This window comes from Hordeum vulgare, chromosome 3H (genome assembly GCF_904849725.1).
Source record: "Hordeum vulgare subsp. vulgare chromosome 3H, MorexV3_pseudomolecules_assembly, whole genome shotgun sequence".
NCBI lineage: Eukaryota > Viridiplantae > Streptophyta > Magnoliopsida > Poales > Poaceae > Hordeum > Hordeum vulgare.
This window is the reverse complement of record NC_058520.1, coordinates 566,011,592-566,083,680: the sequence shown is the minus strand read 5'-3', so window position 1 is coordinate 566,083,680 and position 72,089 is coordinate 566,011,592. Positions and strand designations below refer to the sequence as shown.

Sequence of the window (72,089 nt, the reverse complement as noted above, 5' to 3'; positions counted from 1 at the left end):
GTACGCTTACGAGAGACTGGTTTCATCGTTACGAGTAACCCCCTTTGCTCAAAGATGACTGGCAAGTGACGGTTTCTCCAACTTTAGTTGAATCGGATTTGACCGAGGAGGTCCTTGGATGAGGTTAAATAGCAACTCATATATCTCCGTTGTGGTGTTTGCGTAAGTAAGATGCGATCCTACTAGATACCCTTGGTCACCACGTAAAACATGCAACAACAAAATTAGAGGACGTCTAACTTGTTTTTGCAGGGTATGATTGTGATGTGATATGGCCAACGATGTGATGTGATATATTGGATGTATGAGATGATCATGTTGTAATAGAAATATCGACTTGCATGTCGATGGTACGACAACCGGCAGGAGCCATAGAGTTGTCTTTATACTAACGTTTGTGCTTGCAGATGCGTTTACTATTTTGCTAGGATGTAGCTTTAGTAGTAATAGCATAAGTAGCACGACAACCCCGATGGCAACACGTTGATGGATGATCATGGTGTGGCGCCGGTGACAAGAAGATCGTGCCGGTGCTTTGGTGATGGAGATCAAGAAGCACGTGATGATGGCCATATCATGTCACTTATGAATTGCATGTGATGTTAATCCTTTTATGCACCTTATTTTGCTTAGAACGACGGTAGCATTATGAGGTGATCTCTCACTAAAATTTCAAGACGAAATTGTGTTCTCCCCGACTGTGCACCGTTGCGACAGTTCTTCGTTTCGAGACACCACGTGATGATCGGGTGTGATAGACTCAACGTTCACATACAACGGGTGCAAAACAGTTGCACACGCGGAACACTCGGGTTAAGCTTGACGAGCCTAGCATGTGCAGACATGGCCTCGGAACACATGAGACCGAAAGGTCGAACATGAATCGTATAGTTGATATGATTAGCATAGAGATGCTTACCACTGAAACTATTCTCGGCTCACGTGATGATCGGACTTGAGATAGTGGATTTGGATCATGTACCACTCAAATGACTAGAGAGATGTACTTTTTGAGTGGGAGTTCTTAAGTAATATGATTAATTGAACTAATTGTCATGAACATAGTCTAATGGTCTTTGAGAATTACGATGTAGCTTGCGCTATGGCTCTACTGTTTTCTATATGTTCCTAGAGAAAATTTAGTTGAAAATTGATAGTAGCAAACTTTGCAGACTGGGTCTGTAAAACCGAGGATTGTCCTCGTTGCTGCACAGAGGGATTATGTCCTTAATGCACCACTCAGTGTGCTGCACCTCGAGCGTCGTCTGTGGATGCTATGAACATCCGACATACACGTTTCTGATGACTACATGATAGTTCAGTGCAAAATACTTAATGGCTTAGAAGCAAGGCGCCGAAAACGTTGTAAAACGTCACGGAACATAAGTGATGTTCTAAAGAGATGAAATTGTGATTTCATGCTTGTGCCCTTGTTAAGAGGTACGAGACCTCTGACAAGATTCTTTGTCCACAAAGTAAAGGAGAAAGGCTCAATCGTTGAGCGTGTGCTCAGATTGTCTGAGTACGACAATCGCTTGAATCAAGTGGGAGTTAATCTTCCAGATGAGATAGTGATAGTTCTCCAAAGTCACTGCCACCAAGCTGTGAGAGCTTCGTGATGAACTATAACATATCAAGGATACATACAATGATCCTTGAGCGATTCGCGATGTTTGACACTGCGAAAGTAGAAATCAAGAAGGAGCATCAATAGTTGATGGTTTGTAAAACCACTAAGTTTCAAGAAAGGCAAGGGCTAGAAGGGATACTTCGTGAAACGGCAAAACAGTTGCTGCACTAATGAAGAGACCCAAGATTAAACCCAAACCCGAGACTAAGTGCTTCTGTAATGAGGGGAACAATCACTGAGGCGGAGCAACTCAAGATACTTGGTAGATAAGAAGGCTGGCAAAAGTAAAGAGAAGTATATTTGATATACATAATGTTGATGTGTACTTTACTAGTACTCCTAGTAGCACAAGGGTATTGGATACCGGTTCGGTTGCTAAGTGATTAGTAACGCGAAATGAAAGCTACGACATAAACGGAGACTAGCTAAAGGCAAGGTGACGATACGTGTTGGAAATGTTTCCAAGGTTGATATGATCAAACGTCGCACGCTCCCTCTACCATCGGGATTGGTGTTGAACCTAAATAATTGTTATTTGGTGCTTGCGTTAAGGCATGAACATGATTGGATCGTGTTTATTGCAATACGATTATTCATTCAAAGAGAATAATGGTTACTCTATTTGTTTGAATAAACACCTTCAATGATTTATTGAATCTCGATTGTAGTGTTACACATTGGTGCCAAAAGATACGAGTTAATGATGATAGTACCACTTACTTGTGGCACTGCCGCTTGAGTCATGTTAGTATAAATTGCATAAAGAGGCTCCATGCTAATGGATCTTTGTACTCACCTGATTTCGAATCACTAGTGACATGCAAATTATACCACATGAGCAAGGCCTTGTTGTCATTGAGATGAAACAAGATAGTAACTTGTTGGAAGTGATACATTTTGATGTATGCAGTCCAATGGGTGCTGAGGCAAGTAGTGGATATCATTATGTTCTTACTTCAATGATGATTTGAGTAGATACTAGAGTATTTACTTAATGAATCACAAGTCTGAGATATTGAAAAGTTCAATTCTGTTTCGGAGTGAAGTTCATCGTAACAAGAGGATAAACTGTCTACGATATGATCATAGAAATGAATATCTGAGTTACGAGTTTTTGGTACACAATTAAGACAATGTGGAAGTTGTTTCACAGTTCATGCCACCTGGAACATCATAGTGTGATGATGTGTCTGAACGTCATAGCCACGCACTATTTAGTATGGTGCATGCTGTGATGTCTCTTATCGAATTACCACTATCGGTTATGGGTTATGCATTAGAGACAACCACATTCACTTTAAATAGGGCACCGCGTATTTCCGTTGAGATGACACAGTATAGACTGAGGTTTAGAGAAATCTAAACTGTCGTTTCTTGAAAGTTTGGGGCTTCGACACTTATGTGAAAAAGTTTCAGTCTGATAAGCTCGAACCCAAAGCGGATAAATGCATCTTCATAGGATATCCAAAATAGTTGGGTAAATCTCCTATCTCAGATCCGAAAGCAAAGTGTTTGTTTCTAGAAACGGATCCTTTCTCGAGGAAAGGTTTCTCTCGAAAGAATTGAGTGGGAGGGTAGTAGAACTTGATGAGGTTATTGAACCATCACTTCAACCAGTGTGTAGCAGGGCATAGGAAGTTGTTCCTGTGGCGCCTACACCAATTGAAGTGGAAGCTGATGATGGTGATCATTGAGCTTCGAATCAAGTTACTACAAAACTCGTAGGTCGACAAGGTCGCGTACTGCTGCAGAGTAGTACGGTAACCCTGTCTTGGAGGTCATGTTGTTGAGCAACAGTGAACCTACGAGGTATGGAGAAAGCGATGGTGGGCCCAGATTCCGACAAATGGCTGGAAGCCATGAAATCCGAGAGAGGATCCATGTATGAAAACAAAGTGTAGACTTTGAAAGAACTACTTGATGGCCATAAGACTATTGAGTAAAGATGGATCTTTAAAAGAAGACAGACGATGATGGTGATAAGTCACTATTAAGAAAAGCTCGACTTGTCGCAAAGATGTTTTCGATAAGATCAAACAGTTGACTATGGTGAGACTTTCTCACTCGTAGCGATGCTAAAAGTCTGTTAGAATTATGTTAGTTGTTGATGCATTATTTATGAAATATTGCACGTAGGATGTCAAAACATTGTTTTCTCGACGGTTTCCTTGAGCAAACATTGTATGTGATACAACCAGAAGGTTTTGTCGATCCTAAAGATACTAGCAAGTATGCAAGCTCCAGTGATCCTTCAATGGACTGGTGCAAGCATCTCGGAGTTGGAATATACACTTTGATGAGATGATCAAAGATTTTGGGTTTGTACAAGGTTTATGAGAAACTTGTATTTCCAAAGAAGTGAGTGGGAGCACTATAGAATTTCTGATAGGTATATGTGGTTGACATATTGTGGATCAGAAGTAATGTAGAATTTCTGTAAAGCATACAAGGTTGTTTGAAAGAAGTTTTCAAAGGAGTACCTGGATTACGCTACTTGAACGTTGAGCATCAAAGATCTATGGAGATAGATCGAAAGCGCTTAATAGAAGTTTCAACAAGATGCATGCCTTGACAAGTTTTGAAAGAGTTCAAAATAGACCAGCAAAGAAGGAGTTCTTGGTTGCGTTGTGAGGTGTGAATTTGAGTAAGACTCAAAACCCGACCACGGCAGAATAAAGAGAATAGACGAAGGTCGTCTTCTATGCCTTAGCCGTAGAATCTAAAGTATGCCATGCTGTGTACCGCACCTGAAGTGTGCCTTGACTCAAAGTATGTTGAGAGGTACAGAGAGTGATCCATGATTGAATCACTAGCAGCGGTCGAAATTTATCCTTAGTAACTAATGGACTAAGGAATTTTTCTTGATTATGGAGGTGGTTAAAGAGTTTGTCGTAAAGGGTTACGTCAATGCAAGCTTTGACACTAATCCGGATAACTATGAGTAGTGAAACGGATTCGTATAGTAGAGTAGATATTTGGAGCATTTCCGAATAGCACGTAGTAGCAGCATCTATAAGATGACATAAAGATTTGTAAAGAACGCACGAATCTGAAAGTTTCAGAACCGTTGACTAAAACCTCTCTCACGAGCAAGACACGATCAGACCCCATAACTATATGGGTGTTGGATTCGTTGGAATCACATGGTGATGTGAACTAGATTATTGACTCTAGTGCAAGTGGGAGACTGTTGGAAATATGCCCTAGAGGCAATAATAAATTAGTTATTATTATATTTCTTAGTTCATGATAATCGTTTATTATCCATGCTATAATTGTATTGATTGGAAACACAATACTTGTGTGGATACATAGACAAAACACTGTCCCTAGTAAGCCTCTAGTTGACTAGCTCGTTGATCAAAGATGGTCAAGGTTTCCTGGCCATAGGCAAGTGTTGTCACTTGATAACGGGATCACATCATTAGGAGAATCATGTGATGGACTAGACCCAAACTAATAGACGTAGCATGTTGATCGTGTCATTTTGTTGCTACTGTTTTCTGCGTGTCAAGTATTTGTTCCTATGACCATGAGATCATATAACTCACTGACACCGGAGGAATGCTTTGTGTGTATCAAACGTCGCAACGTAACTGGGTGACTATAAAGATGCTCTACAGGTATCTCCGAAGGTGTTAGTTGAGTTAGTATGGATCAAGACTGGGATTTGTCACTCCGTGTGAACGGAGAGGTATCTCGGGGCCCACTCGGTAATACAACATCACACACAAGCCTTGCAAGCAATGTAACTTAGTGTAAGTTGCGGGATCTTGTATTACGGAACGAGTAAAGAGACTTGCCAGTAAACGAGATTGAAATAGGTATACGGATACTGACGATCGAATCTCGGGCAAGTAACATACCGAAGGACAAAGGGAATGACATACGGGATTATATGAATCCTTGGCACTGAGGTTCAAACGATAAGATCTTCGTAGAATATGTAGGATCCAATATGGGCATCCAGGTCCCGCTATTGGATATTGACCGAGGAGTCTCTCGGGTCATGTCTACATAGTTCTCGAACCCGCAGGGTCTGCACACTTAAGGTTCGACGTTGTTTTATGCGTATTTGAGTTATATGGTTGGTTACCGAATGTTGTTCGGAGTCCCGGATGAGATCACGGACGTCACGAGGGTTTCCAGAATGGTCCGGAAACGAAGATTGATATATAGGATGACCTCATTTGGTTACCGGAAGGTTTTCGTGCATTACCGGAAAAGTTTCAGGCTCATCGGTAGTGTACCGGGAGTGCCGGGAGGGGTGCCGGGGACCATCGGGAGGGGTGTCACGCCCCAAGGGGTCTCATGGGCTATGGGAAGAGATAAACCAGCCCCTAGTGGGCTGGAATAAGTTCCCACTAAGGCCCATAAGGTTTGAGAAGGAAAAAACACAAGGTGGAAAGAGTTTCCAAGTGGGAAGGTGGAATCCTACTCCAAGTAGGATTGGAGTAGGACTCCTCCACCTCCAATTTCGGCCAAACCTTTAGGTTTTGAGGCTGCCTCCTCCCCTCCCTCCCACCTATATATACGGAGGTATTAGGGCTGATTTGAGACGACTTTCTCACGGCTGCCCGACCACATACCTCCATAGTTTTTCCTCTAGATCGCGTTTCTGCGGAGCTCGGGCGGAGCCCTGCTGAGACAAGATCATCACCAACCTCCGGAGCGCCGTCACGCTGCCGGAGAACTCTTCTACCTCTCCGTCTCTCTTGCTGGATCAAGAAGGCCGAGATCATCGTCGAGTTGTACGTGTGCTGAACGCGGAGGTGCCGTCCGTTCGGTACTAGATCGTGGGACTGATCGCGGGATTGTTCGCGGGGCGGATCGAGGGACGTGAGGACGTTCCACTACATCAACCGCGTTCACTAACGCTTCTGCTGTACGATCTACAAGGGTACGTAGATCACTCATCCCCTCTCGTAGATGGACATCACCATGATAGGTCTTCGTGCGCGTAGGAAAATTTTTGTTTCCCATGCGACGTTCCCCAACAGTGGCATCATGAGCTAGGTTCATGCGTAGATGTCTTCTCGAGTAGAACACAAAAGTTTTTGTGGGCGGTGATGTGCGTTTTGCTGCCCTCCTTAGTCTTTTCTTGATTCCGCGGTATTGTTGGATTGAAGCGGCTTGGACCGACATTACTCGTACGCTTACGAGAGACTGGTTTCATCGTTACGAGTAACCCCCTTTGCTCAAAGCCACCATGCAATTCTACGGCCCGACCTACCATCGCCCTCGCACCGTGCTGGAGAGGCAGTTCCCGCCCGGCCAAGTCGTCGAGAATAGCCTGAGGATTTGAGCCATCTCAAGGTGGAGGGGCCCTAGAGAGTTGTCTAGCTTCTTCCTCCACGCCGGCTACCGCCACCTCCCTCCGAGCACTCCGCCCATGTTCCACCTCCACGAGCAGGTCGATGGCAACCCCAACAGCTTCGTCATCGGCCTCTACGTCACCTTCACCAACCGCTACGACGCGTACCACCTCCTCGGCCAGGTGTTTTGGTGTGGATGCGAGTTCATCGCGTTCACCACCTACAACATCTTTACCAACTTCCACCACATCTTCCCCGAGCCCAACGGCATGCACGCCCTCCCCTACCAGATGCCGCCCCCGGAGAACGGCGAGTGAGGGGCGCCGGCGAAGGAGGGGCCAATGAGTCTTCTGCTGGCCGAGGAGTTTTTTTTATATTTTTATCTAGTAGTCGGGGCGTGTGTGCCCGTCTTTTTATATTTTTATCTAGTATTTCTATATGTTGTATGCTACTAGGGTACCCGATGACCCTTTATAGTAATATTTCTATCTAGTTTTATGCATTATATGTTTTATGTTTTATGCATTATGCACTATATTAGAGGCTGTTTGGATTGTGACTATCTTTGCCGGAGAACCATGAGTGAGGAGGGAAGCACATTTTTAACATAAACCTAAACCCTAACAACCTACTTGGAACATATTAATTTTATGCATTATGCACTATATTAATGTCTCCCGATAGAAATAACAAAGAACTGCTCGGAAACACTGGTGCACAAACTTTGAAAACACCGGTGCACAAACTTTGAAAACACCATAACAACCTACTCCCCAAATGCGTTTTTCGAGGCTAACTTTGACTTTTACATGCAAGTTACACTGCAACCTAGGCACGTAACAACCGGTGCACATTCTTGTATGCGGACTAAAAAGAAACGGAGGGAGTATATGACATGCAAGTCATATTATATGCATTAGTCATATTATTCTTGTATGCGGTGAAATGATACTCCCTCCATTTCGGTGCATTAGTCATATTAGAAGGTGCACTACAACCTAGGCACGTAGAGATTGGGTGCACTGCTAGTCAATGCTATTAATTAGAAGACCTCTTCAAACCCAAAAAACATGACGCATAAACTGCAACCTAGGGCTCTCAACTAAAAACATGATATTAATTAGAAGATCTCTTCAAACCCAAAAAACATGATGCATAAACTGCATGCATTGGTCCTTCAATTAATAGATGAGATCTAATTAATATGAATGCAACTACTCCGGATGAAACAAGCGGCAGTACTACTATAATGTGCTACTCCCTTTGTCACAGTTTACAGAACGCACTTTCATTCTCATGCATTTTCATCACCGAAAGGATTTTAGGCGTGTTTGATTTAATACTTAATTAATTAGGGTGTGGTAACCGCAATAAAGACCACAATTTTCTCTCCATGCAGATGTGTATGCGGGGGGTGGAATAACTGCATGCAGTTCTGTTCGCCGGGTCTCCACCAGTGCATGCGCGATGATGGTTCGTTTACTGACCGGAAGGTTACCGCACGTTAATTTTTTTCAATAATTAGGTATGACGGTATAACCATCAATATTATTTTCAGTCCAATCGCTAATCACCTTGGTCCCAGAGATTGTTGAAGCCCGCCCTGTAAACTGTGACGGAGAGAGTACTATAATCAGCGCCGGTTTCCTATTTGGCCCTGTGCACTTTTTTTTTGCACTAGCTACAACTTTTTTTATCAATGGGCCTGTATATATCAATGCCAATGACCGTGTGCACTTTTTTTGCACTAGCTACACCTCTTTTATCAATTGTCCTGAATATGTTCTATTCGGCCTTGCCTACCTTCTATATGGGCCTGGCCTTTTCGGGCAATTCTCGACGAAACCTTTTTTTCCTTTTTTCCCTCTACCATCGAAACTGAAACTGACAACGAACTGTAGAACTGTAAAAACGGGACCGAAACAGAGTGGAGATGACGAGAAAACATGCCGAATTCGTACAACACAACAGTTTTATTCAAACATCCATATCATTACGATTACAGATGATGCCCAATCTATTCACTAACGACTAATTATCATCACATAAACAAATGCGAGAGCAATTACACAAACATAAAAAAATCCGGGCATCAAATTGCCCTGCTTCTTCAATTCGATTAGTTTCTTCATCTGCTTGTTGAGCTTCTTCAGCTCTGCCGTCCCTGCAGCATCCCCCACAGTAGCACCAATGGAATTGCCAGATCCAGGGGCCCCAGATCCAAACTTCTCTGCCTCCAACGGTAAATCGAGCTTCCGTGATGCATCCTCCAGTTGAATCCGCTCTATGTACTCATCTAGCCACTCAAAATGGGCGCATTGCTTCAATTTCTAAAATCGGAAAGATGAACCCTAAATCCCAAATCCGATGAAAAATATGAAATTGGGGGACAAAAACCAAAATTGGCATATTGAGAAGTAAAAACTCACCTTTCCCTGCTCTTGTTTGCTCTCACATTTCACGAATTCCCGCCCAAGGTTGCCATTCTTGTCGGTCGTTGTGACTAGCCGCTTCAGGGGTGCGGTACGTGGACATGTAGGGCACCTTGTCATGGGCACTTCGCCATAGCGCGGCCATGAGCGGCGGGAGGCTGAAGCGGAGCTCGACATTTCTAGGTCGCGGCCTCGAACGGCGTTGCTGCCCGTCGTCGCTGGAGAAGAAGAACAACAACGGTCGGGGAGCGGGGCGAGGATGGGAAGGTCGCGGTATTGCTCTTGTACCAATGCTGAGCTGGATAAGTTACAGGGTCCCACGTTGTGGGTTCCGCTTTGTTACGTAGGGGCTCACCTTGGCTACTATCTTCTTTCTGTATCTAGACTAGCAGACTTTGGTTTCGATGTGCTATTTACGAAAGTTGACTACCGAGTGTATCGTAGCGACAACCATAAAACTGTCTTTGCAGGTTTTCGTAGAGGTGATCTATACATTGTCGATTTCTCTAAAATATCCAAACCCCGTACATGTCTTATTGCTAAATCTTCTAAAGGTGGGTTATGGCATAGAAGGTTAGGACATGTAGGGATGCGTAATTTTGACAAACTTATCAAAGGTGATCATATTCTTGGTGTTAAAGATGTTATCTTTGACAAAGATAGACTTTATAGTGTTTGTCAAGCAGGAAAGCAAGTTGGTGGAAGTCATCCCGTGAAGAACATCATGATTACAAGAAGACCACTTGAGCTGCTTCACATGGATCTCTTTGGTCCCAATGCTTATAAGAACCTCGGTGGAAATTCTTATGGTCTAGTCATTGTTGGTGATTTTTCCAAATTTGCGTGGGTATTCTTTCTTGATGATTTGTCGCAGGTACAAAAGATCTTCAAGAACTTTGCTCGAAAAGCTCAAAATTAGTTTGAAGTGAAGATCAAGAAGGTTCGAAGCGACAACGGAACGGAGTTCAAGAACACTAATATGGATACTTTTCTTGACGAAGAAGGTATCTCACATGAGTTCTTGGCGACATACACACCTCAACAAAATGGAGCTGTTGCGTAATTAATGGTTCCTTCATTTACTTACTAGCTAGCGGCGAGTTCTCTCTATATGTAGTAGCTACGGTCGACCAAACACGAAAAAAGAGAAGTCACTTCTCTCTATATGTAGTAGCTAGCTAACACATTATGAAACCCCTACAACCCTTCAAAACCCCTAAGCTCCCCCCTTTCAAAAAGACAAATCGCAGCGCCTGCGAGCTGCTGACGCGTGGCCGTCTTTTGATCCCGGTCGGTGTTACCAACCGGGACTAAATTAAAGGTCCTTTTGCCTGGGCACCCCGCAGCGGCCACGTGAAGCTCCTTTGGTCCCGCGTCGTAAGCTAACCAGGACTAAAAGTGATCGGCATTAGTCCCGATAGTTTTGTCCCGGTTGCTCAACCGGGACTAAAGACGCTCTCGGACCGGGACTGATGCCTTTTTTCTACTAGTTCAACAGTAACTACACACAACAACCATACCAGCTACTCGTGTCGTGGTAGTGACATGTGCGAGATGCATAATTAGGAACGTCAAAAGGGGAAATGCAAACGAAAAGATGACAACCTAGATAGCGACCAATTAATTAGTCACAAAATTAGCACGCGGTTCTTTTACCCGCCATATACAAAATCTTAAAAGACTTTCCGCGGAATGGATAATGGTATTCCAAAGCAAAAGTGTTGCTTGCTGAAGATTTCCCGTGTATAAAATAGAAGGAAAAAGTCTCTCCCATTGTCTAAAGAAAATAAAGAAATGGGAGAAGGATAGAAGAAATGTAAGGATCACACGTGGGGCTGGTCCGGTCTCTCAGACCATTCCTGGCAAGTACGTACATGCAATGTCACCACATATCGTATGTTGATTAAGTAGAATTAAACTTTATCTGATGCAATCCATCGTCGCTGACATATACTCCATCCTTTTTAAATATAAATCTATTAAAAAATGTCATTAAAGATCTACATACGGAGTAAACTGAATGAATCTAGACTCTAAAATATGTCTATATACATCCGCATGTAGTTCACCGGTGAAACCTTAAAAAAAACTTTAAGAACGGAGTGAGTACACCATAATATTTGGTGAGGAGGACCTCTTCTCTTAGATCGCCAGAAAGACCTCTTCCAACTTGTTCGCCTAATCATTCATATAAAATAATATGAGCAGCCTCGTGCAGCAAAGGAAAGCTGCGGTAGGCGGTAGGCGACGTACTGCACTGCTAAATCTAAGTTGACAACGGCATGTGGAACATGTCAAACGCGCTTCCACAAAATCCTATCAAGAAGTTCAAACACCGTGCACAATGGCGCTAGACTATATATAGCTTCCAAACCGTTCCCATTTCCCTCACATCCATCTCAGCGATATTCCTTCATTTCCTTCGAGCAGCTAGCTTGTCAATCCATCCATTAGTGGCAAATTAAGAAGCTTAATTCTAGCCTTCTCCTTCTGATTCTGAACGTGCAGTAGTGCACATGGCCGCTTCGTCTTGCTTCCCATTAGCTGCTCGCTGCAGCTTCTTGCTCATGGGAGCACTGGTCTTAGCGCTGAGCTACGGAGCCCAGGGTCATGGCGGTGCCGGTGTCGGGTTGAGCTCGTCCTTCTACGACGACTCGTGCCCCGGCGTGCACGACATTGTTCGGCGCGTCATCCAAAGAGCCCGCGTTGTTGACGCGCGCATCCCAGCCAGCCTCATCCGCCTTCACTTCCACGACTGCTTTGTTCAGGGCTGTGACGGCTCGCTTTTGCTGGACAACGACCTTCCGGCGATCATGACCGAGAAGGAGGTCCCTGCCAACGACAGGTCAGCGCGTGGGTTTGAGGTGGTTGACGACATCAAGCGTGCATTGGAGAACGCATGCCCTGGCATCGTGTCCTGTGCCGACATCCTCGCCCTTGCCTCCGAGATCTCTGTCAAGATGGCTGGAGGGCCGCGCTGGAGTGTGCCGCTAGGCCGCCGTGATGGCACAACCACAAATATCGAGAGCGCCAACAATCTCCCGAGCCCCTTCGACTCTCTGGAGACGATCCAGGAGAAGTTTAGAAACTTGGGCCTCGACGACACTGACCTTGTCGCCCTCCAAGGAGCACACACCTTTGGGCGGGCGCAATGCCAGTTCACGCAACAGAACTGCAGCGCTGGGCAAGATGAGGAGACGCTGGTGAACCTCGACACAGTCACCCCCGACGTCTTCGACAACAAGTACTATGGCAACCTCTTGCGCGGCCATGCTCCTCTCCCTTCGGACCAGGTAATGTTGTCTGATGATCATGCCGTCACGACCACCGCTCCGATTGTTCACAGGTTCTCCGTGAGTCAGAAGGACTTCTTCAAAAATTTCGCGACCTCGATGGTCAAAATGGGGAACCTAAGCCCGTTGACCGGAAGGGCTGGGGAGATTAGGAACAATTGTCGGAGGGTGAACAAAAAAGCCTATTGATGAATGAGATTGATGTTATGAGTTGTGAACTCGTAATCCTTGTGTAAATCATTCTTTTAATTCATTATAACTGTAAAGTTTTCTTTTATACGTTTTTTGAAAACAAATGTAAATGTTATTTTTTTCTTCCGTACACGTGATTGTCATGAACCTATTCTTTTCATACCAGATGACTTATTGTCGAGTAGACTTATATGCATATCAAGTTATCATCATTCAATCAAATATTGTGTAAGATCACTGCTACATAATGACCTGTTATTGAACTGTGTATCCTTTTTTTGTTAAATACTTCATATAATTGTCGTAACAAAACATGCACATTTTTATATCTATTTGAAATAACCAATTGACAAAGTGACAGCAATGAGGCAAAAAATTATGACTCTTGTTTCAAGATTTTTCGGACTTCAAAAAACAGAAGGCAAATACATTAAAGAGTAACAGAGAAGATGAGGCACCTGTCAAAGAACGGCCAGAGGAGAACCACTTGGACCGCAGGGCCCCTCTTCCAAACTATAGTTGGCCAAACGGGCTGGGCTAAACAGGCCGGCCCGTGACCTGCCGGCATGGCCCGCCATGGGCCACGCATGGCACGACCTAAACGGGTCCGTGTCTATAATAGTAACATGTTCTTTCTGAAAAGGAAAATAAAAGGTTCTGAAAATAAAAGAAAGATTTTCAGAAAAAGATTTTTTTTTGGATTTTATAAAAGAGATTATAAAGTTCATGAATTTTTAAATTTTAACAGAATATTTTTCTGTAAAGGTGTATGAATTTTCATACTCACGTATTTCCGCTGCAAAGTAAAAAGGTTTAGTCCTCCAATTAAATTGGAACCAATGGGAAAATTTAATTGGAAGAACTGTTATTAGCAAAGTTTTTTCCTTGTGGGTGAAGTAAAATTCAAACAGTTTCCGCTATGACAAAGAAAAATGTTTGTTTTAAATTTAAAATATGGTATTGTTATTTTCTGACCAACGTTGATGATAAGAGTACTATAATTGTATGAGTCATCTTATGTTCAAAGCTTAAATTTGTGATAAATTTTGTATCAAAGTGATCAATTTTCAGAGCACAGATAAAGAAATGCATATCGTTAATGATGATGATGATTATTTCTTAGCAGTTGTTCAATAAGAATACTATCATCACATTGTTTATGAGTTATATGCATTATTTCCATTTCTGCCCAACGGTGATATGGAATTAATGTAGAAGGATGATGTTTTATTCTAATTCTGCCACCACGGTGATTTAGAATATTCCAGAAAGTTTTAAAAGGTTTAATATGCATGATTTTAATCAGAACAACGTAGGGTTATTTTTATGCTCATTACCGTTGTTTATTGGCTAAGTTTTCTCAGACTAAAAGTTATTCAAGCTTTCACTCATGAAAGCGAATGTTTTGGGTACTAGTGACCCGAAAGATGGAAAAGAAAGGTCATAACTTGAGGGAATAAATTCTCTCTAAAGAATGGCTTCACAAGAAAAGAACTCTTGGATATTAATTCAAGAAAAGAAAAGAGATAGATCATTGAGAGTCTTGGTTGACGAATGTCTTTCATGTACTCTCTATGATGAAGTCTCCTTTTTTCAGTCAACATGATTGAAATGAAACAAGCAACATGCATGTTTAATTTGACCAACGTCGGATCAAACATGTGTGTCAAAGATAATTCAGATTTATTTCTGAATTTGATGCAGCCAAAAGAGCCAATTATGACATTTATGTCCCTTACAGGAAATTATCCGCATGGCGGGAAAAGTCTGGGAAGAATGCCTGCATAACCGGGTAAAGTTGACATTGTATTATGTCAACAATCCGTGTATGGCGGGTGAAATTTTGGCAAAGGCCTTATCCTGTATGACAGGAGAAAGTTATGATGACTCATATGCGGTTAATGTCCCACTATGGGAGAAAAGTATGGAGTAGCTATTAAGCTTTCCTAGTATCGACCGTACACCTTATGTGTAACGGTCATTATGCAATCACTAAATCCAGAAAGGATAAAAGTAACAGACGAACCTAAAGACAAGAATGATATGCAAGTGTGACTTGCAAAAGTGACAACTATAAAGAACTCTGTTGAGTTTCTGAAATGAAATGAGGAAAAAGTACTCCCATACTAGTTAACTTATAACTTCATTTTACATGAAGTGATAAGATGAATGAGCTAGATAGTCGAAGTTTCCTCATTTCACAAGAACTATGAATGGGTTTCGAAATTGTGGTAGAAAAGTTCTTGCCACATTTCGAGGGGGAGATAGAGACATGAAATACATTGTAGTGTATTTCATGACTCCTCTGTACTTTAGATGATGTGATGCACATTATGCATCTAAAGTGATCCATTAATGAAGAATGTGATTGTCAAGGGGAGTACGATAGTCATGTGAATACCGTCATTATGATACCCCTAAAGAAAAGAAACAGTTGTATTTTCGGATCTTTTATAGTTCCGAAAGCAGACTAAGGAATACAACAGTGGTGCTTAAAGTGCCACAAAGAAGAAAGTTTAAAGATACGCCATTTCTTCAGTGAAGATGGAGTAATCTGGGGGAGCATGTTGTATGACCTATACAACACTTGTTGTTAGCTCTACAAGGGATCTTGTGATACAGGTCCCTGTAATACCTATTGCCTTTTGGAAATGGGTGACTATAGAATTAATTTGCCTTTTGGCAATGACAGAGCAACGACAACCCCATATGAAAGAAGTGCCAGTACCTGAGATTTTGATGGTCTCTAGGAATGTGAAAATCAGATACTTGTGACTACTATAAAGTCTATGTTAGTGAAATTCCATCATTTGAATTTCACTAACATAGACTTTATGAAGGGTCTACAAGGCAAATGTGACTCCAAAGGAAATATGTAAAGGTGTAAAACATGACTTAAATCGAAAGATTTTGTGCAAAGAAAATGAGAGGACAATTGCATTCATGCAAAGTTATAGAATGGGAAATTCGTTTCCCAATTCCTGTGCATGTGGATGACGTCCTACTTGCTAGTGGTGATGTCAATTCTAGTGCAGGAGGAGAGAAGAAGTTCTTGTCCTCAGAGTTCAAAAGAATAAAAGGGGGTATTAGGAATGTTGCATGAAAATGCTAAGAAAGTTCTCTAAAGTATGCATACGAGAAAACCTACGCCTGTTCTTATAGTCAAGGGTAATGGAACTGGAAACTATGGTGTTTCAAAAGTTAATAAGAAAAGATTGTAAACCAATATGGTACCATATGCTTCAGTAGTTGGAAGCTCAAGATGTTACCCTGACACAGTTCACGTATATATCCGGGTTGTTTTGGCAATGTCCAGTCCATAGATAAATCAATGGAATGGAGTCAAAGATATCGGCCTCATGCTAAAAGAAATAAGTGCTCTCAAAAGATTGTGAGTACAAAGGCAGGACTTGTGGAATGTATAGCAAAATCCACAATTGTCGCTAACTTTCATACTCGGAGTTTTGTGTGGAAAATCTCTAAATGAGTAAAACGATTGTCATCAATGTGATGCAATGATATGTTATAGCTTGATATGAGGCTGAGGGACAGGCAACATGGTTAAGGCTACCTGTACCCGGAGTGGATAATGGCTGACAACGACGAATACCATTTTAAGTTCTTTCGCTCCTGTCACAACGAGTCAAGTGTTGATGCCAAACACACTGACAAAGAGTTACGTGTTGTGAAGGAGAAAGTCCGGAATTATGGAAAAATGCTTGAAGCATAAAAGCAACGAACAAGTGTTTGCAGATCTGCTTATCAAAGGCTTACCGCCCAGTGTGTTCAGAGAACACACAGTCGACATGGGTTTTATGGTATAGTCTAATATTTCCGGACAATAAAGGGTCCAAGGTTAAAGTATTTGTCTCAAAATAGAGAGGTACATTGTGGCTGTCTGATTCCATCGGCAATTGAGCTGTGACGATGAAACATGCCCTATGTATTGATCTTTGCGAAACGAGTAAAGTTAAAAGCATATGATGAGATCAAGGGGGAGAATGTTAGGTTGATCTCTCGTTCAATGGGCCCAACGACCCATTGGAACCTTGACCCACGCCCTGATCGGGGGCGTCCAGCCCAAGAAGGCTGGTGGGCCCCTGTCGCGCAGTGCTATAAAGAGAAGGTGGGGACCATGGCACAAGGAAAGAGGTTCACCGCCGCCACTGGTTCCCGACTCTCTAACCCTAATCCGATCTAGAGGGATGCACTGAAGCGATGGGAAGTCCACAGCCTCTGCAACCACATCTCTCTCTCCTTCCCCACCGTCGTCATCACCTCACGACGGTCTCTGGAGGGAGCTCATCGAGTTCATCACAAGGTAATAATCTACTACATCATCCCGAACACATCTAGCCTAAGATCCACGGGATCTATCACGCACACCTTTGGGCGGGCGCAATGCCAGTCGACGCAGCAGAACTGCAGCGCTGGGCAGGATGAGGAGACGCTGGTGAACCTCGACACAGTCACCCCCGACGTCTTCGACAACAAGTACTATGGCAACCTCTTGCGCGGCCATGCTCCTCTCCCTTCGGACCAGGTAATGTTGTGTGATGCTGGTGCCTCCGCAAATACGACTCCGACTGTTCACAGGTTCTCCGGTAGCCAGAAGGACTTCTTCAAAAATTTCGCGACCTCGATGGTCAAAATGGGGAACCTAAGCCCACTGACTGGACGAGCTGGGGAGATTAGGAACAATTGTCGGAGGGTGAACAGAAAACCCTATTGATGAATGCGATTGATGTTATGAGTTGGAACTCGTAATCCTTGTGTAAATTATTCTTCTAATTCATTCTAACTGTAAAGTTTTCTCTTATACTTTTTTTGAAACAAATGTAAATGTTATTTTCTCTTCTATACACGTGATTGTCATGAACCTATTCTTTTCATACCAGATGACTTGTTGTCGAGTAGACATATGTATATCACTTTATCATTATTCAATCAGATATTGTGTAAGATCACAGCTACATAATGACATGTTAGTGAACTGTGTGTATCCGTTTTTGTTAAAGTTTTCATATAATTGTCATATCAAGACATGCATGGTTTTATGTCTATTTGAGAGAACCTATTAACAAAGTGACAACAATGAGGCAAAATTTTATGTCTCTTGTTTTAAAATTTTCCGGACTTCGAAAAACCAAAAGAAAATACATTAAAGAGTAACATTGGAGACAAGGCACCTGCCAAATGATGGCCAAAGGAGAGCCACTTGGACCGCCCTCTTCGAGACCAACTGCTTGTCTTCGTGGGCCCATGCACCGACTTTGCTCCCCTCCTTCTGAGATGGATATGCGTCACACCATTTTTAGGCAACTTGTGGAGTGCAGCCACACCGCGTTCAACTATGGGCTGCAGCCACACCACTAAACTTCATAAATCAATGCACCAATTGCAATATAATAGAGTTGTAAGCTATTAGTTATTCTAGATGCTCACCAAAGCTGAAAAAACCCATAAGTTTTTTGGATTCCTCATAAACCCCCATCTACATCACCATTCAATATTTCTTGCCCTACTACAGGCCAAACTACCTGAGCATTGGATCCAGTATGAGTAAGATCGATGACTTCGATGATGTCGTTACTCTAGCATCAGGTCGCGAGCTCTGAGGTGAAAGCCTAGGTCTGACTCAAGCTTGTTATACCTGGCAATGGCAATGTTTTTACGTCGTTATCTTGTTGAAGGCATTGCTCGGTTATGTTCAGGTTGATTCTTCAAGGTGAAAAGATAAATTCTAGCCATGGTGGTTGGGTTCGGTGACGACGACACTTAAGTGTCGTTCCCTTCTTGAAGGCGTTGTTGTTGAAGAATTTCGTCGTGTGTGCGGTGTCATGAGATGATTGGTGTGGGTATGTTTATTGTAATACTTTGTCAATCATGGATCTAATCACTGGACCTTTTTTTCCTTGCCTACGCATAGCTTTGGTCTTATATGACTTTGCTATTATCGACATGTTTTCGTGTGCGTGTGTTAGTGTTGGTTGTGTTGAATTATCTCTCATGCGACGTCGTTGGTTGTAATGGCTCTCATGCAACGTCATTGAGTTGAATTATCTCCCATGCGACGTTGTTGATTTGAATTATCTCTCATGCGACGTTGTTGGTTGTAATGGCTCTCATGCGTCATCTCCGAGCGCAGAAATAGCTCAAGCAACACAACCCGTTTACGGGGTTGGCTGGCTGTTAGTTAGGCTGAGATTTGGTTAGGAATGTGCTCTGACTGGTGGGGTCCACCTAGGGCCACGTCATCAAGAGTCAACCGTCCACTACTCGACCGGTGATTGTGTGACCATACTCGGCTCGACCGTGCACGACTGGGCGAGCAACACCGCCGTGTGCATCTTCTCCGGCAGAGACAACAGTTTCTTCTCCGCGGTGGTGGAGCGCCTTTCTCGGCAGCGGCATAGCTATTGCGAGTGAGTATTTTCGAAACCCTAGTCCCATTCCCTAGAATTTTGGATAGATCTGTGGCCTCATGCTCTGTTTCTTGGCGATTTAGAATCTCGATTGGATAGGAGCGCGGGGGCTGAATTAGATGGGGCGAGGAGACAGTGCTTCAAATCGGTAATGCCGCCCCTCCCTCTTTTCTCTTTTAGCTGTTATCAAACTCGATTTGGTAGTGACCGTAGCTTACACTGCCGCTACCCGCCATTGACAAAACAGGGGAGGTTCTGGTTCTGCCACCACATTCGCAATTATAGTGGATTTTCCCCCTGTAAAGCCAAGCTCAGTGATGGCAGTGTCCAAGACATTTATAGAGATACCTCCATGAGGTTGGATGTCGAACTTGCAGATGTTGATCTCCAAGAATTAGAGAGCATGAAGGAGAAGGTCGTGGGGAATTTGGTGGAGAGAATTGGGGAGAGTATTGTTTGGGGTCCAGAACAAGAGGTATCTCTGCAACGTTTCGACAACTATTATGGTGAATATGTTAGAATTGAAGATGGAGAATCCATGGTTGCTGAAATTGATCAGCAAGAAGGGTGGGCATGCAAACAAGTAACATTTTATGCAGAGATAATTGATCTGTAAACTAATTCCAGAGTTGGTTATGTGCCATCAAAGATGGCTGCACAGTTGGAAGATGATGTGTGGGTTTCACAAAAGAATGGTATGTTGGCATTGTTGACTGAACCGACTGTAGTAGATGAAGATACAGGGATTGATGCAGATGGAGAGGAGGGAACCCATGGTGCTAGGAAGATTGTTGTTGACTGGAATGTAGTAGAGATGAATGAAAAAACAGATTTGGTCATTGCACCAATATCTGACATTGATATGGCCAAAATGTTTGGCATTCAAGTTGATGACAAAGATAAGGAGAAGGATGGCAGTTCTTTGCCTGCTGATGGTAACACAGGCCCTAGAGATGCAAATGAGGATGAAGAAGAGCTGATGAGAATGGCTGCAGATGATGTGGATGATACAAATGATAATGAGCTGGTTTGTTTGTATGACAAAGAGAACCCAGTTATTGAGGTGGGAAAGTTGTGTCCAAGCATGGTTGAGTTTAGGATGTCTTTCAGGACCTATGCAGTGAAAAAAGAGTTTGAGGCCAAGACTATATGGACTGATCGAAAGAAATTTTATGCTCGGTGCAAAGGTTATGATGGTGGTGGCAATGCTTGCAAATGGTACATATCTGCCACACTACAACCTCATGGAAGTACAATAATGGTAAATCAAATACCACACCAACATACATGTATGACCACTTCACACAGAGTTTCAAAGATGACATCACAACTTTGGATTACAGAGAAGATTACTCCTATTTTAGCCAAGACGCCAAACGGTACTGCAAAGAGGCTTAAACTTGACTTGGAGAAGCTGTACCCCATCCAACTGCAATATACCACAGTGTGGAAAGCAAAACAAAGGGCCATGAAATCATTGTATGGTGACTGGGCAAATACATTTAGGATGTTGTATAGTTTTAAAGCAGAGGTGGAGAAGAGGTCACCTGGAAGTGTGGTGGAGATAGATACAGAGGTAACACAGGATGGCGAGGTTTTTTCCAGCAAGTTTTTTATGTGTTTGAAGCCTTGCGTAGATGGATTCGAAGCAGTTTGTCGTCCATATTTGAGCATAGACTCATCTTTTTTGACTGGAAAGTGGAATGGTCAGTTGGCTGCATGCAATGCTCTAGATGAACACAACTGGATGTTCCCAGTTGCAATAGGAATGTTTCAATCAGAGACAGAGGCATCATGGATATGGTTCATGATACAAGTGAAAAGATGCATAGGGCCAGTTTCTCCTTTGGCCATCCACACAGATGCATGTAAAGGGTTGGAAAATGCAATAAATTTCCCCCCCCCCCATGCTGAGCAGAGGGAGTGCTTTGGACATATGTGGATGAATCTGATAAAAAAAATCAGAGGAGATGAATTTGGGCGCATGTGGCCGGCAGCAAGATCGTACACCAGACAGACACATTCCTATCACCTTGGTAAGATATTGACATCATGTAGTGATAATGAATTTGCTTCATGGTTGAACAACCACCATTCTCTGTTGTGGTACAAATCAGGTTTTAATACTGCCATAAAATGTGATCATATCAATAACAACTTGGCAGAAAGTTTTAACAACAAAGTGAAGGATTTGAAAGACTTGCTTGTGCATGACATGGTGGACCAAATAAGGATCATGATCATGCGTTTGTGGGAGTTGAGAGGAAAAATTGCTATTATTTTGGAAGGGGACAAGCTTCCAGCAGTGGTACAGTAGGTGGTCAACAGGAGTAGAAATCTTTCACATCTATCTGTTGAGAAATCTTCCTTGTGGGGTGCTGAAGTTAGAGATACAAAGAGTGGCAAGAGGCATGTGGTAAATATTGAGTTGCATGAGTGCACTTGCCAAGAGTGGCAACACACTAGAAAACCATGTGAGTATGCAATACATTTTTTGGCATCTAAACCCAGGTTAAATATGCACCCATATTTGCATCAGTATTATTCAGTACAAAAATTCAAAGCTGCATATGCAAGTCCAATTCCTGCACTTACTAACCAATCTCAGTGGCCTGAGGTGGAAATAGAATTTACCTTGTGTCCCCCTGTCACTAGAAGAAAGGCTCGGAGGCCAAAACAGAGCAGATTCAAAGCTTGGTTTGAGAAAGGTGGTTGTAGTAGGAAGGGGAAAAAGGAAAAAGAAAAGGAAAAGAATGAAAATCCCAAAAGGGCTCAACAAGGTAACAAAAATAGGTGCAAGTTGTGTGAGGTACTTGGGCACAAAATTGGTTCATCCAAATGCATCTACACTCCTCAGAGGCCAAAGTATGTTTATGTTACTATTTTTGCAAGTTTTTGATTTTGCTACTTGTTCTAGTATCTAACCAAGTGAAATGCTTTATGTTTTAGGAGGAAGCGTGCAGAAAAAGGCCCACCTCTTGTTGTTGAACAATGCTGGCCAATGAAAAAAGCAAGACTCAATGGCTTTAGAAGGAAGAGAACTATTACTGCTGAAACTGTTACTACTGAACATGATCTAACTGAAACTGTTACTGCTGAACATGAGCAAACTGAAACTATTACTGCTGAAGATGAGCTAACTGAAACTATTACTGAATCTTTTTTGCAGGCGCTAAGACAATATGAAACTGTTGCAGATGAAGCAACTGCTGTGCTGCCATGCCTGGAGGTTGTGCTGCCAAGTGTTGAACATGAGAAAACTGAAACTGTTACTGAATCTGCTTTGACAGCTGTGTTGCCATGTTTGGAGGTTGTGCTGCCAAGTGTTGAGTTGCAAACTGAAGAAGTTGAACAATGTGTGCCATCTACTCAATCTGCAGAAGTGCAAACTGAAGAAGTGGGACATGGTCAGGTGCAAAAGTTGAGGGGGGCTAGTGGAGTTGTTGGCAAGAATACCAAGAGCATTAGCATCAACAAACTGTGCGCCGTGTAACCAAACAGTGGAAAAAAGGAGAAGAAATCGAGTGGTAGAAAGAAGCAAAAGAAATAGAGTCGAAATCATTCAAACGTAATGTGATTTGATTTGAAAACTTAAATTTGTTGTCATTTGATGTGAAAACTTATGTTCTTTGATGTAAAACTTATGTGCTATGATGTTGATTTGACTTGAAAAAATTCAAATTTGAACCGACATTCAAATTTGAACCTATCTCCAATATTTTTGGAGTTCATTTGTTTTGTTCTGTGATGTTGCACTGTTTTATATACTACTATGCACTTTATTTCATAAATCCAACCCTTTTTGCGAAGTCCAACTCATAGTCACTGAAAATGTTGTCCAAACAGGCTCCAAAGTAAGGGAAAACGACCGCATTTCTAAGCAAGTTTTTTTCAACCTTCTCAAAATCACCCAAAAAGATTTTCTTAGCTTATATTATACCTATATAGGATCAATACGAAGTCTCACATTTTTTTGAATAAGTATTCATATTATTAATTTATTTTTGAAAAAACACCCTTTAATACAAAGTCAGCAACAAAACAAGTTTAAAAATTTTAAATGCAAAAATAACTTAAGATCCTGCTTAGTCACTTCAAAATGAAGCTAAGGTGAGGTTTTCTGATTTTTTGAATTTTTAAAACCTGAAACCCTCTTCTCACTCTTTTGAACTCTATGCAACCTTAGTCAAGATAGTCCAATTTGTGAAGGTTTTTCATGCAAAGATCATTACATCAAATTTATCATTTTATATCATAACTATGTAACATAACAAGACTATAGGCGCTGGTTTTTCATTTTTTAGATTTTTTTTGAATTAGTTACACACATTTGAATGTTCGGTCAAACCTTTCAAAACCCCGTTGACTTCCTCCAAACCCCATCTAACCCTAACACCTTCTCAAAATCACCCAAAAAGATTTTCTTAGCTTATATTATACTTATATAGGATCAATACGAAGTCTCACCTTTTTTTGAATAAGTATTCATATTATTAATTTATTTTAAAAAACACCCTTTAATACAAAGTCAGCAACAAAACAAGTTTAAAAATTTCAAAATGCAAAAATAACTTCAGATCGTGCTTAGTCACTCCAAAATGAAGCTAAAAGGTGAGGTTTTCTGATTTTTTGAATTTTCAAAACGTGAAACCCTCTTTTCACTCTTTTTAACTCTATGCAACCTCAGTCGAGATAGTCCAATTTGTGAAGGTTTTTTCATGCAAAGATCATTACATCAAGTTTATCATTTTATATCATAACTATGTAACATAACAAGACTATATGCGCTAGTTTTTCATTTTTTAGATTTTATTTTTAATTAGTTACACACATTTGAATGTTCGGTCAAACCTTTCAAAACCCCGTTGACTGCCTCCAAACCCCATCTAACCCTAACGCCAAACGTCCACCGTCGATCTAACCCTAACGCCAAACCGCGGCCGTCGGATAGGCCGCACGTGTGGGGGAGTATCTCAGTGACCGTTGGGCCAAGCGGATAGCGTTGAGCGGGGTAGCATCTCAGTGACCCTTGGGCCGAGCGGATCGGCCCGACAGAGCCTAGCTTGCGTCGCAGCGAGATGGGCCACCCTGCATGCCATGCAACGGCGTCGCAGCCTAGCTATTCTGCCAAATGAACATAGCCTAACCGCCATGCAGCGACGCATTAAAACGGGCGGCAGGGGCGCAGCGGTACGTCGCATCTAAGTTATTTTTAACAGTTGCATGCACAAACCTCAGAACACGGGACGGACGCGTCAGTGACACAGTTTCTCACGCCGATTAAAAACGAAGCATCTCGCCTGTGCTGCCCGTGCCTCTTTGGATGCTCTGCCGTTTTTTTGCACGCCCATTAATTATGCTACCACGCGAAGGAGAGAAAACGATCAATCGTGTACATTGACTATGGCTGCAACGCGGCTATAAAAGGGCACCATATCCTCATCCCTCTCACACTCATCTCTCAAGCCTCCTCCTCTTCTTCTTCTTTCCGAGCGAAATCCAACCCCCACTCGAGCCACCATGCAATTCTACGGCCCGACCTACCATCGCCCTCGCACCGTGCTGGAGAGGCAGTTCCCGCCCGGCCAAGTCGTCGAGAATAGCCTGAGGATTTGAGCCATCTCAAGGTGGAGGGGCCCTAGAGAGTTGTCTAGCTTCTTCCTCCACGCCGGCTACCGCCACCTCCCTCCGAGCACTCCGCCCATGTTCCACCTCCACGAGCAGGTCGATGGCAACCCCAACAGCTTCGTCATCGGCCTCTACGTCACCTTCACCAACCGCTACGACGCGTACCACCTCCTCGGCCAGGTGTTTTGGTGTGGATGCGAGTTCATCGCGTTCACCACCTACAACATCTTTACCAACTTCCACCACATCTTCCCCGAGCCCAACGGCATGCACGCCCTCCCCTACCAGATGCCGCCCCCGGAGAACGGCGAGTGAGGGGCGCCGGCGAAGGAGGGGCCAATGAGTCTTCTGCTGGCCGAGGAGTTTTTTTTATATTTTTATCTAGTAGTCGGGGCGTGTGTGCCCGTCTTTTTATATTTTTATCTAGTATTTCTATATGTTGTATGCTACTAGGGTACCCGATGACCCTTTATAGTAATATTTCTATCTAGTTTTATGCATTATATGTTTTATGTTTTATGCATTATGCACTATATTAGAGGCTGTTTGGATTGTGACTATCTTTGCCGGAGAACCATGAGTGAGGAGGGAAGCACATTTTTAACATAAACCTAAACCCTAACAACCTACTTGGAACATATTAATTTTATGCATTATGCACTATATTAATGTCTCCCGATAGAAATAACAAAGAACTGCTCGGAAACACTGGTGCACAAACTTTGAAAACACCGGTGCACAAACTTTGAAAACACCATAACAACCTACTCCCCAAATGCGTTTTTCGAGGCTAACTTTGACTTTTACATGCAAGTTACACTGCAACCTAGGCACGTAACAACCGGTGCACATTCTTGTATGCGGACTAAAAAGAAACGGAGGGAGTATATGACATGCAAGTCATATTATATGCATTAGTCATATTATTCTTGTATGCGGTGAAATGATACTCCCTCCATTTCGGTGCATTAGTCATATTAGAAGGTGCACTACAACCTAGGCACGTAGAGATTGGGTGCACTGCTAGTCAATGCTATTAATTAGAAGACCTCTTCAAACCCAAAAAACATGACGCATAAACTGCAACCTAGGGCTCTCAACTAAAAACATGATATTAATTAGAAGATCTCTTCAAACCCAAAAAACATGATGCATAAACTGCATGCATTGGTCCTTCAATTAATAGATGAGATCTAATTAATATGAATGCAACTACTCCGGATGAAACAAGCGGCAGTACTACTATAATGTGCTACTCCCTTTGTCACAGTTTACAGAACGCACTTTCATTCTCATGCATTTTCATCACCGAAAGGATTTTAGGCGTGTTTGATTTAATACTTAATTAATTAGGGTGTGGTAACCGCAATAAAGACCACAATTTTCTCTCCATGCAGATGTGTATGCGGGGGGTGGAATAACTGCATGCAGTTCTGTTCGCCGGGTCTCCACCAGTGCATGCGCGATGATGGTTCGTTTACTGACCGGAAGGTTACCGCACGTTAATTTTTTTCAATAATTAGGTATGACGGTATAACCATCAATATTATTTTCAGTCCAATCGCTAATCACCTTGGTCCCAGAGATTGTTGAAGCCCGCCCTGTAAACTGTGACGGAGAGAGTACTATAATCAGCGCCGGTTTCCTATTTGGCCATGTGCACTTTTTTTTTGCACTAGCTACAACTTTTTTTATCAATGGGCCTGTATATATCAATGCCAATGACCGTGTGCACTTTTTTTGCACTAGCTACACCTCTTTTATCAATTGTCCTGAATATGTTCTATTCGGCCTTGCCTACCTTCTATATGGGCCTGGCCTTTTCGGGCAATTCTCGACGAAACCTTTTTTTCCTTTTTTCCCTCTACCATCGAAACTGAAACTGACAACGAACTGTAGAACTGTAAAAACGGGACCGAAACAGAGTGGAGATGACGAGAAAACATGCCGAATTCGTACAACACAACAGTTTTATTCAAACATCCATATCATTACGATTACAGATGATGCCCAATCTATTCACTAACGACTAATTATCATCACATAAACAAATGCGAGAGCAATTACACAAACATAAAAAAATCCGGGCATCAAATTGCCCTGCTTCTTCAATTCGATTAGTTTCTTCATCTGCTTGTTGAGCTTCTTCAGCTCTGCCGTCCCTGCAGCATCCCCCACAGTAGCACCAATGGAATTGCCAGATCCAGGGGCCCCAGATCCAAACTTCTCTGCCTCCAACGGTAAATCGAGCTTCCGTGATGCACCCTCCAGTTGAATCCGCTCTATGTACTCATCTAGCCACTCAAAATGGGCGCATTGCTTCAATTTCTAAAATCGGAAAGATGAACCCTAAATCCCAAATCCGATGAAAAATATGAAATTGGGGGACAAAAACCAAAATTGGCATATTGAGAAGTAAAAACTCACCTTTCCCTGCTCTTGTTTGCTCTCACATTTCACGAATTCCCGCCCAAGGTTGCCATTCTTGTCGGTCGTTGTGACTAGCCGCTTCAGGGGTGCGGTACGTGGACATGTAGGGCACCTTGTCATGGGCACTTCGCCATAGCGCGGCCATGAGCGGCGGGAGGCTGAAGCGGAGCTCGACATTTCTAGGTCGCGGCCTCGAACGGCGTTGCTGCCCGTCGTCGCTGGAGAAGAAGAACAACAACGGTCGGGGAGCGGGGCGAGGATGGGAAGGTCGCGGTATTGCTCTTGTACCAATGCTGAGCTGGATAAGTTACAGGGTCCCACGTTGTGGGTTCCGCTTTGTTACGTAGGGGCTCACCTTGGCTACTATCTTCTTTCTGTATCTAGACTAGCAGACTTTGGTTTCGATGTGCTATTTACGAAAGTTGACTACCGAGTGTATCGTAGCGACAACCATAAAACTGTCTTTGCAAGTTTTCGTAGAGGTGATCTATACATTGTCGATTTCTCTAAAATATCCAAACCCCGTACATGTCTTATTGCTAAATCTTCTAAAGGTGGGTTATGGCATAGAAGGTTAGGACATGTAGGGATGCGTAATTTTGACAAACTTATCAAAGGTGATCATATTCTTGGTGTTAAAGATGTTATCTTTGACAAAGATAGACTTTATAGTGTTTGTCAAGCAGGAAAGCAAGTTGGTGGAAGTCATCCCGTGAAGAACATCATGATTACAAGAAGACCACTTGAGCTGCTTCACATGGATCTCTTTGGTCCCAATGCTTATAAGAGCCTCGGTGGAAATTCTTATGGTCTAGTCATTGTTGGTGATTTTTCCAAATTTGCGTGGGTATTCTTTCTTGATGATTTGTCGCAGGTACAAAAGATCTTCAAGAACTTTGCTCGAAAAGCTCAAAATTAGTTTGAAGTGAAGATCAAGAAGGTTCGAAGCGACAACGGAACGGAGTTCAAGAACACTAATATGGATACTTTTCTTGACGAAGAAGGTATCTCACATGAGTTCTTGGCGACATACACACCTCAACAAAATGGAGCTGTTGCGTAATTAATGGTTCCTTCATTTACTTACTAGCTAGCGGCGAGTTCTCTCTATATGTAGTAGCTACGGTCGACCAAACACGAAAAAAGAGAAGTCACTTCTCTCTATATGTAGTAGCTAGCTAACACATTATGAAACCCCTACAACCCTTCAAAACCCCTAAGCTCCCCCCTTTCAAAAAGACAAATCGCAGCGCCTGCGAGCTGCTGACGCGTGGCCGTCTTTTGATCCCGGTCGGTGTTACCAACCGGGACTAAATTAAAGGTCCTTTTGCCTGGGCACCCCGCAGCGGCCACGTGAAGCTCCTTTGGTCCCGCGTCGTAAGCTAACCAGGACTAAAAGTGATCGGCATTAGTCCCGATAGTTTTGTCCCGGTTGCTCAACCGGGACTAAAGACGCTCTCGGACCGGGACTGATGCCTTTTTTCTACTAGTTCAACAGTAACTACACACAACAACCATACCAGCTACTCGTGTCGTGGTAGTGACATGTGCGAGATGCATAATTAGGAACGTCAAAAGGGGAAATGCAAACGAAAAGATGACAACCTAGATAGCGACCAATTAATTAGTCACAAAATTAGCACGCGGTTCTTTTACCCGCCATATACAAAATCTTAAAAGACTTTCCGCGGAATGGATAATGGTATTCCAAAGCAAAAGTGTTGCTTGCTGAAGATTTCCCGTGTATAAAATAGAAGGAAAAAGTCTCTCCCATTGTCTAAAGAAAATAAAGAAATGGGAGAAGGATAGAAGAAATGTAAGGATCACACGTGGGGCTGGTCCGGTCTCTCAGACCATTCCTGGCAAGTACGTACATGCAATGTCACCACATATCGTATGTTGATTAAGTAGAATTAAACTTTATCTGATGCAATCCATCGTCGCTGACATATACTCCATCCTTTTTAAATATAAATCTATTAAAAAATGTCATTAAAGATCTACATACGGAGTAAACTGAATGAATCTAGACTCTAAAATATGTCTATATACATCCGCATGTAGTTCACCGGTGAAACCTTAAAAAAAACTTTAAGAACGGAGTGAGTACACCATAATATTTGGTGAGGAGGACCTCTTCTCTTAGATCGCCAGAAAGACCTCTTCCAACTTGTTCGCCTAATCATTCATATAAAATAATATGAGCAGCCTCGTGCAGCAAAGGAAAGCTGCGGTAGGCGGTAGGCGACGTACTGCACTGCTAAATCTAAGTTGACAACGGCATGTGGAACATGTCAAACGCGCTTCCACAAAATCCTATCAAGAAGTTCAAACACCGTGCACAATGGCGCTAGACTATATATAGCTTCCAAACCGTTCCCATTTCCCTCACATCCATCTCAGCGATATTCCTTCATTTCCTTCGAGCAGCTAGCTTGTCAATCCATCCATTAGTGGCAAATTAAGAAGCTTAATTCTAGCCTTCTCCTTCTGATTCTGAACGTGCAGTAGTGCACATGGCCGCTTCGTCTTGCTTCCCATTAGCTGCTCGCTGCAGCTTCTTGCTCATGGGAGCACTGGTCTTAGCGCTGAGCTACGGAGCCCAGGGTCATGGCGGTGCCGGTGTCGGGTTGAGCTCGTCCTTCTACGACGACTCGTGCCCCGGCGTGCACGACATTGTTCGGCGCGTCATCCAAAGAGCCCGCGTTGTTGACGCGCGCATCCCAGCCAGCCTCATCCGCCTTCACTTCCACGACTGCTTTGTTCAGGGCTGTGACGGCTCGCTTTTGCTGGACAACGACCTTCCGGCGATCATGACCGAGAAGGAGGTCCCTGCCAACGACAGGTCAGCGCGTGGGTTTGAGGTGGTTGACGACATCAAGCGTGCATTGGAGAACGCATGCCCTGGCATCGTGTCCTGTGCCGACATCCTCGCCCTTGCCTCCGAGATCTCTGTCAAGATGGCTGGAGGGCCGCGCTGGAGTGTGCCGCTAGGCCGCCGTGATGGCACAACCACAAATATCGAGAGCGCCAACAATCTCCCGAGCCCCTTCGACTCTCTGGAGACGATCCAGGAGAAGTTTAGAAACTTGGGCCTCGACGACACTGACCTTGTCGCCCTCCAAGGAGCACACACCTTTGGGCGGGCGCAATGCCAGTTCACGCAACAGAACTGCAGCGCTGGGCAAGATGAGGAGACGCTGGTGAACCTCGACACAGTCACCCCCGACGTCTTCGACAACAAGTACTATGGCAACCTCTTGCGCGGCCATGCTCCTCTCCCTTCGGACCAGGTAATGTTGTCTGATGATCGTGCCGTCACGACCACCGCTCCGATTGTTCACAGGTTCTCCGTGAGTCAGAAGGACTTCTTCAAAAATTTCGCGACCTCGATGGTCAAAATGGGGAACCTAAGCCCGTTGACCGGAAGGGCTGGGGAGATTAGGAACAATTGTCGGAGGGTGAACAAAAAAGCCTATTGATGAATGAGATTGATGTTATGAGTTGTGAACTCGTAATCCTTGTGTAAATCATTCTTTTAGTTCATTCAACTGTAAAGTTTTATCTTATTGTTATTTTGTGTAAAAAAATGTAAATGTTCTTTTTTCTTCAGTACACATGATTGTCATGAACCTATTATTTTCATACCATATGACTTGTTGTCGAGTAGACATATGCATATCACTTTATAATCATTCAATCAAATATTGTGTAAGATCACAGCTACATAATGACATGTCATTGAACTGTGTATCCTTTTTTGTTGAAGTCTTCATATAATTGTCGTCTTAAAACATGCATATTTTTATATCTATTTGAAAGAACCTATTAACAAAGTGATAGCAATGAGGCAAAAAAATTATGTCTCTTGTTTTTTATAAGAGAAACAAATCAATTCCCATAAAAGAAATGGACAAACTAATAGTGTTGCTTGTTGAAGACTTCCCGTGTATATAAAATAGAAGGAAAAGGTCTTTCTCCTTGTCTAAAGAAAATAAAGAAATGGGAGAAGGATGGAGGTGGTGTAAGGATCTCCAGTCTCTCGGCCCATTCCTGGCAAGTGGCAACTGCATGCAATGTCACGATATATCACATGTTGATTAAGGAAAATTAAACTCTGTCTGACGCAATCCGTCCTCAACGCCGCCGCCACACGCAATATTTCATGAGGAGGACCTCTTCTCTTAGATCATCAGACGACCTCTTCCAACTTGCTCGCGCTGATCAATCATATAAAATAATATGAGCAGCATTGTGTAGCAAAGGAAAGCTGCTGTAGGCGGTAGGCGACGTACGGGTACGGCAGCGCTAATACTCAAGTTGACAACGGCATGTGGAACATATCAAAAGCGCTTCCACAAAAATCATACCAAGAAGTTCACCATGCATCCTGCAAAATGGCTAGACTATATATAGCTTCCATCCCGTTACCGTTTCCCTCACATCCATCTCGAGTAGCTAGCTTTCCAATCCATCCATCAGTAGCAAATTAATTAAGCAGCAGCAGCAGCAGCAGCAGCAGCAGCTTGGTGTTACTTTCTCCTTCTGAACGTGCAGTCATGCACATGGCTGCTTCCTCTTTCTTCCCGTTAGCTGCTCACTGCAGCCTCTTGCTCACGGCAGCGCTCGTCCTAGCGATGAGCCACGGAGCCCATGGTCATGGCGGTGCCCGTGCCGGGTTGAGCTCGTCCTTCTACACGACTCGTGCCCTGGTGTGTACAACATTGTTCGACGCATCATCCAGCACTAGTAGAAAACAGGGCATTGAGCCAACCATATTGAACCCGGATTGGATATAAACCGGTTCTAAAGGGTCTGTCCGCTGGGCCCCCTCCCTGCAGCAAATGGCCGCAAGGCCTTTAGGACCGGTTTGTAACACAAACCGGTCCTAAAGGTTTTTGGACCGTTTGCTGCAGGGAGGGGGGCCGAGTGGACAGACCCTTTAGAACCGGTTTGTATCACAAACCGGTGATAAAGGTTTTCTCATTTTTGCAGCAACTGCGGGGCCCCGCTGTCAGACCCTTTAGCATCGGTTTTTGACACAAACCGGTCCTAAAGCCCTCCTCTCCTTCCTCCCCGAGCACCCCTATATTCCACCCCATTTTTTCTAGCTCCATTTTTTCTAGCTCGAGCTCAACTCCATTTTTGCTCTCTCCTTCCTCTTGGGAGCTCTAATCCATCCCCATTTTTCTCCACCATTTGTCAAGATTGTTGGCACCCATCGTCCTACGGTTAGCATCAACATTCCCTCTTCCGGTTTTGCAAGTTTTGCTCGTTTTCTTGCTCATTTCATTTTTGTTGTGCTAGCTAGGTGTTTGATGAAATGCCTAAGCTAGAGAGAGTTCATCATTTGTTATGTATACATATGCAATTTGAGCTCAAATTTAATTATGATTTGTGGTTTTTTTGTGTCGCGCGCCTTGTCCCCTTCCTCACCGCCGTCGATCGCCCCATCACCGACACAACCTTGGTGAGCCTATTGTTTTTATTTACCAAAACAAATTTTGATTTGTATGATTTACATATTTACTTGTATATAATTTTCTTATTGTGTAAGATTTTTTTTATATGTATAGCGCCATGGTTTTGATATCCGTCCCCGTTGGCCCTCGTCCAGTCTATGATTCGGATGTGGTATATTATCTTTTATAACTACATATTTTCATTTTCTGATTATATGACAATTAATTACGCCGACCAACTTGACATAGATATTTTTATCTAGGAGGTAATGGAACCGGAAATGCCAATCGACCCTATTGTTGAGAAGTTACACTTAGTTGAACAAGAAAATGTTGGCCTGAAAGAAAGATTGAAAAAAACTGAAGAAAGGTTGGAAAAAACTGAAAGAGAGAAGATGACCTTGGAAAAGGTTCTTGCCGGTGTCGTCGATGGTCACAAGAGCGAGATGGACGCAATGCGTCTGAAGATCAGAAAGATTAGAAAATATGCAATTAGTAAAGAGGCTTGGTATCATTATGCCGTCGGGTCAATTGTTACCTTTGTTGCGATTTTGATCGCATTTGTTGTTGTTTTTAAATGCATTAATTAGAGAGAGTTTTTATGGTTGGTTTCAGTGTGTGTTTTTATGAGAACTATATATGTATGGTCACTACGCTACTTTGGTTTTAACGTGTGATGAACTTTTTGTATTAATTAATTAATTTAGTCATGATGATTTAGCATAATGGTTTTTGATAAATTTATATAATGCAGATGAACCGGCAATGGATGTACAGTGATCGACGTCGTCCCGAATTCCTTAATGGCATGCATAGTTTTCTCAATGTGGCTGAGAAAAACAGACAGAATGGATTTATTTTTTGTCCATGTAAAAAATGCCAGAATAAGAGGAATTTCCCTAACTCAAGAACCATACACACCCACGTGTTGCAAGAAGGCTTCATGCCCAGTTATTTTTGTTGGACCAAGCACGGAGAAAGAGGGGTTGTAATGGAAGACAATGAAGAAGAAGAGGATAATGATAACTATCCTATGTTCGGTGAACACGGTGATACTGAAATGGGGGAAGACGAGCCTGAACTTGAGGACATTGTTGATGAGTCTGATGATGATCTTCGTCGGGTCATTCGTGAAGAACAGATAAACTGCGGAAGTGAAAACGAGAGGTTGAAGTTGGAGCGCATGTTAGAAGATCACAAAAAATTGTTGTACCCAAATTGCGAAGATGGCCAGAAAAAGCTGGGCATCACCCTGGAATTGCTGCAATGGAAGGCAGAGAATGGAATATCTGACAAGGGATTTGAAAAGCTGCTGAAAATAATGAAGAAGATGCTTTCAAGAGATAACGGGCTGCCCTGCAGTACGTACGAAGCAAAGAAGGTTGTCTGCCCTCTAGGATTGGAAGTGCATAAGATACATGCATGCATCAATGACTGCATCCTCTACCGCGGTCAGCACGAGAATTTAAATGCCTGCCCGGTATGCGGTGCATTTCGGTATAAGATCAGGCGAGATGGCCCTGGTGATGTTGAGGGCGACGATCGCCCCAGGAAGAGGGTTCCTGCCAAGGTGATGTGGCATGCTCCTATAATACCACGGTTGAAACATTTGTTCCGAAACAAAGAGCATGCCAAGTTGCTGCGATGGCACAAAGAAGACCGTAAGGAAGACGATATGCTGAGACAACCCGCTGATGGGTCGCAGTGGAGAAACATCGACGATAAGTACGAGGACTTTGCACGTGACCCAAGAAACTTAAGGTTTGGTCTAAGTACAGATGGCCTGAATCCGTTTGGGGAGCAGAGTAGCAGTCATAGCACCTGGCCCGTGACTCTATGTATCTATAACCTTCCTCCTTGGTTATGCATGAAGCGTAAGTTCATTATGATGCCAGTGCTTATCCCAGGCCCGTCGCAACCCGGCAACAACATTGATGTGTACCTGAGGCCACTGGTTGATGAACTTTTAGAGTTATGGGCTGATGAAGGTGTACGTGTGTGGGACGAGTACAAACAGGAGGAATTTGACCTACGAGGGTTGCTGTTTGTAACCATCAATGATTGGCCCGCTCTTAGTAACATCTCAGGACAGTCACACAAGGGATACAGCGCATGCACACACTGTTTAGGCGAGACTGAAAGTATACATATAGGCAAGAATGTGTACCCGGGGCATCGTCGATTTCTTCCAGACAGGCATCCCGTAAGAAAGAAAGGAAAGCATTTCAAAGGCGAGGCAGATACACGGAGGAAGCCAACCCTCCCTAAAGGTACTGATATATATGACATGGTCAAAGATATAAAAGTAATCTTTGGTAAGGGTCCTGACGCACAATCTGTTCCGAATGACGCCGACAACCACGTAGCCATGTGGAAGAAGAAATCTATATTCTGGGAACTACCCTATTGGAAATTCCTAGAGGTTCGCTCTGCGATCGACATGATGCACGTGACGAAAAATATTTGCGTGAACCTGCTAAACTTATTAGGCGTGCATGGTAAGAAGTCGAGAGATACACCAAAAGCACGGCTGCACCACCAACGTATGCACGAACGAGACGACCTGATGAATCGAGAGAATTTCAAAGGTCCTGCCAGCTACGCTCTTACCAAGGAAGAGAAGGAGATCTTTTTCCAAGTCCTGAGCAGTATCAAGGTCCCGTCTGGATACTCGTCGAACATAAAAGGAATACTAAATCTGGAAGAGAAAAAGTTCCAAAACCTAAAGTCTCATGACTGCCACGTGATCATGACCCAGTTACTTCCGATTGCATTGAGGGGGCTTCTGCCAGAGAACGTGCGAGTACCCATTGTGAAGCTATGTGCATTCCTCAACGCAATTTCTCAGAAGGCAATCGATCCAGCAACTCTACCAAGTTTACAGAAGGACGTGGTCCAATGTCTTGTCAGCTTCGAGTTGGTGTTCCCACCAACCTTCTTCAATATTATGACGCACCTCATAGTTCACCTAGTCCAAGAGATTTCCGTTCTCGGTCCTGTATTCTTACACAATATGTTCCCCTTTGAGAGGTTCACGGGAGTCTTGAAGAATTATGTTAAAAACCGTGCTAGGCCAGAAGGAAGCATGGTCAAGGGCTATGGAACAGAGGAGGTCATTGAGTTTTGTGTTGACTTTATTCCTGACCTGAACCCGATCGGTGTTCCTCAGTCGCGCCATGAGGGGAGACTGCATGGAAAAGGCACGCTAGGAAAGAAATCAACAACATGTATGGACGAGCAATCTTTCACTCAAGCACACTACACAGTTTTAGTTAATTCCAGCTTGGCGGCTCCATATATCCAGGAACACAAGGATATTTTACGCTCGGAATACCCGGAGCAACCTGAAGATTTCATTGCTAAAGAACACGCGAAGACTTTCGGCGGTTGGTTGCAAAGACGTCTCATTAATGACAACATTGTTGAAGATGAGCTATACTTGTTGGCCAAGCAACCATCTTCGACTGTATTGAACTTTAAAGGGTACGAGATAAATGGTAACACATTTACACGGCAGACCAAGATAAAAAGAGCACCAACCAAAACAGTGGCGTCCGGTTTGATGCAAAAGACGACAACGGGCAAAGGGTCACATACTATGGTTACATAGAGCAGATATGGGAACTTGACTACGGACCTTCCTTTAAGATCCCTTTGTTCTGGTGCAAATGGTTCAACCTGTCAGGCGTGAAGGTAGACCCGAAGTACGGAATGACAACAGTGGATCAGAAGAATCTTGGGTACGGCAATGATCAATTCGTCCTAGCCAATGATGTGGCTCAGGTTTTCTATGTGAAGGACATGTCTAGCAGACCGAGAAATAGAAAAGATAAGGAAGCGAATACATCAGACGATGAGCCAAGGCGCCACATAGTTCTTTCAGGGAAAAGAAACATCGTGGGAGTCGAGGACAAGACAGACATATCAGAAGATTACAATAAATTTGATGAAATTCCTCCCTTCAAAGTCAAAGATGATCCAAGCATCCCGTTAAATGATGAAGATAGTCCATGGTTACGGCGCAATCAGAAGAAAGGCAAGAAGAAAAATAGATAGGGGGTGTTGTTGGTGATGTGTAATAATGTATTAAACCTTTTATGTAATTGTGTTGACCATTTTGATAAATATTAAAAATTTGACCAGTTTCCACTAAATTTGACCATTTTGATAAATATCATTTTTATTTTTTAAGTGTTAAACTGACATTTTGACAATTTGTAAATAAATGTAAAAGAAAACAGAAAAGGGAAACAAAAAAGAAAAATAAAAGAAGAAACAGGAAAAAGAAAAAGGAAACAAAAAGAAAAAGAAAACAGGAAACAGAAAAAAGGAAAAAAGAAAAATAAAAGAAGAAACAGGAAAAAGAAAAAGGAAACAAAAAGAAAAAGAAAACAGGAAACAGAAAAAAGGAAAAAATAAAAATAAAAGAAGAAACAGGAAAAAGAAAAAGGAAACAAAAAGAAAAAGAAAACAGGAAACACAAAAAAGGAAAAAAGAAAAAGGAAAAAAACCTTTAGGACCGGTGTGTAACAACAACCGGTCCTAAAGGTGGGTTCGGTTCGCGCCCAATTTTTGGACCCTTTAGCACCGGTCTGTGTTAACAACCGGTGCTAAAGGGTCTTTAGCACCGGTTGTTAACACAGACCGGTGCTAAAGGTTCTAGACCTCTCCGGGGTCGCCAACTTCTTGCCTTCCCGCGCGTCTCTCCTCGCTTTCTCTCCTCGCCGCCTCTCTCCTCGCCGACTCGGCCTCCTCGCGCCGCCTCGCCGGCCGACGATCCTCGGCGCCGCCTCCTCGCCGCGCCGTCACCTCCTCGCCGCGCCGCCGCCTCCTCGCGCGCGCGGCCTCCTCGCGCCGCCTCGCCGGCCGACGATCCTCGGCGCCGCCTCCTCGCCGCGCCGTCGCCTCCTCGCCGCGCCACCGCCTCCTCGCGCCGCCGCCTCCTCGCGCCGCCGCCTCCTCGCGCGCGCGGCCTCCTCGCGCCGCCTCGCCGGCCGACGATCCTCGCCGCCTCCTCGCCGCGCCGTCGCCTCCTCGCCGCGCCGCCGCCTCCTCGCCGATCCTCGCCGCCTCCTCGCGCGCGGCCTCCTCGCGCCGCCTCCTCGCCGATCCTCGCGCCGCCTCCTCGCCGCGCCGTCGCCTCCTCGACGCCTCCTCGCGACGCCTCCTCGCCGCCTCCTCGAGCGCCGCCCCACGCCGCCTCCTCGCCGCCCCACTTCGTCTTCTTCACGTACGGTATATCCATATTTTCGTATATCCATATTGTTGTATGCTTGTAATTATAACCGTCGATATTAGTTTTTTTCCGGCCCGAATAGGACATCCTATAAAAAAAAGTTACGTGATCATGCATATTCTCACGGCTCTCACGGCTCTCACGGCTAAAAAAAGTTACGGGATTTGTTCTATCGACGTACAAATCGTACCTGCTAGAGATGCTCTCACGGCTCGATTTGAAGCCGCCTTCATCATTTATGTCGCTAAAGCGAGGAAGATGATTCTAGTAGACTCACTTTTTGAGTCAACATTCGAAACTTTCCGACGTACAAATCCTATAGACGAAGTCGGTCAACATTCGTGCAACGTGAGGTGACTCCGACGATTCCGACGATTCCGTAAAACCCTAAACCGACGATTCCGACGATTCCGTAAAACCCTAAACCGACGATTCCGACAATTCCGTAAAACCCTAAACCGAAGATTCCGACGATTTCGTAAAACTTTCCGACGATTACAATTCCGTAAAACTTTCCTACGATTCCGACGATTCCATAACTGCGGGGAAAGTTTCTGACGATTCCGACGATTCCGTAAAACTTTCCGATGATTCCGTAAAACTTTGCGACGATTACGACTCCGACGATTCCGTAAAACTTTTCCGTAAAATTTCCGGTTCCGTAAAACTTTTCCGTAAATAATTTTGCTAAGTTAAATTCTTGTTACTAGCAGGTGTTGAGCTATGGATCCCCAAGAACCACATGATCAGCACGCCGATCAGCTCGCGGGAATGGGTGAGGCGGAGAAGGAAAGATACATGTGCCAGATGATTTTTGAAGATGCAACGGCCATATATCATGATGACGACGGTGGGCATGCGTTTAGCAATCAATTTTTGAACGACTCCGGTGACGGAGCTGAGAATATAGAAGATGTAGTAGATGCAGAAGTGCCCTCCGGAACAAACTCTGCCAATGTATATCTCAAGTCACTGTTGACGCAACAATTAATTTGTATTGCACTTACTAACGAATCATTATTTTCCTGTTTAGGTGCCCTCCGGAACACCTAGCGCAAGTACTGAGACAAAGTCGAAACGAGGCCCGGCCGCAAGGTTGAAAGATACTGCAAGGTACTCGATCGATAAAGTTGCTGCTGATGGCAAACCACTGGAACCCCCAGAAACTTATCGCAAATTTGTAAATCAGTGCGGAGTTGTTGTAAGAGACCTGGTCCTGATCAACTTAATAGAATGGAATAAGCCGAAGACCGGCGCCAACGTTGGAGCTACTTATGTCGATGATAGATTGAAAAGAGTGCTTTGCGACACGGTCTGGCTAAATTTCAGCGTAGCGGAAGATAAGAAGAAGAAAGTCGAGGAGTGGGCTTTGAAGAAGATGGCCACACAATTCCAGAGGTGGAAGAAAGACTTGTGGAAGAAATATAAGGACGAAGATCCAGTTTTCACTGGGCACCTAGTGAAGATAAGAGACGCTTGGCCTGATTTTAAGGCGTACAAGAAATCGGGTGTCTTTACATCCCGATCAGCCACAAATACGGAGAATGCGAAGAAGAAGAAATATCACCATATTTTGGGGTCAGGTGGCTACATGACTGCCCTGCCTAGGTGGCGATGCTATGAAGATGCGCTTCTGAAAAGAAATATCATTCCACAGACACATGACTGCCCCGATAGGTCCAAGTTCTGGTTGTTCGCACATGGGGCAACGTTGGACACTCAGACTGGGATGATTGTTGCGGAGGGACCATGGTCGGAAAAAATAACACAAGTCGTATCAGATCTAGAGAAGGCAATAGAAGCTGTTCGAAAAGGAACTTTTGTTCCCGATAGAGAGAACGACGAGTTGACGAAGGCACTCGGGAACCCCGAAAAGTGGGGACGAACACGAGGCTTTGGAGCCACTACCCCGTGGAACCAAGGGTTTCCGGCGGACGTTGGCACTTACAGAAGCCGTGGTAGAAGCAAGAGGAAGGCGCTGGAACGGATAGCGACATTAGAAGAAAAGGTGGCATTTCTCTTGAAGAAAGGGGGACACCCTGTACCTGACACTGAAGAGGAGGAAGAAGATCCTGCACCTGACGCTGATCAGCAGCAATTAGAAGACGATCCAGTAGCAGATGCCGTCCCATCTCAGCATAGAAGCAGCGTGGGTTCCACGCAGCTGCAGCTAGAAGACGGTCCTGCAGTCGAACCGTCGGCGCCTCACTACCCCGTGGATGATGTCACGGAGAAGACAAACTGTGAGATACATATGCCAATGGGGAACATATCCTTCATGGTGGCGTCAGGCTATGCTTTACCGAATCAACCTGGAGCAACCTACCATGATGGTCAGATTCCAACATCCCATGCTCGTGTCGGGTTGTCAACAATTACGTCGGGATGCCAGTCAATTGAGATTGATATTCCTGGAGGTGAAGGCGAGAAGACACTGGGAGAAATGGAGCTTGGTATCATCTTGTGGAAGAAGAAACACATCGTGTTTCCTAACGCGGCGCCAAGGCCACCGACTCCTCCAGGTACAAATGCACCACCTCCAACATTTACTGAATGTTGCACCACATGTAAGCCTATTTTTAATAGTTTTTTCACTTCGTACAGAGAATGCACGACCTCCAAGTCCACCCCCCAATGCACCTCCAAGTCCACCCCCCAACGCACCTCCAAGTCCACCCCACAACGAAGATAGGGAGCCCGAGGCCGAGAGTCCATCGCCCGTGCACTCCAGTGAGCCGACGGATGCGCCCACTACGGGTACGGCAAAGCGGAAGGTGCAGTTCAGAAGAAACGGGACTCCTCCCAAGAAGAGAGAAAGGAAACCCAATAAAGTCAAGACTCCCCCGAAGTTACCAGGCCTGATGACTCCGGAGGAACTAGACGAGGCCGTGAAAGCCAAAAACAAAGCATGGTTCGCACGGTTTCCCCTGAAGCCCCCTCCAGACATCTGGAAGGAAACTCTGAAGAACGTACCAAAGTGGAAAATTGAGCGCACCATCGACAACTTATATTATCCTAAACCGCCGCCACCGCCGCCCCTTTCAGACTATGAACGGTTCATTGAAAAGATGCACACCGCACAGATGAAGCAGGCGGAGCAGATGAAGCAGGCGGAGCAGACGAAATGCGGTAAACAAGTTCCCCAGCTCGGACAACAAGAAGCACAGTCAATTGCCCCGCTCAAGGTGTTATCTGACCAGGCTTCAGTGTCCGGTCCACGCATGGGCGACGTAGGTTACGCTATTGCTGATGTGGTATATAAATATAAGCCCGAGCACCCTCTGGTCGAAAATCCTAGTGCTCTAACAACCCAACTATGGAATTTACATGGTTGGTACTTGGAGGCCGCAAGGAAAAAGAGAGACTGTATCATGGCGGCAGTTCAGGATCAACACTACTTCGGAGAGTACGGTGTGGAGGTTGGGTTCGAGATTTTTTCCAGATGTACAATCAACGTGCCCTCGACAAAGCTATCGTCAGCTGCTACTGTTTGTAAGTGATTTATTTGTGTAATTTAATTATTTAGTTAAGGTCGCGTTCATTGCCCGTATAATTATCACTCACGAGACATTCTTTTTGTACGCTACTATGCAGAATGAAGATTCGTGAATGCAGGCTGGCAGGAATCTGGGACTTTGGGTTCATTGACCCGTATTCGTTTCATCAAGAGACAATAGAAAAGTTCAACAAGGATACACCGGATGATTTGCTAAGGTTTTTGAAGCGACAAAGTACCAAAAAAGAAATACTTTGGCCCTACGGATTCAAGTGAGTGTTACTGTCTTGTACACATTCCATTTTGCTTACCTGATGTTAAGTGTAATTGATGAGTATGCATGACTGCGTGTGTACACGTGCGCAGGTCCCACTTCATATTGTTCATCATTAGAATCGATCAAGGACAAGTTGAAGTCTGGGACCCGTTAACCTGGGACGCTGACAAATGGAAGAGCGCGCATCAGATGCTTCAAAGGTATATATATATCGGCCTCTTTCGTTCATCGGCCTCTTTTTCGTTCATTTCCTGATATCAAGTAAGTAATAATTAACTCTTGTATTCATTTTTCTTTGTTGGCCAGAGTTTGGCAAATGTTCATCAAGGAAGAACCCGGTACATGGGCAGACAAGCTCCACTTTCAGATTAACAAAGTAAGTAGTACTACGTACCCTGGTTTCAATACCATTACCATTCTCTTGATTATTATTAATTTGACTGAATTATGTTCTCGTATATAGGGCGTCTGCAACAACCACAGGGCACTGATCATTGTGGATACTACGTTTGCGAGTACATTCACAGGATTATCAATGAGAAATCCCGTACTTCCAGAAATCTAGAGGTACGTAACCGGATCTTCACAACTTTATTTATGTTGCCATCAATTATGTTAGTTTTGTTCATAACTTAATTGTTTTCATCTACTTCTTTTAAAGCTGCAACGAAAGTGGGCGATGCTAAGACCAATCCAACGTTGCAAGGCAGTTGCAGAGGAATTGGCAGGATTTCTCCTCACGCAAGTCATAGATGAAGGCGGAGAATTTTTCCATCCTATGAACCAATAGCCAGCTCCCTTCTCTATGCAAGTATACAGCTATAGGAAACGAACTTCAAATTATGTAATGATAATCGGTCCAGTACTTCGTGTTACATGTATATATGTACTTTTATTTGGTGCATCAACATTTAACCGCAAACACGAAATCGAAAACACTTAACCGCAAACACGGAATCGGTGTTTCCGGATACGTGTTTCCGATTACGTGTTCGTAAAAAACGGAACACGGACACACGGAATCGGAAACACGGAATCGGAAAGACGTAAACGGAAATACGGAACCGGAAACACGTAAACGAAAACCCTAAAAATACGGAACACGGAAACACCGAAATACGGAATCGGAAACCCTGAAAAGAAAAGGAAAAAAAAAAGAAAAAAAAGCATTAGGACCGGTTGGTGTTACCAACCGGTTCTAAAGGTCCTCCGCCTGCGCGCACTCTTCGGCGCCCACGTGGAGGCCTTTAGCACCGGTTTGTAAGAGACCGGTGCTAAAGGGGGGGGGCCTTTAGTCCCGGATACGTAGCACCGGATGTGTATCCGGGTCCAAAGGCCCTTACCAACCGGTTCTAATACCCCTTTCTCCACTAGTGCACAGAGCCCGCGTTGTCGACGCCTCCAGTTCCACGACTGCTTTTTTCAAGGCTGTGATGGCTCGCTTTTGCTCGACAACAGACCCCCCCCCCCCCCCCCCCCCCGGCGATCATGACCGAAAAGGAGGTCCCTGCCAACAATGTTAGATCTTCCAAATGTCAGTTAGAGTTTTAATCGTACACGTGAGTTAGTACGAGTCCTAGTTGGAGTTAGGTTATAGGTTAGTCGGTTTTGTGTCCGTGTAAATACAGGTCATGTAATCAGCTATTATAAATAAAGAGCAAAAGGCCCCAGGGTAGCTACGGGCTGAGGGGGAAAAAGATATACGATCTCGTGTACTTGAGGACGGCCGAAAGTTCGATCGCTCGTATTGTTAGCTAGCTTTTGTACGTGACTACGAAGATCGATACATCAGCTAGACTTGGCTACATGATTTTGAGTGTGTGTTTGTCGTGATTTGATGTGATCGATCCGTGAGCGAGTTTCAACAATTGGTATTAGAGCAAGGTCGAGGTGAAGCTGCGCTTGCCCCGGAGAGGCGACCCGACTAGCGCCTTGGGGAGGGCGATATGGTTGTTAGGTGGTGCAGCGACGAGGAGCGGCGGGCAATAGTCGTTCGTGGAGCGGCAGATGAGGAGGTTGAGGAGATCTTCGTTCGGCGAAGCGACAAGGAGAGGCGGCGGGCTGTCTTCGGCAAGGCGGTGGAAGATGATCGTTGACGGGGAGCGGTGGTGCCGAGGCACAGTACCGAAAAGTCGTCAAGATCATCGTCCCAGAGAGTTAGATGAGTCAAGGAGTCGTGCAGGTTGGCACATCTCAGTCGTCATCGTGTCAGTGAGTCGTCGTCGTCATGTGCTAGTACTCGTCTCTGTGAGGTTCGGTTGAAGATGAAGCATGTCATGGTCGATGGGTTGTCCGGTGTGGTGTATCACCGAGGGCGGAGACATGAAGTGAAGATCAAGCTCAAGCGTATAGTGAGACGATGACCAGTGAAGGGGAGCCTCTTCAATGAGGACATGTCTCTACATGGGACAATGTGTGATCCGTTGGCATGTATTGCGTTAGGGGTGGCCGATGGTGTCGCCTGGTAGCGTGACTGGGAGTCTGGATCATACGTTGAGTTGAGTCTATAAGTCGGCAAGTTGTAATTAGGGAGAGATTGTGGTAAGCAATCTGGCCTGTCAGTTAGACTTATCGTGGTCGAGTTGGTAAGTAGAAGAGTTTGGACTAGGGAAGATTGTTAGATATTCCAAACGTCAATTAGAGTTTTAATGGTAGACGTGAGTTAGTACGAGTCCTAGTTGGAGTTAGGTTGTAGGTTAGTCGGTTTTGTGTCTGTGTAAATACATGTCATGTAATTAGCTATTATAAATAAAGAACAAAAGGCCCCAGGGTAGCTACGGGCTAAGGGGGGGGGGGGAAGATATATGATCTCGTGTACTTGAGGACGGCCGAAAGTTCGATCGCTGGTATTGTTAGCTAGCTTTTGTACGTGACTACAAAGATCGATACAATAGCTAGGCTTGGCTACATGATTTTGTGTGTGTGTTTGTCGTGATTCGATGTGATCAATCCGTCTGCGAGTTCCAACAAACAACAGGTCGGCGAGTGGGTTTAGGTGGTTGACGACATCAAGCGTGCATTGGAGAATGCATGCCCTAGTATCGTCTCATGCGCCGACATCCTGACCCTTGCCTTCGCGATCTCCGTCGAGCTGGCTGGAGGGCCATGCTGGAGTGTGCTACTAAGCCGCCATGATGGCACAACCGAGTCAATTGCAAAATATCATCACATTTATGGCTAGATTTGTAGGAAACTATGAACTCGTTAATCTGTTGGAGAAAACACTGAAAAAATCTCTTGAGTCATTGCAAAAAGCATTGATTGGTCGATTAGGCTTGTTTGACCTCTTTTCCGATAGTTGGGCCCGGAAAATGCCGACGTGGCCTATCGGCTCGACAAACAGCGTCATTTTAACAAAAACGGTCGGGACGCCGCACCTGGTCAGACAGTCCCCCATCCCTGCCACCCCAATCCTTTCTCCCCCGTGTCCCTCTTCTCTCTCGCCCCTGCCCGCCGCCGATGATGGCCACCTCGTGTGGCGGTGACGATGGTGGCGGCGGCAGTGTTGGAGATGCATTTGGTGCTGATGGTTCTCCTGCAGATGCAGCAGAGGTCTGCGGTAGTTTGAACCCATCTTAGGCTCCTCCTCCGCATCCGCCGTCCCCGGCTTACTATCTTTAATACGCGGCAGTGAGGGCATTCGCCAAGGCGGTGAAGGAAGATCCAGAGGGGAGCCATCACTACGCATCCTTCTTCGACGGTGTCTCGTAAGTTTTCTTTTTCCCTATGCTGATTTGCTTTCTAGCGTTATGGTTTTAAGTGTATGAAGTTAACTAATTATGGTTGTAGGGTTTTAAGTGTATTACAATTTGCTAACTGAATCTTTTTACGGAACTTTGACTGAATTGGTAACTACAACTCAAACTTTTACTGAATTTTCAAATGAAGTTTTAACTAATTTTGTAACTGAAACTTTATAGTGAAGTTTTAACTAATTTTTTAACTGAAACTTTATTCAGAATTTTAAATGAATTTTAACTCATTTTTGAACTGAAACTTGTACTTCTTGTTTAGTTTAACTAAATCGTTAACTAAATATTAACTTTTATTTGATTTGTAGATCGAATGATGAAGTGTGGGAAGTCAGATTTCATTTCCATGATAGAGATAATCTTGAAAGAAGCCTAAATGTGGTTGATATAACATTTTATAATCTGATTGCCACTAGTGGAAAACGGGCCTTTGGCCGGGACCCTTTAGTCCCGGCCCAAAGGCCGGGACTAAAGGCCCGACCACGTCACCCCAATTCTCAATGCCTCCCTCGAGGCTTTAGTCCCGGCCCGTAAGGAGCCTTTAGTCCCGGTTCGTGTCCCAAACCGGGACTAAAGGGCTACGCGGCGGGCAGTGGTGGTGGCAACCGTTCGTATCCCCTTTTAGTCCCGGTTGGTGGCTCAACCCGGGACTAAAGGACTAACACGTGGCCTGCCGTAGTGGTGACAACCGTTCGTATCCCCCTTTAGTCCCGGTTGGTGGCTCAACCCGGGACTAAAGACCCAAACGGTTTGCATCCCGCGTCGTTTCGGGCGATGAAAAGCACGAACCGAAGCACAGTCGCCATTTCTCTGTTTCTTCTTCTCTCTCGCTCTCCCTCTCTATTCTTCTCCTCTCTTCTTCCCTTCTCTTCTTCCACCATGCCAACTCGCTTTCATAAGGTGCTCGCACATGGCACGACCATGCTCGATGTCGTGTACACGAACGAGAGCAGGGAGGTGCCGTTTTTCTTGAACAGTTGAAGGAAAAATGGCTTGACACCGCAATGGATCATGAGAAGTTCTTGGGGCTTGATCTGGAGTATACGGCCGATCAACGCGGTGTTGCCGTCATCCAACTATGCTTCGCACGCCATGTCTTGATCTTCCAATGGGTGAGGTAAGTTTTGAGGCTTTCTTTGATCCAAGATAATGACATTGTAAGTTTATTTGTTTCAATCATAGTTGGTTCCCTTCAAATAGTTGTAGTGAAACAATTTTGATTAGTTGAAGGGGAACACAATCTAATTGGGATAGTGTTCCACAATCTGAAAAATCGTATTAGAATCAACTAGTGTTTAATATGTTCCATTGGAATCATAGTTGGTTCCCTTCAAATAGTTGTAGTGAAATTTTTTTGATTAGTTGAAGGGGAACACAATCTGATTGGAATAGTGTTCCATAATCTGAAAAATCGTATTAGAATCAACTAGTGTTTAATATGTTCCATTGGAATCATAGTTGGTTCGCTTCAAATAGTTGTAGTGAAACAATTTTGATTAGTTGAAGGGAACACAATCTGATTGGAATAGTGTTCCACAATCTGAAAAATCTGATTGGTTCAATATGTTCCATTGAAATCATAGTTGTAGTGATACAATTTTATGCGGTGTTCTTTGATCCAAGGTTATGAAAATTGCATATAGCTAGTGATCTCTCTAGGTTCCATTGGATAGCAATATGATATGTCATAGTCATGAAAATTGCATATAGCTAGTGATCTCTTTAGGTTCCATTGGATAGCTATAGTGATCTCTCTAGGTTCCATTGCACATGTTCTATTTGAATCCTAAAGATAATTTTCTCTTTAGTTGTAGTAAAACATGTTTCCCTATTGCAGTAGTATGTAACATTTGTTCCATTTTAATTTGTTTCTGTTGCAGGAGTGACAAGCATTGTCCAGAACTCATGGACTTCCTTCGCAGCGGCATCAGTTTTGCTACCGTTGACATAATGAACGACAAGCTGAAGATGAGGTAGAGCTTCGGTATTGAGATACCAACTGGTTGCCTCATTGATCTCCAAACGGTATTCAGGCTTTGACATGTCAGGACTTCGATGGCTCATATGGCAGTTGCCTTGATCGACGAGGAATATGGTGATATGAAGACCACTTTCCCAAAGTCTCAGCACAAACTTTGGGAGAAGGCCCCACTTGATCCTATCAACATTGAGTATGCAGCAAAAGATGCATACATTTCATACGAGTTGTACCACAAGATTCGAGTCGTCAACTATGGCCAGCGTCACCTCGAGGAAGGTGGACATTCTGATTCAGACGAGTAGTGTTCTCAACGTCGAACACTTGTATATATATCTATGGTAGCTATTATTATGTGCTGTTTGGACTAGTATCATGTACTGCTTGGACCAATTTATATATATCTAGTTTCTGTTTGTGCCATTATAGTTTCCAAATTTGAATGGTTTAGCCCTTTCTAACTTCATTTGCTACTTTTGAATGGTTTATCCCTTTCTAACTTCATGGTATCACGCATTTCGACCACATATATATATAAAAAGTCTTCAGTTCAAATAAGTTCAAAAAATGAAATCCCTTTTGTAACAGATCTGTTTTTGATTAAAACAGTCATTTAAAAATGAAAGACCATTAGTCCCACATGGCGTGCAGCGGAACCACGTGGCGTGCTGCGGAACCACTTTTGTTGTGGGGGTCGCTTTTCCTTCTTCTCCTTGTGCTAGATATTTGTTATGCGTTAGGGAAAGAAGGAATAGCGACCCTCATCGACGGTCAAAAAATCAGGTGAGGGAGTGTCCACCATACATGAGAGAAGAAGAATGCCGACTGTTGTTGTGGGGGTTGCTTCTCCTTCTCTTTGTGCTAGATATTTGTTATGCACTAGGGGAAGAAGGAGTAGCGACCATCATTGACGGTCGAAAAATCAGGTGAGGGAGTGTCCACCATACATGAGAGAAGAAGAATGTCGACTATTGTTGTGGGGGGTCGTTTCTCCTTCTTCTCCTTGTGCTAGATATTGGTTATGCACTAGGGGAAGTAGGAGTAGCGACCATCATCGACGGTTGAAAAATCAGGTGAGCTAGTGTCCATCATATATGAGAGAAGAAGAATGACGTCTCTTATTGTGGGGGTCGCTTCTACTTCCCAAGAGATTGTCCATTTTCTACACGAAGTGCATCCAGTTTTTAACGTAACCCTCTCAACTTTCTCGCACATGCTATGTGGGTGAAATGATGATAGCATGCCAACTTTCAACATTTTCACACTTCATTTGTAGTGCTTTTCAATTTCAGGGTCAACAAGCTCAAAAAAAATTAAGTAAATGCACGAAGAATACCAAATGAAGTCAGAAATTGTTGAAATTTTGTGATCTGCCTTTGAATGGTGCATTTTGAACACACAAAAAGTATGGAGTTCAAATAAGTTCAAAAAAATGAAATCCCTTTGTAAGAGATGAGTTCTCGTTCGAAACACAGATACTTCGAGAGAGATTGTCCGTTTTGTACACGAAGTGCATCCAGTTTTTGTCATAGCCCCCTCAACTTTTTAACACATGCTATGTGGGTGAAATGATGATAGCATGCCAACTTTCAACATTTTCATAGTTTATTTGTAGTGCTTTTCAATTTCAGGGTCAACTAGCTCAAAAAAAAGTAAATGCACGAATAATACCAAATGAAGTCAGAAATTGTTGAAATTTTGTGATGTGCCTTAGAATGGTGCATTTTGAACACACAAAAAGTATGGAGTTCAAATAAGTTTAAAAAAATGAAATCCCTTTGTAAGAGATGAGTTCCCGTTCGAAACCCTGATACTTCGAGAGAGATTGTCCGTTTTGTACACGAAGTGCATCCAGTTTTTGTCGTAGCCCTCTGAACTTTTTAACACATGCTATGTGGGTGAAATGATGATAGAATGCCAACTTTGAACATTTTCATAGTTCATTTGTAGTGCTTTTCAATTTTAGGGTCAACTAGCTCAAAAAAAAGTAAATGCACGAAGAATATCAAATGAAGTCAGAAATTGTTGAAATTTTGTGATGTGCCTTTGAATGGTGCATTTTGAACACACAAAAAGTATGGAGTTCAAATAAGTTCAAAAAAATGAAATCCCTTTGTAAGAGACGAGTTCTCGTTCGAAACCCTGATACTTCGAGAGAGATTGTCCGTTTTGTACACGAAGTGCATCCAGTTTTTGTCGTAGCCCTCTCAACTTTTTAACACATGCTATGTGGGTGAAATAATGATAGCATGCCAACTTTCAACATTTTCAGAGTTCATTTGTAGTGCTTTTCAATTTCAGGGTCAACTAGCTCAAAAAAATAAGTAAATGCACGAAGAATACCAAATGAAGTCAGAAATTGTTGAAATTTTGTGATGTGCCTTAGAGTGGTGCATTTTGAACACACAAAAAGTATGGAGTTCAAATAAGTTTAAAAAAATGAAATCCCTTTGTAAGAGATGAGTTCTCGTTGGAAACCCTGATACTTCGAGAGAGATTCTCCGTTTTGTACATGAAGTGCATCCAGTTTTTGTCGTAGCCCTCTGAACTTTTTAACACATGCTATGTGGGTGAAATGATGATAGCATGCCAACTTTCAACATTTTCACAGTTTATTTGTAGTGCTTTTCAATTTCAGGGTCAACTAGCTCAAAAAAAATAAGTAAATGCACGAAGAATATCAAATGAAGTCAGAAATTGTTGAAATTTTGTGATGTGCCTTTGAATGGTGCATTTTGAACATACAAAAAGTATGGAGTTCAATTAAGTTCAAAAAATAAGTTCAAATAGTTTGGATAGTCAAAATAATTACTTTTGAAAATTGAAAATAGTTTTGCATTATTTATTCAATTTCAAACACTTTTCATTATCATAGTTTTGTCAAATTCTCAAATATGCAAAAAGAATTTTAATAAACATAGTTTTTAATTGAAAATAACAAAATAGATAATAGTTTGGATAGTCAAAATAATTACTTTTGAAAATTGAAAATAGTTTTGCATTATTTATCAATTTCAAACACTTTTCATTATCATAGTTTTGTCAAATTCTCAAATATGCAAAAAGAATTTTTAATAAACATAGTTTTTAATTGAAAATAACAAAATAGATAATAGTTTGGATAGTCAAAATTATTAATTATGAAAATAGAAAAAAATTGAAACTATATGAGAATTCATAGAGAAACTCATATAGTCAAAATTTTCAGTGAGTTTAGTCCCGTAAGCCTGCTTTAGAGAGGAGCTCGATGGAGAAGCTGCGACGGGGCTTATAAACAAGTGTTAGTCCCCCTCGCTGGGCGAGGTGGGACTAAACTTATCGTGCAGCCGAGGAGGGGCTTTAGTCCCGGGTGGAGCCACGCCCCGGGACTAAAGACACCCTTTAGTCCCGGTTGGAGCGCCACCCCGGGACTAAAGGCCCCTGCTTCCCGCCTTCTGGTCTGTCGAAAAAGGGTCTTTAGTCCCGGGTCGTGGCTCCGCCTATATAAGCGGGAGTTAGAAAATTTCCAACCCAAATCGCATTTCCTTCTCTCCTTCTTCCTCGTTCTCCTGCCCGGCGCGGCACAGCGACAAACTCAATGACGCCGTCAGGCTGCCCGCCGTCCTGCTCGCCGCCGCCTGCCGTCCTCCTCGCCGTCGCCGGCGTCCTCCTCGCCGCGCGCCGCCCTCCTCGCCGCGCGCCGCGCCGTCCTCCTCGCTGTGTGCCGTCGACACCTCCGGCCGGTAAGCCCCCTGCCCCCTCCTCCTCAACACTCCGGCCAGTAGAAGAAAAGAAGAAAAAAGAGAAGAAAAGAAGAAAAAGGAGAAGAAAGGAAGAAAAAGGCGAAGAAAGGAAGAAAAAGGAGAAGAAAGGAAGAAAAAGGGAAGAAAAGAAGAAAAATATTTTTTTTGTCATTTAATTCCTATTGTTATTAGGTTTGTGCTAGATTATTAGGGTTAGTAATATTTAGAATTAGTTTAGGGTTACAAGAAGAAGAAATATTGTATAGTGTATATGCTTAAGTGTTAATAGTGTTTCTTAGATTATTGCTTAATTTTGCTATTGTATATGCTTAAGTGTTAATAGTTTAATTTTGCTATTGTATATGCTTAAGTGTTAATAGTTTATTTTTAGCAAGAAAATTAATAGAACTAGTTTATTTTTTTAGTTCATTTTACGATGCCTATCCCGCATCCTCGTCGTCGACTCGGCGGAGGACACCTGCTTGATCAGAGGGGCCGTGTCCGGGACTGGGCTCCGCCCGGCTGGTATTGGGAGGTGCTACCTTCCGGGGGGCGTAGGTTGGTGAGGAGCCAGCTCGTCGTTGACCCGATCCTTGTTTGGTGGCGGTCGCGTGGGCCAGTGAGGGTGCCGAGGCTTCCGGACACCGCGGAGGTGGTACGTCACCGTGTCAGCGAGGAGGATGAGCACGTCCGTCGCTACATGGTTGCGTTGGAGGGCAGGTTCGAGCATACCTGGCAGGTTCTTCGGGGATCTCACTGGACCTATGATCCTGTGATGGTTCCTTCTCTTTGGGTGTCCATCGCCCGCGCCGATACCCGTCGGGCACTACGGTTCTAGATGTATCAGTGATGCTATATGTATGATAGTATTCGAGGAGTATTAGTCATAATATTCTATGATGTACGGACAAAAGGGATGATGTATTTGCTTATAATTGAATGCATGCTAATTTGAATACTACTTTATTTTACGATTTGGTTTTGCTTATTGAATGCTCAAATTGGAAAAGTACTCCTACTTTGAATACTATGCAGAAATCTAGGAGTCCCGTGTGGAGCCACGACCCGGGACTAAAGTTGTTTTGGAACGGAGTTCCTGATAGAATAATTCTTTTTTGGTACAAAGGTTAAGAGAATCCGTTTTTTGCAGAACTATGGATCCACATATCAGGAACCTCGAAGAGGAAGAACTTCTCGAAGATATAATCAAAGATGGCCCCGACGTTGAACCAGCTGAATCTCCGTCGTCATATCTAAACCACAACGTTGGAATGGAGGTCGAGCGACACAAAGATGAAGCCGATGGGGCAGGAGATAGGTCCAATGACGGAGAAGGTGATAGCTCCACTGATGGAGAAGCCGGTGAAGAAATAATAAAGTCCGGCGAGGTATACATATGAAGTTCGACAGTCACTTGTAATATGTGAAAAATATTGGAGATAGCTCTATATTGTATACATATACATTCATTTGACGAATGTTTCTCCCTCTTAGGCCTCCACATCGAGCAAAACTATGAAACGAGGCCGACTAGAAAGTTGGATGCACAGACGCATTACACCTTTGAGGTGATAATGCCTACGGGCGAACCCAAGCTTCCTAAGAATGCTGCTGACACATTCAAGAAGCAATGCGGAGTTCTCATTAGGGATCACGTCCCGATCAGCGTTCGGGAGTGGAACAAGCGCAAAGGGGCAACCGATAGTGACTATGTCGCCGAAAGGTACAAAGATAATCTTTGGAATGATCTCATGTCACATTTCAACCTGCCAGAATGTGAGAATGAAGACGCCGCAGACAAACTGAGGGTCAAATTCAAGCAGTGGACTCTAAAGAAGATGGCCGAACTGTTCCGTAGCTGGAAGAAGAAGCTATGGAAAAACTATCTGAAGAGAAAGAAAGTGCCAGTATTCGAGGGGTATCTAGCCAAGCAGGCGAATCACTGGAAGGCATTTCAAGAGTACAAGGAGTCAGAAGATGCCCAGGCATTATCAGAAAAGAACAAGATAAATGCCGACAAGAAGAAATATCACCACAAGCTGGGGCCAGGGGGCTATGAGACTGCCATCCCAAAGTGGGATAAGAAATAGCAAGATCTGCTAGATAAAGTCATCGTACCTGAACCACTCCGTGATGAGTGGGAATTGAGAGCAAGAAATTGGTTCCTTGCGCATGGTGGGTCGTACGAAGAAAAAATAGGGGACCTCATCTGCAATGACGGTCTTAGGATACCCAAGGAGAATTGGAAAAGGATAGTGAAAGAAATTAAGGAGGGAAAAAGAAAGTTCACTGCAGATAGAGATAAAGATTTGCTCACACTGGTCCTCGGCAATGACGAACATGGAGGACGAACGCGAGGCTTCGGTCCTTCTTACCCGTGGTGGCTTGAGTTTGCCAGAGACCAAGACACTTACAGAAGCTGAGAGAGAGCAAAGAAGCGGCAGCAGGATAAGGAGAATGAAAAGTTCAACCAGTTGCTTGCCAGGATTAACGAGCAACAGAAGCAGATTGATGAGCTTAGAGGAGTACCGTGCCAGGAAGATCCTGCACTTGATATTACCGGCGCCCGATCTAAGCGGAAAAACAGCGTGGCTGAATCTGAGGCCCCGCCCGACGATGCACGAAGAATGATAGAGGGCGGTCCCGGCTACCCCGTGGATGGAATCAAGGAGTCAACATCATGTGAACTCCATCAGAAATTCAAGAACATATCCATGAAGGTGGCCGTCGGACAAGCTTTACCTTCTGGCCCTGATGCACGCTGGCATGGTCGTGAGATTCCAGCTGGCTTTGCTAAAGTCGGGGTGGATGAAATCATGACGGGGTTTCATGATATGGAGCTCGACATAGCTGGACCCGAAGATGAGAGGACACTCGGAGAAGTACTGGGTGGAGTCATCCTATGGGACAAGAACTACATCAAGCTTCCACGCTCGGCCCCAAGGACAACACCGCCTCCGAGTCGTCGCAGGTCACCTACACCTCCATTACGTCCAAGCCCTCCACATGACGTCGGCCAGCACAACACGAGTCCATCTCGATCACCGCCGCCGGACTTGGGTCGTCCGTCTCCGCCGCCGCCCGCACAGGATAGTAAGCGGAAGCGTGCCACCAAGAACGCTCCGCCGACGATTCCTAAGCGACGGAGCCCCCCAAAGCGCAAACGGTAGCCCCTCCCAAAGGTACCTCATGCTAATCTTCCTATCAGACCTTATGACCGTACCCCCGAGGAAAACGCCAGGATAGCAAAGGAACAGCATGATGCGCAGATGAAAAAGAAGGAACCCGAGCCCCGCCCGGAATACACCGAGAAGCAAATAGCATGGGCAAAAGACTTCATAACCCTTCCATCACAGTATGACTTACACTATAAGCCTGATGACTATACACGCACATTGCAGAAGGAAGTGAAAAAGAGCATCTCACGTGCAAGTGCAAGTGGGAGCAAATCAAGTTCAACTACAAGCAAGAAAAAATCAGACGTTCCTCAGCTTGGACAACAGGCCAAACAGTCGATCCCACCCCTCAAGGTGTTAACCGAGAATGTTCCCCCTCCGGTGCAGGGGAAAGCTTTTGAAAGAGCAAAGGAGTTGGCGGCTGAATGTGGTATCTCGGTTGAAGATTTTCTGGCTTCCCAAGACGACGGGATACCCAAGGCTGTGGTAGCCCCTAAGCCACAGTTTGTCATGGGATAGCCTTTGGTCAGCAAAGATGATCTCCAAACAAATATGCGTTACTTGCATCAATGGTACTTAAGTGAATCAACGAATGGGAGAACGATGATCGTGCTGAGTGTCCCACGGGAGTACTACGGCCGCTCCGAAGAAATCCATATCAACTTTGATGAACTCTTCCAGATGTACAATGGCGACACCCTCGACAAATCACTTATGAGTTGCTATTGTCTGTAAGTTTTTCAATTCGTTGTCTACATATAACTTGTTTAGTTATTTCAATTCATTGTCTATATATAACTTGTACTCTATTATGCAGAATGAAGATTCTGGATTGTAAAAGTAAGACCATCCTAAATATTGGGTTTATTGACCCAGCTAAAATACATATAGCGACGCTAACTGATAAACCCAAGGAGATGGAGGAAAACCTTCTAAGGTTTCTAATAGATCAAAATTTCTGTGACCACATACTGTTTCCATACAACTTCAGGTGAGGGTCTTTACTCTGTTGTGTCCATTCACTTATAAGTGTAATTGATAAGTTACTGACACACACACACACACACACACACACACACACACACACACACACACATATATATATATATATATATATATATATACATGTGCAGCTTCCACTGGATTCTGTTGGACATTCAAGTTGATAAGGGAAGAGTTGATGCCTTCGACCCATTATCGAGACCCTTGGAACAGTTCCAAAGCCTCCAGGACATGCTCCAAGGGTAATTTTAATCATTCTTGCGCTCTATCGGTCTCTTTCGATAATTTTCTGATATATCAATTAATGAAAAACTTAGCAAATCATTATCCTTGTCGGGCAGGGTTTGGAAGCGGTTCAAGTGCGTGACTCCCGGTAACTTTCCTGAGAAGCTGACCTTTAGAGCGGCTCAGGTAAGTAGTAGTATGATATACTTCTATTAATTTTCAATACATTTATGATGCTAGATTATTATTTTGATTATATATATTCTATTCTCGTAAAGTGCGACCAGCAGCCATGGGGAACGCATCTATGCGGATACTATGTGTGCGAGACCATTCGCACGTTTACCTCTTAGCTCAAGGATCACAGATTCGACGTAAGCAATGAACATTCACACCTCTATTTTTACCCGTCATTCTTTGTTATCATGATTGATATTCATATTCATCTCCTCTTCTTATATAGCACACGGCCATGAGGACGAAGGTCCTACTAGAGCAACGCGCGATTGCTGTTGCACAGGAGCTTGCGGGATTTCTGAGGACGGAAGCTATAGATGACAAAGGACGATTTAGTGTAGCTATGGGCCATTACTGATGTTCGTCCATGTAATCGAATAGACGGGCTCTAGTCCCGATAATTCAGATCTCCATATAATTGTATATATATGCTCGCTTGTAAGATAAGTTAATCTTATATATATATATATATATATATATATATATATATATATATATATATATATGCATAATTATTTCTATTTAAATTATATGAAAACTAATACCCGAACACCAAACGAGGCATCACGTTAATCTTCTGAACACCTAAACCCTAAAACCCAAAAATAATTTCATTCAAAAAAAAACCCAAAAATAAGCAAAATCTGGAAATCTTTAGTCCCGGTCCGTGTAACGAACCAGGACTAAAGGGCCTGCCCCTGGGGCGCTACGAGGCGCCCACGTGGACTAAAGGTTAGGCCTTTAGTCCCGCCCCTTTAGTCCCAGTTGATGAACCGGGACTAAAGCCCCTTACGGGCCGAGGCTAAAGGCCCCGTCCCCACTAGTGTGCACTAATAGAGCTTGAAGGATATACGATGACAAACTTTATGTACTATGTTAGAAATCTAGGTGTTGAGGTTTCAGGAATGGAAAAACTGACAGATGATGATAAGGTGGAGGAAATGTTGGATGACCTAGTTGTCAAAGGTGAGAAGGTGGTGAACATAACAGTCATCAGAAGTAATGCTCCAAGACCTAGTGGTTTGAAGGAGGAGGAGGAGGCAACAGAGGAGGAGGAGGAAGAGAGCAGCATAGGAGGAAGTAGTAGAGGAATAAAAAGAAAGGGGCCAACCACAAGATCTCATGCTAGTTTAGATGAAATTGTTGAGGAGGATTGGTTGCCTTCATCTCATGAGGAGAGCAACCCTGGCGATCTAAGTGAGGAGGGAAAGGATGGGGCTCAAAAACCATTTGTTAAGCTTCCAGATGATAGGAAGAGCATGGCTAAAAATATGAAGCCCAAAGTTTGGTATGATGATGAAAGGGAGAACCTAGAAGAGCAATTTATGAAGAAACTTTGTTTCCTAGACGTGACACCCAGTTCAGGAGGGCACTTCTTACTTTTCACATCTCACAAAATAGGAATTATGCCTTTCACAGGAACTGTTCAGACAGGATTATGGTAGTCTGCACAATTTGAGGATTTTCCATTTTCCATTGCAACTTCTCAGATTGCACATGAGAGGACTTTCTGTATAAAGAAGCTAAACTTGCACCAGAGCTGCCCAGTAGTAGGGGAAAGCACAAAAGTGACTGCTAAGTAGTTGGCACATGAATGTGAGCAACAGTTGAGGACAGACCCTAACACACTTGTCCAGACTATAATTTCAAACTTGAAGCAAAAGCATGGAATATAAGTATCTATACATATGGCCGATAGGGAAAGAAAGATAGATAAAAATGTAGTCCTAGGAGATCACAAGGCAGAATACCACAGGTAAGGGATTACCTAGAAGTTGTGTTAGAAACCAATCCACAAAGTACATGCATTATGACAACAAAGCATCTAAAACAACATCCCAGCATGAACCCAAGATTCCATGGCTTCTTCATGTGCCTCAATGCTTGCAAAGAGGGTTTCCTAATGGTTGCATCCCATTCATAGGTATTACCCATTATTTTGTTTGTAATTTACATGTGCATACCCACTAGTTAGGACATCTACACAACTCCTATTCCAAGGCCAGCTAGGATAGCTCCTGCTGCTCATCCAACTACGACTCCTGCTCCAAGGCTAGCTACGACATCTCCTGTTGCTCCTTCAAGTACAGCTCCTGCTCCAAGGCCAGCTAGGACAGGTCCTGCTGCCCCTCCAACTACAACTCATGCTCCAAGGCCAGCTAGGACAGCTCATGTTGCTCCTCCCACGCCAGCTAGGACAACTCCTGCAGCTCCTGCTGCTTCTCCGAGGGTAGCAAGGAGACCTCCTTCTGCTCCTGCTGCAGCTAGAGCTGCTCCTTCTACAAGGGCAAGAAAAAAGCTAAAACAACAATGGCATCAACAGGGGCTGCTACTTCTATTGTTGTTGGTGCTCCAAGTTCTTCTACTGCTGTTTGGTCAAGAGGAAGAAACAAGTTCATGCCCCAAGAGCTGCAGGTAGTGGAAGAGTGAGGAAGCCATCCTATAAGATGTCTGAGTGATTCAACTGTTCTAAGGGGAGAAAGTGAAGTTGTGTTAATTTGTATTGGGTTGTGATCAAAATTGTATGTTGCTTGCAGCGAGCTTATGATGTTCAAAATATCTTTATTTTGGCTAATGCTTGTGTTGTGTTGTTGATGTTGAGACTTATTTGCTTTTGGTTGTCATGAGACCATTCATGCAAGGTACCTAATGGGTTTGATGGACCTAATATGTGTGCTTCCTATTTTTTTACTGTATGGTAATATGTGTGGCTCCAATTCATCGCACAATTCATCACACACAATTAACTCCACAATTCATCACATAACACTACAAACTGACCTTAACAAACAACATATAAGCCATGGCTCAAAGCTACAAAGTAACCCATGATGAGATTCAAAAGTTCAAACATTGCAAGCCATAGTTCAAAGCTTAAATAAAGATAATGACCCACATGGTCATGTCACATGCCAATTTATTCTTAATCACAAATACACTTGATGTTCTTCAGCTTCCTCTTGTTATTTTCACCTGCTTTCTTCAGGTCAGCAATGCAGCACTACATAGCACTCTTCTCAATGCTCCACTTCTCCTTGTCTTTCATGAGCTCACCAATGCATCCATCCAGCTTCTCCTTCTCTTTCTTTAGGTTAGCCCAGCAAAACTTCAGAGTTCTATTACCAGTTCTCATGTTTTCCTTGTCTTTAAGATGATTGTGCTTCATATTTCTAATGCAATTGCCTTGACCAACATGAATGAACTTCAACTGGTAAACACCAGCCTTCAATTTAGTGATCTCAACATCCTTTGCAACGAGTTGTTCATTCATGTTTCCAATGATGATGTCCACACTAATTGTAATGTTCTCAACATCCTTCTGGTGATCTGGATGTGGTAGGTTATCCTGTGAATTAAGGAGGTTGTTCACATCTTCTACAAGCTTCTCATAAATCTCCTGCAACTTGTTTTTCTGATCTATGAGATTATGGAATGCAAATGAATGATCCACGCATGCCATCCTATTATCATGCTTGCTTTGCTCGTACATAAGCCACAGTTTGTGAAGAGGATTATGTAAGTGCTCTAGCCACTCCTCATCTACCCACTAAACTATACCACAACTTCTTGCTTGCTACAAAACAAACAATAGGAATTTACTTACTATTTTTTCAATTCAGAATAATTTCTAGCTATGGCCACCTATTTTAAATTCAATTCAATTCAATACTAAAATTGAAGCTTATTTCATGTATGAAATTTAAACTATAAATTTATACTATACATCACAGTAAATATGAACAATGAACAGTAAAGTTGAACAATGACAGTAAAAATGAACACTGAAAAGTGCACATGAACACTCCAACTGTTTTGCTAAAAATCTTGGCTACTAACTGAAACAGTACATAAATTAGCATCAACTTACATCAAGTGAACAAGCCACGAACCTCCTCCGAGTGGTAATCCCTTCGAATGCAACCAACTTCTCGGCCGGCTTGCCATGCTCACACATCACCATCAAATCATCATCAACCGAGCGTAGTTAGGTTCCTCGATTGTAGCTGGGATCTAGATTCAACATGCAAGTTCAAATCGAGCCACACCAAAAAATTCCCCATTCAAAACCATGGTGACAGCGGCAGGCAGTGAGCACGCTGGTGTCCGGCGGCGATCAGTGCAAGAGAGGAGAGGGGTGCAGGGCGAGAGAGAGAGACGAGTTGGAGAGGGGCGGGGGGGGGGGGACTGTCTGACCAAGAGCGAGCGGTGTGGCGTCCAGACCGTTTTTGTCGAAACGGCGCCGTGTGTCGAGCCGTTAGGCCACGTCGGCATTTTCTGGGCCCATCGATCGAAAAAGTGATCAAACGAGCCTAATCGGTCAATCAGTGCTTTTTGTAACGACTTAAGAGATTTTTCGGTGTTTTCTATAACAGATTAACGGGTTGTTAGTTTCATGCAAACCTAGCCACAAATGTGGCGGTTTTTTGCAATTGACTCGGCACAACCACCCATATCGAGAATGCCAACAATCTCCCGAGCCCCTTTGACTCTCTAGAGATGCTCTAGGAAAACTTTAGAAATTTGGGCCTCAACGACACACTGACCTTGTCGCCCTTCAACGAGCGCACACCTTTGGGTGGGTGTAATGCCAGTTCACACAGCGGAACTGCAGCACCAAGCAGGATTAGGAGACCCTAGTGAACCTCGACACAGTCACCGCCGATGTTTTCGACAACAAGTACTATAGAAACCTCTTGTGTGGCCGCGCCCCTCTCCCTTCGTACCAGGTAATGTTGTCTGTTGCTGGTGCCGCTGCGACCACCGCACCGATTGTTCACAGGTTCTCTGGTAGACATAAGGACTTCTTCAAGAATTTCGCGGCTTCGATGGTCAAAATGGGGAACATAAGCCCATTGATCGGAAGGGCTGGGAGACTAGGAACAACTGCCGAAAGGTGAACAGAAAATTGTATTGACGAATGAGATTGATGTTATGAGTTGTGAACTTGTAGTTCTTGTGTAATCCATTCTAACTATAAAGCATTTTGTTATTATTTTCTTTGCAAAAAAATGTAAATATTCCTTTTTATTCCCCACACGTGATTTTGGTGAAACCATTCTTGTCATGCTGGATAACCCGCAAAAAAAAGATGATCATTTTTTATATCATATTCATATCACTTTACCATCATTGAATGAGATCTTATGGAGGATCATCGCCAAAGAATGACATGTCATGGAACCACGTACCTTTTAATAAAATATCTATGTCATTGCCTCATCAAAACATGCAGTCTTATATCTATTTAGAACAACCTATTACTAAAATAACAGAAAGCGGGTAAGTTGTTGTGTCTTTCATTTCGGGATCTTCTCAACTTCAAAAGAATATGTCTGCCAAAAGGAGGGCCAAAGGGGAGTCATCTGGGCCCATGCCCCCTCCTTCAGGGCCATGGGGTGTCAGCATGAGCCCAATGTGTCGCCTTCCCTGGCCTCCTTCTGAACATCTAGTAGTGCACATGGCCACCTCCTCTAGCTTGTCATTAGTTGCTTGCTCCAATGGTGTAACCTCTTGCTCATTAGTTGCTTGTAATTAGTCGTCGAACCCATAGCCATGGCAGTTCCCCTGTCGGGTTGTTCTTATCCTTCTATGACAATTGTTTCCCCAGTGCGTGTGACATTTTCCGATGTGTCTAGAATGCCCGACCCACCGACATGGGCATCCCGGTCAGCCTCATTTGTCTCTACTTCTATGAATGATCTATTCATGGATTTTATGGATCACTTTTATTGGACAAAGACCTCATGGTGATCGAGATATCATCAAGCGCACACTCGAGAACGCATGCCCCTGGCATGGTGTCTTTCACCAACACTCTCACTCTTGCCACACAAATCATTGTTGGGCTAGCTGGAGGACAACGCTGGAGTGTGTCATTGGGGCGGCGTCATGGTACAACCAACAATATCGAGAGCACTAACAATATCGCGAGCCTCTTCGACTCCCTGGAGATGCTGTAAGAGAAGTTCGGAAACTTGGGCCCCGAAGACACTAACATGTCGCCCTCCAAGGATCTCACACCGTTGTGTGGGCATAGTGCCAGTTCAGGCAACAAACTGTACTGTCGGTCAGGACAAATAAATGTCGGTGAAGCTCAACTTGACGTCTTCTACCACAAGTAATATGACAAACTCTTGTGCGGCTGCACCCCACTCCCTCTGAACCAGTCAATCCTATCTGACCCTATATCCATGGCGACCACAACGCCGAATGTTCACACGTTCTCCGGTAGCCAAAATGACTTCTTCAATAATTATATTGCACTGATGATTAAAATGGGAAACATATGCCCGCTCACCGTAAGAGATGAGATATGAGAAACAACTATTGGAGGGTGAATAGGAAACCCTATTGTTCAACGAGATTGATGTTATGAGTAGTGAACTCTATGATGTTTGTATAAATCATTGTTTGTGTTCATTCCTGATGGTAAAGTGTCTTATTATTTCCTTCAGAAGCAACTGCAATTATTTTTTTTCTCTTTACTCTATTGAACCCATTTTTCATATCGGAAGGCTTGGTTTTTTATACACATATTCACATCGCTTTGAAATCATTCAATTTTCTATTGAAAAATTGGTGAGTGTGCAAGAGGGATAGGGTGGCGTGACGCTATATTTAACAAGTAATGTAGAAGGTAGGGTGCAGGGGTGTTTGATAAGTAAAGTGTCGAACCCAATGAAGACCGGAGTGAATTAGCCTATGGAAATTTGCTAGGAATCACTTAAAAAGATGGACAGAGTGCTAGATGTGTGTTTGGATGGTCGGGAAAATAATGATCAAATGAGATTAAATGAGTGCAACAAGTGGATCTATTCTTAATTGTTCTAAGGACAAGCAAGTTGTGTTTCTTATATTGACTAGATTGTTCTCGATGGCGACAGGAATGTCACCTAGTTCTTATAGATCATAAGTATTTGTATGATTTTTTTTGCTCGATTGTTTTCATGTGGATAGATCCTATCTTATATGTTGTAGAAACATTAGCTCTCATATATTTATGATTAAAGCCATAGCGAGCATTCGCAAATACAAATGATAACAAAGACAAGTTCGATCAGTGACCTAAGATATAGGGTATGTTTTCAACTCCCATGCTATTACAATAAACTTAGGTATATTGTGGCACTTCAGCCTCCCTCTTAGACTTATTATAACACAATTCTCTTCTGTGGGCCCATAATGGTGAAGTGATGCATAATCAAAGTTTGCATATCAATATTAACCAAACATTAATCATTATTACTAATTCTTGTGATCTTAATAACGGATTTACCCCATGCCTAAAGACCTCAAATGAACTTATGAACATGACTAGTGGGATATGAATACATTATGTTTAACATTCTGGAAGTATAAATATTTCACTATAAAACACAAGGCGTCAAATAATAAACAATAATTAACATGTGAAGTGATCAAAGTAACCAACCTTAACTGATTGTACATAGACAATTATGAAGATGGAAATGGGGGTTGGTGTTGTCGATGAAGATGATGATGGACTGGATGGGGGTCCATTAATGATGACTTGGTGTTGGGGAGGACGATGGCTTTGAATTCTATCGGTTGGAGGTGGCAGCTCCGTCAAGATTTATCATCCGAGGAAGAAAAGTAGTGTTCTCTATCCCATCCGGCGGCTAGAAATTATAAGAAAAATCTAGTACATAACTAATTATGAAGGTTTAGATGAAGGTGCATCTTAAAAAGAGGTCTATCACTATTTTCATCAAAAACAAATTACTTCTTCAGTAAAATTAGTATTGTTATTAGGCTGTAAATTTTACATGCATCTAGTAAAACCGAAGATAATTCTGTTGGGTAACGTAGCATAAATTCAAAAAAAAATCCTACGCATATTCAGATCTTCCTATGGAGAGACCAACAACGAGAGAGGGGTGAGTGCATCTTCATACCTTTGAAGATCGCTAAGTGGAAGCGTTTCTAGAACGCGGTTGATGGAGTCGTACTCGCGGCGGTTCAGATCGCGGTGTGATTCCGATCTAGTGCTGAACCACGGCACCTCCACGTTCAACACACGTGCAGCCCGGTGACGTCTCCCGCACCTTGATCTAGCAAGGAGGAGGGAGAGGTTGGGGAAGATCTCCGGCAGCACGACGGCGTGGTGTCAATGGAGAGACGAGGCCTCCTGGCAGGGCTTCGCCAAGCACCGTGGGAGAGGAGGAAGAAGGGGGGCAGGGCTGCGCCGAGGGAGATGGAAAACTGTGTGCCAAACAGCCCCAAAAACCCCACTATATATAGGAGGAGGGGAGGGGGTGCCACCCCTAGGGTTCCCACCCTAGGTGGTGCGACAGCCCCCCAGAAGGGAGGTGCGGCGGCCAGGGCAGGGGGAGGGGGTGGCGCACCCCTAGGTGGGCCTTAGGCCCACCAGCGCCTAGGGTTTCCCCCCTTCTCCACCTCCTGCGGCTTGAGCCTCCTTGCGGGAGGCGCACCATCCCACTTTGGGCTGGTTGCCCTCCCTCTTTCGGCCCATGCTACCTCTTGGGGCTGGTGGCCCCTCCCGGTGGACCCCCGGGACCACTTTCGGTGGTCTCGGTTGTTAGAGCATATATCTCCATATGTGGTTTTGGTAATTGATGAAAATTCCTATGGACTAATGGTTGCCTTAAGTTATATTTATAGGATTTGTCCATAGGCACTTCTAAAAGTCCATCTGTTGGGTTCAAGGACTTTATATGATGACCAAGATGGTATTCAACTTATTATCCAAAGAATGGTCATAGATACACTAGGTTGATCAAGATCTTAGACAAAGAGTAAATCAAGATGATCAACACACAAAGCGTATAAGATGGACCGAGAGGAATCAAGTGATCCCATGGTACGGTAAGCATTGTACATTACGTGTTTGTGTACTAACCCATGGTCTTTGTGAGAGTCCTATGTGGGGGTTAGGTGTGCTTCCATGGGCTTGCGTCAAAAGGAATATATCATACAACCCATGAAGGATGGCGTCAAGTGGCGATCATCATCAAGATTGTGGTGTGCAAGTTCAAGTGGATCAGCATGAATATATCATTGAAACTGTTGTCAATGATCATGTGTTGATAAGGACAAGATCATGTGCTAACAAGGACAAGACCAAGATAAGCATTCCTGAGCACTACATGCTTGATTCTTGTGGATGTTCACATGGTGGACAAATGAAGATGGATACATAAGCTAGGCTTTCCACATTGTGTATGGGAGAGCTACTTGAAGACTTCATCATGTCTTGCTTTCAACTTGAGCCAAGAAGGAACAACAACATCAAGCTCAAGTGAAAGGGCTAACTCAAAGGTATCAGTTCCTTTGACGTTAGTTGTGCGGAGTGATGATCAGCGAATAAAAGTATACACTCAAGTATGGATCATCAGTACCCCTTTTATGATTCTTGAGTCTTTAGGGATCCCGCATTATTAAGAGGGGATCACAGGTTTTGCGATGAACTTCCTCAAACTACATCTCCACTGCTCTGTTGTTATCTGAAAACAGAACAAGTGCCTCGGACATCCGGCTTCCTCCAGACGTCCGAGGGCCGGACGACCGACAGCTTCGGAAATCTGGAATCCTATACCAGAGAAATGAGAGCCATATAACTCGGACTTCCGGCTCCCTCCGGACGTCCGAGACCTGGATATCCGACCAGCTTCGGAATTTTGGAACTATGCACCAGAGAAACTTGAGCCATATAACTCGGACTTCCGGCTCCCTCCGGACGACCGAGGGCCGGTCAAGGGTCGGACGACCGACCAGCTTCGGAAATCCGGAGCCCTGCTCGAGAAGAACATGAGCTCTATAACTCGGATTTCCGGCTCCCTTCGGACGTCCGAGGGCCGGACGTCCGCCCCCTTTCGGAAATCCGGAACCTCCCACCAGAAGCAGTTGAGTCGAATAACTCGGATTTCCGGCCTCCCGCCGGACGTCCGGTCGCTGTTGAATTCACAGTATTTTCAGTGATATCTACACGCCTCGGACGACCGACCCCTGTCGGACGCCCGACCCCTCGCGGACGCCCGGACTTTCGGAAACTGTCAGACATCCGGACCCTGTGTGACTTAAGGTGTCCCCAACGGCTGTTTTTCTCTCCCCACTATAAATACCCCCTCCCACTTCGTGAGAAGGCACACTACAAGAAATATGCTCATATGTGGTGTTTTTTAAAATGTCGTTGACGAATTCATCATAAATCTATGACGATTTCATCCGAGATCGTCGTAAACCGTTTGAGGGGATCAAATCTACATATAAATTAAAACGATGTGAGTCAAAACGTCGTAACCGCATAAGATGAGATCATCATAACTTTTACGACGATTGTAAAAATGTCGTAACATGTTCTAACTATGTTGACATGTCACTCGTGGGTCCATTCTATCCCACCTGATCCTAGTTTGTGAAGCAACCTACTATTCTATCATTCCGAAAATTCTCAAAAAATTCTCATAAATACTTTGGACTATATATTTTTCAAATATGTGAAAACCCTCCCTTCCATAGTACAAAAATAATCCAAAAATATTCATTTTCCTATTCTGTTCATAATAGCACTTTGTGAAGGAAGTGCTATTTCTATTTCTTTGATTACCCTCATATTGTTTGGGCACTCTTTCCTATCCAAATCATTGCCTCATGAAAACTTTCGTAACGATTTGCCTACTAAATCTTTCTCAACAAATTTTCAAAGTTTGTGTTCAGCTAACAGATTTGTGAAGGAAGTACTAGATAGGAATATCCTCATGAGTTGAATTTTTTCCACATCATCTATGTGCCCAAAACATAGCTCTCCATAAAATTTTAGCCACATCTAACAATTCATGTGAGCTCATCATCCAATCTTTGTTTTTGGTAATATTTTCATTTTGTGAAGCAACTATGTTTTATATTGCTTTATAGTTGATGAAAAAATTACCACGGGATGATACTGACCATATAACCTCACTGCACCAAATTTTAGCTCATTTAATTCAGCCAGTTTCTCTCAATATTTTTTCCAATATTCTGTTCAGTAGAGAGCATTGTGAAGGAAGTACAATTTTTTTATCCAAATTTTATGAATTTTTTACAGTACCTTAATGTGCCCAAATTATCATCCTCCTCCAAATTTAAGCTCAATCCAATCATCTATGTGAGCCTAGTTTTAGTTACCATTTTCTGTCCAGATTGGCACATTGTGAAGGAAGTGTCACTTTGGCATGTCCAAATGGTATAATTTTTATACAGTGCCTTCATATGCCCAAATTAATATCATACACCAAATTTCAGCTCAATCCATTCATCCATTTGATCCTAGCTTCAACATCCATATTTCTGCACAATGTGTTACTTTGCAAAGCAAGTGCCACCTAGATTCATCCATTTGAGATAAAAATTTGCCAAGAGAGTCTCCTTAGTAGATGATCATCCTCAGCCAAAATTTAGGCCCATTGTCTATGTGAATTACCCGCACCGCTAATCAAACACTTGGCTGCTAATTCATGTTTGTGCTTAGTTCAGTCTCCACATGAGATTATTCTATTGTATTATTCTTGCTAACACCTATCGAGGGATTTTCCAACTAACCAGACATGACTATTCCACCTAGAACGGGTGGCAATGCAACGGTTAGGCGATGACCATGCGACTGGCATGCAAGTTCACGCGCTCTGGAGTTGGGGCCCTCGACCACCATCCAAACCTCGACGTCAAGGCACCACACCATGTATTTCTGATTAAATAGATACTTATATACCTATAAATGATTTTTGGGAAAAATAAAGAGCAAACTATAATGCAGCTGCAGTTCAAATTTAACCCGCTTCCAGCTGAATCGACATAAATTTGTCTTTTTCACGAGAGATGGATAAAATCTTTTAACACCCAACCATTTTGTCAATTGTACATTAAATATGGACTAGTATCTTATAAGAATGATTTGATCCAATTTTGAAACAAATATATGGTAGATCCTTCACAAAAAAACTCATTTTGGTCACTTGAAAAATGGAAAATGAATTTTTCATACAAGGAAAATGAAAACTTCCTTAATCAACATTGTTTGTCATTCCAATATGCACCCTTGTGCATAATATTATATCATTTCAACAAACTATGTCATGAATGTGGCCATAAGATTGATCATTTGGCTTGAAAGCCATGAATCTTCACACATGATAGCCCATTTCTAAGAACACTTATTTAAAATAATTGTCGTATTACTAGTTTATTATTTTTCCTGGTAACTTTGTCACATATAATGACAAAATGCAATGGTTTTCCATTTTTTTGAATTTGTTTTGAATTTTTCATGGTCATTTCAAAACGCAGTCAAAACAGCGGGTATGACCGTTCATTGAATATGGCATAGTATTTTAGAAAATATGGCATAGGTTTTACATGTCAAGTTACAAGAAGATGGTTATGCTTCATATATTATTGTTGTTTGATTTTTCAAAGAATTTACATCCATCCATAGTCGTGCCCACAACATGAACCGAGGAGATCGTGCCTTGTCATGCCTTGGAGTTGCCGCCCTCCCTGCTGTGTGCCATGTTGGACTCCAACAGCAGTCTGAGGAGATCGTCGCTTGTGGCTTTGCCGGCCCTCAAGGCGTTCTCTCTTTTCGCGATGATGCCCTTGAGGATGCTCTCGACCTCGGTAGCAATCTATCTCATCCTTCGGTTGGCTTTTGTAGGCCAGAACCTGGACATAAAAGTAATGCATCAGCACATAAACTCAAATTTGCACCACCATGGATGATGTACGTGCAAAAGGAGAGTAATCACAGACAGAGCAAAGAAACTCGCAAATAACCAGGGATATGTATGTACGTACATCAGCTCCAGTGGAAAAGGAACCATGGCGGCGGTCTGCACGACGATCCCCCAGCGCCCGTACTGCCGGCCGCTCCCGCTCTGCACCAAGAACAAATTCAGAAACGTTCATTCGATCGCCATTAGTTGCTGTCGCTCTTCTCTAACAAAAAAATAACGGTGGCGGCGTCGCGTGCGGAGGCGCGGTGACCGGTGGCGGCGTCACGGGAGGAGGCGCCTTCACGGGCGGTGGTGACACGGGAGGAGGCGTCACGACGGGCGGCGACGCGGACACGGGCGCGACAACCGGAGGCGGCTTGACCGGCGCGACTACGGTCAAAATGGCCATTTCAAAATGCGGTCAAAATGACGGGTATGGCCATTCATATTATTTGAAAATGTAAACAAGCTCTCATGTTTATGAAATTTGGTGTGGTATTGGTTTATAGTCTCTAGAAGGCGTGGAAAATTTGTGAATTTTTTTACTAATTTTTAACATGTTTATTTTGATAAAAGTAATAGTCTAAAGAAACACAAATTGTTTGAAGCTTTTCTATTATATGGAATAGAACTCTCCTGGATCGATGACGTGGCGGACAGATCCATACCCCACATCCACCACAGATCCCAGCCCAGCCCACCGGTCAGCGAGCAGTGTACGGGGTCAACCCAACCCCTCGCTCTCCCAGTCTCCCTCCCCACGAACCCCTCCCCCTTCCAGATCCACGCCGCCACCTCCCTTCCAGATCCACGCCGTCACGAGCTCGCCGCCGTCCTCCTCCTCTTACCCATGGCCTCCCCCATGGCTCCCTTACCCACCAGCAGAACCCGACGGCTACGACCATGGCGCGCGCCGTGCTCGTGCTCCTGGCGTGGCACCCGGATCTCATCGTGCCGACGCTCACGCTCCACGTCGCGGCCGTCGGCATCTGGAAGTACCAGCACAGGCCGCGCGCGCCGGCGCCGCACCCGTGCGTGCGCGCGTCCATGGTGGAGGCGCCTGACAGGGAGGAGCTGGACGAGGAGTTCGACACGATACCAAGCGCGAAGTCACCGGAGGTGGTGCGCCAGCGGTACGTGCGTGACCTGCTCGGCCGCATGACGCTGCAGGAGAAGGCGGGCCAGATGGCCCAGATCGAGCTCTCCGTGGCGTCGCCCCGCGCCCTCGCGGAGCTCGGCGTCGGCAGCCTCCTCAACGGCGGCGACAGGCCGCCCTTCGACGGCGCCTCGCCGTCCGACTGGGCCGGCATAGTCGACAGCATGCAGCGCCTCGCCCTCTCGTCCCGTCTCTCCGTCCTCATCATCTACGGCGTCGATGCCGTCCACGACCACAAAAACGTCATCGGCGCCACCATCTTCCCCCACAACGTCGGCCTCGGAGCTTCCAGGCACGTTACATTTACATCCCGATCGACCATGTTGACATTTTAGTAGTGGCAAGGCCTACATGCATACTACGTTGAATTGATGCAGGGATCCGGAGCTTGTCCGAAAGATCGGTGAGGCGACGGCGCTCGAGGTTCGGGCCACCGGCATGCACTGGACCTTCGCCCCCTGCGTCGCCGTGAGTCAAACTCAGAAACCTTCCGGCCGGCTGTCCCTTGAGCTGCAAGAAAAAGGACTGATGTCTGGTGGTGGGTGATGTATGTATAGGTATGTAGGGATTCGAGGTGGGGGAGATGCTACGAGAGCTATAGCGAGGACCCAGAGATCGTGCGCTCCTTCACCACCATCGTCGTCAGTCTGCAGGGCCAGCCACCGGCAGACCACCCCCATGGTTACCCTTTCCTCCATTCGGTTAGGTACTTAATCCAGATTCTGGTGCTCTCTGATCAGGACCCCACTGTTCGGCAAGTATGCTGGTCAGAATTCACCGGATTTTAATGAATCTTTTTCCCTAGCATAACTTTGGTTCGAATCTAACTTGAAATTTCGAGCTTTAAGCACACCAACCGAAATTTGGTTCGAAGCCGAAGCCTGGAGCTTAAGCCTTGCCTGGGCTCCAGTTTTCTGCGTGAAGCCCGGTCCTAAGATCAGAAAAAGCCCGGAATACCTAAAATCTTATATTTCTTAAAGATAACATTTATAAATTCTTGAAGTCTATTTACTTATAGACATGGGGTGTTCGCAAAGTTAATCTTATATATAGGTTCACTTGATGAGACCAAGAAATTTCATCTGAGCAGATATTTTCCTAAATCAACTTTTAGTTAATCCTTTCATGCAGGAGAGAACATATTGTACCACATCACCATTTATTGCTAGTTAACAAGTATTGTTGACCTGGTAGTCTCAGATTTGTGCTCCAGGTTTAATCCAAAGTACAAATGAAATGCTCGTATCGGATAACGGTCCTGGAGAGTAGGAATTTTTGTTTCCTAGCTTAGCACCCGAGTTAAAGTGACGTCCTGGAGAGGCAACTTTTTGTTCAATTTTGTAGCACTGATTCCCTGATTTCTAGTGTTTATGATGGATGGATGGATGGTCTGTGCTGCCATATTTGAAGTTGAGATCATTCATATAGGATCACAGCCTACTTCTCCTACTTCTCTCAGTCACATTTGTTTTTGTACAATGAGGCTAAGTGCAGCAGGAAAACATCATTTTTTCAGATAATTATTGCTTCAGTATATTTACTTGGACCGCTTAATTATATCTTGTTGGGAAAAACACCACACACATGTTTCTTTTGAAAGACACAAACATGTCTTCATTGTTGACCTTCTAAATAGCACACTACCAATTTCTAGTTGTTGATTTGGCTAGCTGTGAGTGAGATTTATCATATATATCCTCTAGGTTCAGTTTTGAGTACAAATTAAACGCTCATGCTTGTTAGTACAACAGTGCAAGTCTGATTAATTAACTATTTGAGAGATGCATGCTAGGGGCATATATGATTCTAGACTCCTAAAACTTTTTAGTCCCTTACATACTTTTGGCTAGCTCTTGTCGCACTGCAAGAAATTCAATAATGTGATATCTGAAACTACTTTACCATCTCTTACAGGCAAGGTGCATGGAGGTAGGCTCAACTTCCGCGTCTTCCATTGGATTGCCCCGCTGCTACCGGCGATGCTGTTTGGCATCGGCACAGTGAGCTCCTCCCCCTCCTCTGCTCCGTGCCTCCTATCCCCGGTTGCTCTGATGATCCTCGTGGCCTTCGAGCCACAGTTATGGTGTGGGTCTATGGCCATCGTTCCATGGCTGTCTGGTTAGGCTGCTAGAGTCCTTTCATAATCATCATGCCACTGTTTGTTTTTAAGTTTGCTCGTTTTTCTGCTTACCATGTTTGCTAACACTGGCCTACCTGATACAAACTTGTTGAATATATGTATGGGTAGTTCCTGGTGGTCACTTATTATCCAAGGGAGTAGTTTGGTCACTTAT

At 43.9% G+C, this 72,089-nt stretch overlaps 3 protein-coding genes and 1 pseudogene across 3 annotated transcripts; 3 read left to right on the top strand and 1 right to left on the bottom strand.

The window, feature by feature from the left end:
* The first annotated feature begins 11,783 nt into the window (after window positions 1-11,783).
* LOC123440643 (peroxidase 2-like) lies at window positions 11,784-12,862 on the top strand. Its single transcript, XM_045117205.1, has one exon. The coding sequence runs from the start codon at window positions 11,894-11,896 to the stop codon at window positions 12,857-12,859; it is 966 nt and encodes a 321-aa protein (XP_044973140.1). The 5' UTR covers window positions 11,784-11,893; the 3' UTR covers window positions 12,860-12,862.
* Window positions 12,863-29,751: 16,889 nt separating this feature from the next.
* LOC123440642 (peroxidase 2-like) lies at window positions 29,752-30,935 on the top strand. The gene has a single exon (XM_045117204.1). The coding sequence runs from the start codon at window positions 29,862-29,864 to the stop codon at window positions 30,825-30,827; it is 966 nt and encodes a 321-aa protein (XP_044973139.1). The 5' UTR covers window positions 29,752-29,861; the 3' UTR covers window positions 30,828-30,935.
* A 27,896-nt stretch (window positions 30,936-58,831) lies between these two features.
* On the bottom strand, window positions 58,832-69,503 carry LOC123442053 (annotated as a pseudogene).
* Window positions 69,504-69,542: 39 nt separating this feature from the next.
* Window positions 69,543-70,598, top strand: LOC123442052 (beta-glucosidase BoGH3B-like). The gene is made up of 3 exons (XM_045118168.1): window positions 69,543-70,087; window positions 70,173-70,263; window positions 70,353-70,598. Exons 1-3 carry the CDS (start codon window positions 69,543-69,545, stop codon window positions 70,581-70,583), a joined length of 867 nt encoding a protein of 288 aa, XP_044974103.1. The 3' UTR covers window positions 70,584-70,598.
* The last annotated feature ends 1,491 nt before the right edge of the window (window positions 70,599-72,089 follow it).

Excerpts from the sequence above, each read along its gene's own strand:
- LOC123440643 (XM_045117205.1), top strand. The coding sequence starts at position 11,894 with ATGGCCGCTTCGTCTTGCTTCCCATTAGCTGCTCGCTGCAGCTTCTTG.
- LOC123440642 (XM_045117204.1), top strand. The coding sequence starts at position 29,862 with ATGGCCGCTTCGTCTTGCTTCCCATTAGCTGCTCGCTGCAGCTTCTTG.
- LOC123442052 (XM_045118168.1), top strand. The coding sequence starts at position 69,543 with ATGGCGCGCGCCGTGCTCGTGCTCCTGGCGTGGCACCCGGATCTCATC. Across the intron at positions 70,088-70,172 it reads GTCGGCCTCGGAGCTTCCAG|GGATCCGGAGCTTGTCCGAA; the intron begins GCACGTTACATT and ends GAATTGATGCAG. Across the intron at positions 70,264-70,352 it reads CCTTCGCCCCCTGCGTCGCC|GTATGTAGGGATTCGAGGTG; the intron begins GTGAGTCAAACT and ends ATGTATGTATAG.